The sequence below is a fragment of the Pan paniscus genome, chromosome 19 (assembly GCF_029289425.2).
Source record: "Pan paniscus chromosome 19, NHGRI_mPanPan1-v2.0_pri, whole genome shotgun sequence".
NCBI lineage: Eukaryota > Metazoa > Chordata > Mammalia > Primates > Hominidae > Pan > Pan paniscus.
In genome coordinates this window covers 51,268,644-51,339,493 of record NC_073268.2, presented here as the reverse complement: position 1 = coordinate 51,339,493, position 70,850 = coordinate 51,268,644, and the positions used below count along the sequence as shown (strand labels likewise).

Here is a 70,850-nt window from a genome sequence, read left to right as displayed (position 1 = left end):
CCGCCCATAAGCCTTGGTACAGTCTGGTCCCTCCCCACAGCCAGGCAGGCATGGAGAGCCTGCAGAGACAATCAGTGTGGCCCCTTCATGTGCCCTGCACAAAGGGAGCCTGGCAGGCTTGTGCCCTGACTCCAGCCCCCTCCTCCCTGCTCCCACCGAAAATCCTTTGCTTGACTTAACCCACTGCCCTTTAGCCACACAGGACTCCTGCCCTGGCAGTCACTTTGCTTGTTTCCACCTCAGGACATTTGCACATGCTGTATGCCCCTCCCCTTTTTCCTTCTCCTGGCTCACTTCTCCTCCCCCTTCACTCAAGTGTCTCTTTCTCAGGGAGAAGGTCACTGATGCCCCCAACCATGCCACACCCTTTATTATGTGCTCTCCATTCCCCCACCAACCATGCTCACCTCAGTTGTGAATTGCATGTTTATTTTTGCAGGTCTATTTTATCCCATAACTGTTCATCAAGATAAGGGCTTGCTCATTACCTTATCCCCAGCACTCAACCTCATCAAAATAAGGGCTTGCTCATTACTTTATCCCCAGCACTCAACCCAATGCCTGGCACATAGTAGGTGCTCAATAAAGGATGAATCTGAATTTACAGTGAGGAAACAGGTTCAGAGAGGGGAAGCAACTTTCCCCAAATAAGTGGAAGAATCCGGCTTTACACTATGACCTGCCTGGCTCCGAAGCTGGTGCTCTCAGCCTCCCTGCTAGGTGTGTCCCAGCAGACACAAGCCTGGGGTGCCTAGACTCAGGTGGAGGCACCTATGCGGGCCCACTCCATCCCCTCACTGTGGTCTGATAGGGTCTGGCTGGGCAGAGTGGTGGCAAGTGCCTGTTGTATGAGAAAGAAAGAGTGTTGACAGACAGGTGCAGGTACCCACAGCCCTGCACCAGTGGGCAGTGCACACCTGCCTAGATGGCTCATGGAGGCTCCAGGGGAGGAGCCGTGACTCAGCGGGTGCTCCCTCTCCCAGCAGCCAGCCACATGCTGACTCAGGTCCCTCACTTACCCCACCTGGGGATCAATGACAGACAGCAATGGGGAGTAAGTTGAGGGTGTGGGAAGCAAGAGGGCTCCCACGACCAGAGCAAAGCTGTCCTTGTGCTGCCTCCAGGTCCCCATGTCCCCAGTGGACGATACCTTTGCCTCTGGGGACACCTTGCAAGTAGGGTCTTTGGTTCCCTCTCTGTCCCTCTGTCTGCCTATCTGGGTCCTTGCAGCCCTTCTCTCCTACTCCATCCACTCCCCAAATGGAGGGCCTGCATTTGGGGAATATAAGTACTGAAGGCAAACTGCCTGGGTTTGAATTTTGTTCTGTCCCTTGCACCCTGCCTGGGTTCAAATCCTAGCTCTGCTTATTAAGTTCTTTTATGGTGATGATCTTTGAGCAAATGTCTTAGCTTCTGTTTTCCCAAGTAAATGGACACAATAGTTGCTACCTTGTGAAAGATTCATGTAATTGACCAGTGTTTACCAAGTAGCATCAGTGTTCAGTTTCAGTCATTGGTGATTCTGCAGTTGGACTGTGATGGGGTGTTGGGGTGGGGGTGGTGTGTGTGTGTAGCACTTAATTGCACGCAGAAAGGAAAAGATACTTTTGATGACCGAGAGGCAGCTTTTCTCTGCTTTTGTGTCAAAAGGGAGGAAGGGAGTTTGGAGAGGGAAAGGAATTCTGTTCAATACTAAGCTCTCTTCCTCAAAATCAGAGGTACATAGAATGTGTAATAACTTACAGAATTGCTAGACTTCAACAATCTGAATTTTTTAAAATTCATTTTTATTTTTTCAGGTTGAGACTGAGCTAAAGCTAATCTGTGGCGACATTCTGAATGTACTGGACAAACACCTTATTCCAGCAGCTAACACTGGCAAGTCCAAGGTTTTCTATTATGAAATGTAGGTTCTATACTAAAAATCAACAAGTGTACTTCAATAATTTTAAACACACTCAGGAATAATTGGCTTTGTTTCTTTTTTCTTAGATCTATTTCCTATTATTTTCCTTATTAAATATAACCAAAAATCCCACAGAAATTAACTGAGGAGCCTCTAAATATCAACAAAATTATCACTTGATAGACTAGAATTAAACAAGCAAGTGGTTCCAAGAAATGGCACAAGTGTATTAATCATAAAATAAAATTTCTACATGAAACTTTCAGCCAGCACTGTGAAATGTGTGGCCGTTTAGGGGAGGGGAATGAGATAGGTCCCATGAAAGCAAAAGAATATAAATAAGTAAAGCAAAAGCTAATGCATTTTTATAACAGCCTGACCATCTTTTTATTCCAACATTAACTATCCTTCCAACATTAAACAATTATTTTTTTTAAAAAGTTGGAAACCTACATAGAAGGAAGTCATGATTCTAAAAAGGCCAACTTTTAATTTTGCATTTTCCTTTCTAGTATAGAACCTACATTTCATAATAGAAAACCTTGGACTTGCCAGTGTCAGCTGCTGAATGAGGTGCTTGTCCAGTGCATCCAGCAGGTCGCCACAGATTAACTGTAGCTCAGTCTCAACCTGAAAAAATAAAAATACATTTAAAAAAATCAGATTGTTTCAGTCTAGAAATTCTGTAAATTATTACACATTCTATCTACCTCTGATTTTGAGGAAGAGAGCTTAGTATTACAGAGAATTGGTTTCCCTCTCCAAACTCCCTTCTTCCCTTTTGACACAAAAGGAAGAGAAAAGCTGCCTCTCCGTTATAAAAAGTATCTTTTCCTTTCTGCGTGCAATTAAGTGCTACACACACACCACCCCCCACCCCAGCACCACCTCACAATCCAACTGCAGAATCACCAATGACTGAAACTGAACACTGATGCTACTTGGTAAACACTGGTCAATTACATGAATCTTTCACAAGGTGGCAACTATTGTGTCCATTTACTTGGGAAAACAGAAGCTAAGACATTTGCTCAAAGATCATCCCTTAAAAGAACTTTAATAAGCAGAGCTAGGATTTGAAGCCAGGCAGGGTGCAAGGGACAGAACAAAATTCAAACCCAGGCAGTTTGCCTTCAGTACTTACATTCCTAACAACGTTCAACAGGCAGTTCCTTTAGTGGAAGAGATCCAAAACTAGCTAAGATGCCAAAAATCTGTGGACCAAAGTAACTATTGCCACTCATCTCTATTCATTTATAATGCTGAAAAGGTACAGCACCGCTAAACGCACATACCCAGCTTGCTTCCTTTTTTTTCTTTTCTTTCTTTCTTTCTTTCTTTTTTTTTTTTTTTTTGAGACTGAGTCTCAAAAATCAGCCCAGCCCCTGATTTTTGTATTTTTCTTAGTAGAGACAGTTTCACCGTGTTGGCCAGGCTGGTTTCAAACTCCTGAACTCAGGTGATCCGGCTGCCTCAGCCTCCCAAAGTGCTAGGATTACAGGCGTGAGCCACCACACCTGACCTTATCACAGTTTTTTTTTGTTTGCTTTTTTTTTAAGAGAAGGAGTTGGCCGGGCGCGGTGGCTCACGCTTGTAATCCCAGCACTTTGGCAGGTGAGGCGGGTGGATCACGAGGTCAGGAGATCGAGACCATCCTGGCTAACACGGTGAAACCCCGTCTCTACTAAAAATACAAAAAATTAGCCGGGTGTGGTGGCGGGCGCCTGTAGTCCCAGCTACTCGGGAGGCTGAGGCAGGAGAATGGCGTGAACTAGAGAGGCAGAGCTTGCAGTGAGCCGAGATCACGCCACTGCACTCCAGCGGGGGCCACAGAGCAAGACTCCCTCTCAAAAAAAACAAAAACAAAAACGGAGTCTCACTCTGTCTCCCCGGCTGAAGTACGGTGGTGCGATCTTGGCTCACTGCAACCTCCGCCTCCTGGGTTCAAGCAATTCTTTTGCCTCAGCCTCCTGAGTAGCTGGACTACATGAGCACGCCGCCACGCGTGGCTAATTTTTTTTATATTTTAGTAGAGACGGGGTTTCACTGTGTTGCCCAGGCTGGTCTTGAACTCCTTAGCTCAGGCAATGCGCCCGCCTCAGTCTCCCAAAGTGCTAGGATTATAGGCATGAGCCACTGCGCCTGGCCTATCACAACGTTTTAAAAGTGAAAAGTGATGTACATATAAATATTCCTTACATGTGTATCTACATTATTAAAAACCATAAACCAACTGAAGTATAAATGGGGGAATAGTTTAACACACATCAGTAAGACTGAAACTTGTTTATGCTAAGAGAGAAAACATAAAATGATGAGTGCTAGAAGAATAACTGTTAAAAACATGCCCATTGGCCTGGTGTGGTGGCTCTTGCCTTGTAATCCCAGCACTTTGGGAGGCCGAGGCAGGTGGATCACCTGAGTTCAAGTGATCAAGACCATCCTGGCCAACACGGTGAAACCACTTCTCTACTAAAAATAGAAAAATTAGCTGGGCATGGTGGTGGGTGCCTGTAGTCCCAGCTACTCAGGAGGCTGAGGCAGGAGAATCTCTCGAACCCAGGAGGTGGAGGTTGCAGTAAGGTGAGATGGTGCCACTGCACTCCAGCATGGGCAACAGAGAGACACTCCATCTCAAAAAAGAAAAGAAAAAAAAAAAAAGAAAAGAAAAGAAAAAGAATTCTATTGCCCAGATTGGGGGGAGGAGCCAAGATGGCCGAATAGGAACAGCTCCGGTCTACAGCTCCCAGCGTGAGCGACGCAGAAGACGGTGATTTCTGCATTTCCATCTGAGGTACCGGGTTCATCTCACTAGGGAGTGCCAGACAGTGGGCGCAGGCCAGTGGGTGCGCGCACCGTGCGCGAGCCGAAGCAGGGCGAGGCATTGCCTCACCTGGGAAGCGCAAGGGGTCAGGGAGTTCCCTTTCCGAGTCAAAGAAAGGGGTGACGGACGCACCTGGAAAACTCGGGTCACTCCCACCCGAATATTGCGCGTTTCAGACCGGCTTAAAAAACGGCGCACCACGAGACTATATCCCACACCTGGCTCGGAGGGTCCTACGCCCTCGGAATCTCGCTGATTGCTAGCACAGCAGTCTGAGATCAAACTGCAAGGCGGCAGCGAGGCTAGGGGAGGGGCGCCCGCCATTGCCCAGGCTTGCTTAGGTAAACAAAGCAGCTGGGAAGCTCGAACTGGGTGGAGCCCACCACAGCTCAAGGAGGCCTGCCTGCCTCTGTAGGCTCCACCTCTGGGGGCAGGGCACAGACAAACAAAAAGACAGCAGTAACCTCTGCAGACTTAAATGTCCCTGTCTGACAGCTTTGAAGAGAGCAGTGGTTCTCCCAGCACGCAGCTGGAGATCTGAGAACGGGCAGACTGCCTCCTCAAGTGGGTCCCTGACCCCTGACCCCCGAGCAGCCTAACTGGGAGGCACCCCCCAGCAGGGGCACACTGACACCTCACACAGCAGGGTATTCCAACAGACCTGCAGCTGAGGGTCCTGTCTGTTAGAAGGAAAACTAACAAACAGAAAGGACATCCACACCAAAAACCCATCTGTACATCACCATCATCAAAGACCAAAAGTAGATAAAACCACAAAGATGGGGAAAAAACAGAACAGAAAAACAGGAAACTCTAAAATGCAGAGCGCCTCTCCTCCTCCAAAGGAACGCAGTTCCTCACCAGCAACGGAACAAAGCTGGATGGAGAATGATTTTGACGAGCTGAGAGAAGAAGGCTTCAGACGATCAAATTACTCTGAGCTACGGGAGGACATTCAAACCAAAGGCAAAGAAGTTGAAAACTTTGAAAAAAATTTAGAAGAATGTATAACTAGAATAACCAATACAGAGAAGTGCTTAAAGGAGCTGATGGAGCTGAAAACCAAGGCTCGAGAACTACGTGAAGAATGCAGAAGCCTCAGGAGCCGATGCGATCAACTGGAAGAAAGGGTATCAGCAATGGAAGATGAAATGAATGAAACTAAGCGAGAAGGGAAGTCTAGAGAAAAAAGAATAAAAAGAAATGAGCAAAGCCTCCAAGAAATATGGGACTATGTGAAAAGACCAAATCTACGTCTGATTGGTGTACCTGAAAGTGATGCGGAGAATGAAACCAAGTTGGAAAACACTCTGCAGGATATTATCCAGGAGAACTTCCCCAATCTAGCAAGGCAGGCCAACGTTCAGATTCAGGAAATACAGAGAACGCCACAAAGATACTCCTCGAGAAGAGCAACTCCAAGACACATAATTGTCAGATTCACCAAAGTTGAAATGAAGGAAAAAATGTTAAGGGCAGCCAGACAGAAAGGTCAGGTTACCCTCAAAGGGAAGCCCATCAGACTAACAGCGGATCTCTCGGCAGAAACCCTACAAGCCAGAAGAGAGTGGGGGCCAATATTCAACATTCTTAAAGAATTTTCAACCCAGAATTTCATATCCAGCCAAACTAAGCTTCATAAGTGAAGGAGAAATAAAATACTTTACAGACAAGCAAATGCTGACCGATTTTGTCACCACCAGGCCTGCCCTAAAAGAGCTCCTGAAGGAAGCGCTAAACATGGAAAGGAACAACCGGTACCAGCCGCTGCAAAAACATGCCAAAATGTAAAGACCATCAAGACTAGGAAGAAACTGCATCAACTAACGAGCAAAATCACCAGCTAACATCATAATGACAGGATCAAATTCACACATAACAATATTAACTTTAAATGTAAATGGACTAAATTCTCCAATTAAAAGACACAGACTGGCAAGTTGGATAAAGAGTCAAGACCCATCAGTGTTCTGTATTCAGGAAACCCATCTCACGTGCAGAGACACACATAGGCTCAAAATAAAAGGATGGAGGAAGATCTACCAAGCAAATGGAAAACAAAAAAAGGCAGGGGTTGCAATCCTAGTCTCTGATAAAACAGACTTTAAACCAACAAAGATCAAAAGAGACAAAGAAGGCCATTACATAATGGTAAAGGGATCAATTCAACAAGAGGAGCTAACTATCCTAAATATTTATGCACCCAATACAGGAGCACCCAGATTCATAAAGCAAGTCCTGAGTGACCTACAAAGAGACTTAGACTCCCACACATTAATAATGGGAGACTTTAACACCCCACTGTCAACATTAGACAGATCAACGAGACAGAAAGTCAACAGGGATACCCAGGAATTGAACTCAGCTCTGCACCAAGCGGACCTAATAGACATCTACAGAACTCTCCACCCCAAATCAACAGAATATACATTTTTTTCAGCACCACACCACACCTATTCCAAAATTGACCACATACTTGGAAGTAAAGCTCTCCTCAGCAAATGTAAAAGAACAGAAATTATAACAAACTATCTCTCAGACCACAGTGCAATCAAACTAGAACTCAGGATTAAGAATCTCACTCAAAGCTGCTCAACTACATGGAAACTGAACAACCTGCTCCTGAATGACTACTGGGTACATAACGAAATGAAGGCAGAAATAAAGATGTTCTTTGAAACCAACGAGAACAAAGACACAACATACCAGAATCTCTGGGACGCATTCAAAGCAGTGTGCAGAGGGAAATTTATAGCACTAAATGCCCACAAGAGAAAGCAGGAAAGATCCAAAATTGACACCCTAACATCACAATTAAAAGAACTAGAAAAGTAAGAGCAAACACATTCAAAAGCTAGCAGAAGGCAAGAAATAACTAAAATCAGAGCAGAACTGAAGGAAATAGAGACACAAAAAACCCTTCAAAAAATTAATGAATCCAGGAGCTGGTTTTTTGAAAGGATCAACAAAATTGATAGACCGCTAGCAAGACTAATAAAGAAAAAAAGAGAGAAGAATCAAATAGACGCAATAAAAAATGATAAAGGGGATATCACCACCGATCCCACAGAAATACAAACTACCATCAGAGAATACTACAAACACCTCTACGCAAATAAACTAGAAAATCTAGAAGAAATGGATACATTCCTCGACACATACACTCTCCCAAGACTAAACCAGGAAGAAGTTGAATCTCTGAATAGACCAATAACAGGAGCTGAAATTGTGGCAATAATCAATAGTTTACCAACCAAAAAGAGTCCAGGACCAGATGGATTCACAGCCGAATTCTACCAGAGGTACAAGGAGGAACTGGTACCATTCCTTCTGAAACTATTCCAATCAATAGAAAAAGAGGGAATCCTCCCTAACTCATTTTATGAGGCCAGCATCATTCTGATACCAAAGCCTGGCAGAGACACAACCAAAAAAGAGAATTTTAGACCAATATCCTTGATGAACATTGATGCAAAAATCCTCAATAAAATACTGGCAAACCGAATCCAGCAGCACATCAAAAAGCTTATCCACGATGATCAAGTGGGCTTCATCCCTGGGATGCAAGGCTGGTTCAACATACGCAAATCAATAAATGTAATCCAGCATATAAACAGAGCCAAAGACAAAAACCACATGATTATCTCAATAGATGCAGAAAAAGCCTTTGACAAAATTCAACAACCCTTCATGCTGAAAACTCTCAATAAATTAGGTATTGATGGGACATATTTCAAAATAATAAGAGCTATCTATGACAAACCCACAGCCAATATCATACTGAATGGGCAAAAACTGGAAGCATTCCCTTTGAAAACTGGCACAAGACAGGGATGCCCTCTCTCACCGCTCCTATTCAACATAGTGTTGGAAGTTCTGGCCAGGGCAATCAGGCAGGAGAAGGAAATAAAGGGTATTCAATTAGGAAAAGAGGAAGTCAAATTGTCCCTGTTTGCAGACGACATGATTGTTTATCTAGAAAACCCCATCGTCTCAGCCCAAAATCTCCTTAAGCTGATAAGCAACTTCAGCAAAGTCTCAGGATACAAAATCAATGTACAAAAATCACAAGCATTCCTATACACCAACAACAGACAAACAGAGAGCCAAATCATGAGTGAACTCCCATTCACAATCGCTTCAAAGAGAATAAAATACCTAGGAATCCAACTTACAAGGGATGTGAAGCACCTCTTCAAGGAGAACTACAAACCACTGCTCAAGGAAATAAAAGAGGATACAAACAAATGGAAGGATATTCCTTGCTCATGGGTAGGAAGAATCAATATCGTGAAAATGGCCATACTGCCCAAGGTAATTTACAGATTCAATGCCATCCCCATCAAGCTACCAATGACTTTCTTCACAGAATTGGAAAAAACTACTTTAAAGTTCATATGGAACCAAAAGAGAGCCCACATCGCCAAGTCAATCCTAAGCCAAAAGAACAAAGCTGGAGGCATCACACTACCTGACTTCAAACTATACTACAAGGCTACAGTAACCAAAACAGCATGGTACTGGTACCAAAACAGAAATATAGATCAATGGAACAGAACAGAGCCCTCAGAAATAACGCCGCTTACCTACAACTATCTGATCTTTGACAAACCTGAGAAAAACAAGCAATGGGGAAAGGATTCCCTATTTAATAAATGGTGCTGGGAAAACTGGCTAGCCATATGTAGAAAGCTGAAACTGGATCCCTTCCTTACACCTTATACAAAAATCAACTCAAGATGGATTAAAGATTTAAACATTAGACCTAAAACCATAAAAACCCTAGAAGAAAACCTAGGCATTACCATTCAGGACATAGGCGTGGGCAAGGACTTCATGTCCAAAACACCAAAAGCAATGGCAACAAAAGCCAAAATTGACAAATGGGATCTAATTAAACTAAAGAGCTTCTGCACAGCAAAAGAAACTACCATCAGAGTGAATAGGCAACCTACAACATGGGAGAAAATTTTCGCAACCTACTCATCTGACAAAGGGCTAATATCCAGAATCTACAGTGAACTCAAACAAATTTACAAGAAAAAAACAAACAACCCCATCAAAAAGTGGGCGAAGGACATGAACAGGCACTTCTCAAAAGAAGACATTTATGCAGCCAAAAAACACATGAAAAAATGCTCATCATCACTGGCCATCAGAGAAATGCAAATCAAAACCACTATGAGATATCATCTCACACCAGTTAGAATGGCAATCATTCAAAAGTCAGGAAACAACAGGTGCTGGAGAGGATGTGGAGAAATAGGAACACTTTTACACTGTTGGTGGGACTGTAAACTAGTTCAACCATTGTGGAAGTCAGTGTGGCGATTCCTCAGGGATCTAGAACTAGAAATACCATTTGACCCAGCCATCCCATTACTGGGTATATACCCAAATGACTATAAATCATGCTGCTATAAAGACACATGCACACGTATGTTTATTGCGGCATCATTCACAATAGCAAAGACTTGGAACCAACCCAAATGTCCAACAATGATAGACTGGATTAAGAAAATGTGGCACATATACACCATGGAATACTATGCAGCCATAAAAAATGATGAGTTCATATCCTTTGTAGGGACATGGATGAAATTGGAAACCATCATTCTCAGTAAACTATCGCAAGAACAAAAAACCAAACACCGCATATTCTCACTCATAGGTGGGAATTGAACAATGAGATCACATGGACACAGGAAGGGGAATATCATACTCTGGGGACTGTGGTGGGGAGGGGGGAGGGGGGAGGGATAGCATTGGGAGATATACCTAATGCTAGATGACGAGTTAGTGGGTGCAGCGCACCAGCATGGCACATGTATACATATGTAACTAACCTGCACAATGTGCACATGTACCCTAAAACTTAAAGTATAAAAAAAAAAAAAAAAAAAAGAATTCTATTGCCCAGATTAACAAACTAATTTTGTGCCAACTGCCTTAATGAAGATAAAATAAATGAAATAAACTACTAAATTTAGTGCAAAGGGGTAGAGCAGACAATCTATTAATTTGGTAATTTTGTTAAGAATAATGATAGCTAATATTCATGGAGAGCTTGTTATGAGCCATGTCCTATCCTAAATATCCTACTTGTTTTAACTTCATCCTCGCAACAAATATATGAGATAGATTCTAAAACTCTCTTCACTTAGAAACAACTGGGGCCTAGAGAGGAGATTTCTCTGTGCCATATGATGCTGTTTGGTAGCATTTTGCCTCCAGTAGTTTCTTTCAAAATTGGGGTCAGTCCTCTCAAACCCCTTTGCTGCTTTATCAACTAAGTTTATACCCTCTTCTGAATCCTTTGTTGTCATTTCAACAATGTTTACAGCATCCTCACCAGTAGAATCCATCTCAAGAAACCACTTTCTTTGCTCATCTGTTAAAATCAACTCCTCACCTGTTCGCGTTTTCTCATGAGCTTATTGCAATTCGGTCACATCTTCAGGCTGCACTTCTAATTCTAGTTTTCTTGCGAGTTCTGCCACATCTGCCGTTACTTTCTCCACTGAAGGCTTGAACCCCTCAAAGTCATCCAGGGTGGTTGGAATCAATTTCTTCCAAACTCCTGTTAATGTTGATATTCTGACCTCCTCATGAATGTTCTTAATGGTATCTAGAATGGTAACTCCTTTCCACAACGCTTTCCATTTACTTTGCACAGATGCATCAGAAGAATCACTATCTATGACAGCTTTAGCCTTACAAAATGTATTTCTTAACTAATAAGACTTGAAAGTCAAAATCACTCCTTGAACCACGGGCTTCACAATGCATGCTGTGTTGGCAGGCGTGAAAACAACATTCCTCTCCTTGTACATCTCCATCAGAGCTCTTGAGTAACCAGGTGTGTTGTCAAAAAGAAATAATATTTTGAAAGAATTCTTTTTTTTCTGAGCAGTAGGTCTCCACAGTGGGCTTCAAATATTCAGCAAATCATGCTGTAAACAGATGTCTTCCAGGCTTTGCTGTTAAGTGTACAGAGCACAGGCAGAGTAGATTGAACATAATTCTTAAGGGCTCTAGCATTTCTGGGATGGTAAACAAACAATGGCTTCAATTTAAAGTCACCAGCTATGTTGGCCCCTAAGAAGACAGTCAGCTGTCCTTTGAAGCTTTGAAGCCAGGCACTGACTTCTCGTTTCTAGGAGGAAAGTCTTAAATGGCACCTTCCACCGGAAGGTGGAGGTTGCAGTGAGCTGTGACTATGCCACTGCACTCCAGCCTGGATGACAGAGACAGACCCTGTCTTAAAAAAAAAAAAAAGACACATACACAACATTGATTAATAAGTTCACCCTCTTATATCACTGAGGTTGTAAACAATTACAATAGCAACATCAAAGATCGCTGATCGCTATAACAGATAATGAAAACATCTAAAATACTGTTACCGAAATGGAACACAGAGACACAAAGTGAGCATATGCTGTTAGAAAAACAGCACCGCAAGACTTGCTTGACACAGGGTTGCCACCAACCTTCAGTTTGTAAAAAAATAATATCTGCAAAGTGCAATAAAGCAAACACAATAAAATTTGGTAGGCCCGTACGTGAGATTTCTTTGTATTATTTCTTTTTGTTTTTCTTTGTAGAGATGGGGTCTCACTGTCACCCAGGCTGGAGTGCAGTGGCACCATCACAGCTCACTACATCTTTGAACTCCTGGGCTTCAAGGGATCCTCCCGCCTCAGCCTCCCAGGTAACTGGAATCACATGCATAAGCCACCACACCCGGCCTCTCTGTATTATTTCTTACAACTGCATGCAAATCTATAATTAACTCAAAACAAAAAGTTAAACATTTATTAACTGTTGACCAATGTACCAAATGACAATAACAAAAACCCAATTCCAACTTAGATTAAATATAAAGCTACATACCTTAAGTAGTATACAACTGTGAAGCAGCATTTTAAAAATCAGATAGCCATGTAGAAATACATTTCTATCTAAATAAACTCAAGCCATCAGACTAGAAAGAAATGTAAAATTACAAAGCCAAGCATTTCACACAAATCGTCAGAAAGCCAGCCAGGTACACTTCATCATTTCCACTATCTGCTTTCTATAAGATCTGAAGATATAATAGCATTTGTCTTGTATCTGTTCTCAACCACAGAGGTCAGAACCAAACTAGCTAATAAAATAGTCTAACTACTATACTTTAGTTAGAAAATAAACTCATTATAATTTGTACTCAAAGACAATGTTCCTGAGGAATTGGAGTTGAGATGGACTCTAAGGAACATGTCATTACATATATTTCTTTATATGTCATTACATATAAAGAAAATTATTTGAAGTGGTTTGTGGCACACGGATAGAATCCTTGTTCTGTGTAATGAGTGCTGGCTTAAAAGGTATGCTTTCTGGAAATGACATTTTGACCAATTTAAATCATATTTTACATGTAATAAAACTATTTTCTATTTACATGAATCAAATAGTCTCATAAAGCAAACACTTATGCCTCCATTTATTTCCCACTTTTTGCACAAAATTGGATTTTAATAGAATAGGTTTTCTTAAAAGGATAAATAAATGCTCACTGAAATTGGTCATTTTATATATTTGAGATTGATAACATATCCTCATATTATGGTAATTTTATAGCAATATTGTCAAAGAAAACAGTGTTTACTGGATTCACTTGAAATGAAACCAACCTAAAGAAAACAAAAATTATAATCCCAAATATGCTACCCTATAGAGGAAAGGGTTTTTCTTCCCCTTAAGTCCCCTTATACATTAGTCATCTTTCTTTTATTAAAAGTCTTAAAATATCCTCTAAAGCAGATTTCAAAATACAACATTCCTGAGTCCTCAGGAGTCCTGCTCACAGAAGGGATCTTTAACTTACAGGAAGACAATGCTGACACTAGCTTAAGCACGCATTCAGCACACCACAGTTACAGTGAATCACACAGGAATTCCACACACATTCCCTACCCACTGTCAGCCTTAGTTTACATAGTGGCATCAACAGAGAAAAGCCAGTGGTTCCTAAACGTCTTCTCAAATTGCCCAGTCTCCAGGTCCTTGCTCATTTGGCTAAGACTGAATAAACAAACACCATTCATTAAAATGCATCCTGGCCAGTGTGGACACAACGACAGAGTGACTCCGTACCGATGGCATCATCTGGTTAAAATTAAATTTAAACTTATTTTCCTTTGGGGTATAAAATATATAATCAAATGGAGTTATCCTTCGTATGTAAGTACTTGATAACAGCCCTGAGGTGTTCTATAAAGTCATCTAGAGCCTGTAATTAAGAAACAAAATTCTGTTTGTCTCAAGACCAATGTAAACTAGCTGAAAACAATAAGCTACATTTCATCACCAGTTATCATGCTGAGGAATCACTAAAACCATATCTAAATAATTCTCTTTTTAAAAAATAACTCATTTCCCTTCACACACACACTGCAAGTGGCACACATTTCGAGAATAAACGTGATTTCAAGCATATATCTTAAAGCAATTTAAACCAACAAAATGTAAGAACTTGGCAAAATCACTTAGATAATATCTAATTAGAATCCTCTTTTAAAACAACAGGAAAGTAAGTAATAAGCAAATAAATAAGAAAGCAAGTAAATGAGAAAACAAATAAGCACGTATATAATTAATAAGTAAAAATTTAAAAATCAATCCCTTTGCAAGCTGCAATAATTAATGAGGTTGTCACTAACCAATCAGACCATTTACATCAAGCATTGTGGTGAGACAGTCTTTCAGTTAGTATAAGAGTAAACAGAAATGGCGAAAAACTAATTCTTCACAATACTAGGATTTAGTTAAATTTAATTCATTTTATAGGTGGGTAACTATTCATAGACCTTGAAGTTCTGAAATACAGAGTTAAAATAAGAGAAAGCTTTCTGGAATCAATAATATTCTAGTTATTGCTTAGTTGACTCATTGTGACATGCTTCCAACCTGGGCATCAAACAAGGATACACATCAAATCGGACTCAGTCTGGCTGGCTCCTTGCGCTCTGTAGCCGTGGTGGCAGCAGCAGCAGACGTCGGCGGCTGGGCTGCCAGGAGCAGTTCCACTGGGTTTCACTGTCCGAGACTTCCTTTGGGGCACTCCAGCAAACCAAGGTGGAGTATGAATGGAAACCTGATAAGCAAGGGCTTCAGCAAATCCTGCAGCTATTGAAGGAGTCCCAGTCCCCAGACACCACCATCCAGAGAACTGTGCAACAATTCTAGAAACTGGAACAACTTAATAAATATCCAGGCTTTAGCAACTACTTGATTTTTGTTCTTACAAAATTAAAATCTGAACCCACAAGATCATTGCGTGGTCTCATCTTGAAGAATAATGTGAAAGCACACTTTCAGAACTTCCCAAATGGTGCAATAAACTTCATTAAAAATGAATGTTTAAATAATATTGGTGACTCCTCTCTTCTGATTAGAGCCACTGTTGGTATTTTGATCACAACTATAGCCTCCAAGAGAGAATTGCAGAATTGGCCTGACCTCTTACCAAAACTCTGTAGCCTGTTGGATTCTGAAGATTACACCACCTGTGAGGGAGCATTTGGCACCCTTCAGAAGATTTGTGAAGATTCTGTTGAGATTTTAGATAGTGATGTTTTAGATTGTCCTCTCAACATCAGGATTCCCAAATTTTTACAGTTCTTCAAGCACAGTAGTCCAAAAATAAGGTCTCACGCTGTTGTATGTGTCAATCAGTTTATCATCAGGACTCAAGCTCTGATGTTGCACATTGATTCTTTTATTGAGAAATCTCTTTGCATTGGCTGGTGAGCCAGAGGTATGGAAAAATGTGTGCCGAGCACTTGTGATGTTGTTTGAAGTTTGAGTGGATCGCCTGCTCCCTCACATGCGTAATATAGTTGAGTAGATGCTACAGAGGACTCAAGATCAAGATGAAAATGTGGCTTTAGAAGCCTGTGAATTTTGGCTAACTTTAGCTGAACAGCAAGTATGCAAAGATGTATTCGTAAGGCATCTTCCCAGGTTGATTCCTGTGTTAGTGAATGGCATGAAGTACTCAGATATAGATATTATCCTACCTAAGGGTGACATTGAAGAAGATGAAATGACTCCTGATAGTGAACAGGATATATGGCCACGTTTTCACCGATCAAGGACAGTGGCTCAGCAGCATGATAAATATGGAATTGAAGAGGAAGATGATGATGATGATGATAATGAAATTGATGATGATGATACAATTTCTGACTGGAATCTAAGGAAATGTTCTGTTGCCGCCCTAGATGTTCTTGCAAATGTGCATCATGATGAACTGCTGCCATATATATTGCCCCTTTTGAAAGAATTACTTTTTCATCATGAATGGGTTGTTAAAGAATTAGCCATCTTGGGTTTAGGAACAGTTGCTGAAGGTTGCATGCAGGGCATGATTCCTTGCTTGCCTGAGCTTATTCCTCACCTTATTCAGTGCCTCTCTGATAAAAAGGCTCTTGTCCGTTCCATAACATGCTGGACTCTTAGCCGCTATGCACACTGGGTAGTCAGCCAGCCACCAGACACGTACCTGAAGTCATTAATGACAGAGTTGCTAAAACGCATCCTGGATAGCAACAAGAGAGTACCAGAAGCTGCCTGCAGTGCCTTTGCTACCCTAGAAGAGGAGGCTTGTACAGAACTTGTTGCTTACCTTGCTTATATACTTGATACCCTGGTCTTTGCATTTAGTAAATACCAGCATAAGAACCTGCTCATTCTTTACAATGCCAGAGGGACATTAGCAGATTCAGTAGGACATCATTTAAACAAACCAGAATATATTCAAATGCGAATGCCTCCACTGATCCAGAAACGGAACATGTTAAAGGATGAAGATAAAGATCTTTTCCCTTTACCTGAGTGTCCATTTTCAGCTACCACAGTGCTGCAGTCTGGCTTCCTTCCATACTGTGAACCTATGTGTCAGCATTGGGTAAACCTAGTACAGAAGACTCTTGCACAAGCCATGCTAAGCAATGCTCAACCAGATCAATATGAAGCTCCAGATAAAGATTTTATGATAGTGGCTCTTGATTTACTGAGTGGCCTGGCTGAAGGACTTGGAGGCAATATTGAACAACTGGTAGCCCGAAGTAACATCCTAACACTAACATATCAGTGCATGCAGGATAAAATGCCGGAAGTTCGACAGAGTTCTTTTGCCCTGTTAAGTGACCTCACAAAAGCTTGCTTTCAGCATGTTAAGCCTTGTGTAGCTGATTTCATGCCAATATTGGGAACCAACCTAACTCCAGAATTCATTTCAGTCTGCAACAATGACACATGAGCAATTGGAGAAATCCCCATTCAAATGGGTATAGAGATGCAGCCTTATATCCCTATGGTGTTGCACCAGCTTGTAGAAATCATTAACAGACCCAACACACCAAAGACGTTGTTAAAGAATACAGCAGTAACAATTGGTTGTCTTGGTTATGTTTGTCCTCAAGAGGTGGCCCCCATGCTACAGCAGTTTACGAGACCCTGGTGCACCTCTCTGAGAAACATAAGACACAATGAGAAAAGGATTCAGCATTCCGTGGAATCTGCACCATGATCAGTGTGAATCCCAATGGCATAATCCAAGATTTTATATTTTTTTGTGATGCTGTTGCATCATGGATTAACCCAAAAGATTATCTCAGAGACATGTTCTGTAAGATCCTTCATGGATTTAAAAATCAAATTGGCAATGAAAATGGGAGGCATTTCTCTGACCAGTTTCCTCTTCCCTTAAAAGAGCATCTTGTAGCTTTTTATGGTGTTTAATGTAATACACTTAAGCTGCAGTCCCAAAATTAGGGGTCCTTCAGTCTTGGAGACTATGAGGGAGCCTCTGCACCCAGGGAAAATGCTACCCTTCATGGGGGGAAGGGTAAACCAGTAGGGAATACAGTATAATCTCAACCCTACTGGGAGGGGCGGGAGGGAGGTGTTGCCATCACTGTATTAAGTTGACGTTGGGAAACGTTTTAACATCTGGAGGCTTTGTGGGTGGAAATATGTCTCCAGTTACAACTCCACAGTGGATGTGAAGAGGGGGGAAAAAAAAGAAGAAAAAGAAAGAAAGTGTGGCTGGGCACAGTGGCTCATACCTGTAATCCTAGCACTTTGGGAGGCTAAGGCAGGTGGATCAGTTCAGGTCAGGAGTTTGAGACCAGCCTGACCAACATGGTGAAAAAAATACATCTCTATTAAAAAAATACACGCACACACACAAAAAATCTAGGCATGGTGGAGGGCACCTGTAATCCCAGCTACTTGGGAGGCTTAGGTGGGAGGATCACTTGAACCTGGGAGGTGAAGGTTACAGTGAGTTGATATCATGCCATGGCACTCCAGCCTGGGCAACAGAGCAAGACTCCTGTTTTAAAAGAAAGAAAGAAAGAAAGAAAATAAGCGATGGGGGGGATGCTTCATTAATGCAGTTGTTTAAATATATTGTGATTAATCCATACAACCAAACTCTAAAGATGTATCTTAAAGAACAAGGCACCTCTCTGTGTACTGAAATGTACTGTATGTACATTTGTACTGAAATATAAGCATAAGCAAGTATGTGCTGTCTATGTATGTGGAAAGAGTCTGTAATGCATTAAGAGGAGAAAGCGTGCATTAAAGGAGGTATTTCCCATTTTGGAGGCAGGGAGGAAAATCTGGCATGCATGTGTGTGAGAGACAGTGCATTAGAATATGCGCAGAAAACACATCTGCGAACGCATAGCACAAATGCTTACTAATGGAGAGCAGGGGTGCTGGCCAGCTTCTACTCTGTCGTGTGTTTCCATTGTGTTAGACTTACTGATAATGAGTTCATGTGACTTTTGTAATCCTAGAGAGGGGACAGCATGTGTGAAGGTCTGAAGCAATAGAATGCATTAGGGAAAATACTAAAATTGGCCCAAAAAGGAAAAAAGGATGGCAGGAAGAGATGAGAGTGGAGAGGAAGGCGGCAGGCAGATGGCCCAGGGTAGCCTACGCTCTGCCAAGGAGTGTGGGGTTCATCCCAGTGCAGCAGGCTTTCTTTGTCCTCACTGGCAGCTCCTCTCAGTCTATGAGGCTGCCTCCTTGTCTTCTGCCCACATCTGACTGTGGGAGCTTCTAATCTAATCCCTTAGGAGGCCATCAACTTTACTTAGGGCTGAAGAATGTCTCATTCACTCAATAAATATTTACAAGCCCCAGCACAGTGGCTCACGCCTGTAATCCTAGCACTTTGGAGGCCAAGGTGGGAAGATCACTTGGATCTAGGAGTTGGAGAGCAGCCTGGGCAACATAGCAAGACCCCATCTCTACGAAAAATAAGAAATTAGTCAGGCCTGGTGCCACGCACCCGTGGTCCCAGCTACTTGGGAGGCTGAGGTGGGAGGATCGCTTGAGCCTGGGAAGTCAAGGCTTCAGTGAGCCGAGATCTTGCCACTGCACTCCAATTTGGGCAACAAGCAAGACCTTGTCAAAAAAAAGAAGGAAGGAAAGAAGAAAGAAAGAAAGAAAGAGAGAGAGAAGGAAGGAAGGAAGGAAAGAAAGAAAGAAAGAGAAAGAAAGAGAAAGGAGAGGAGAGGAGAGGAGAAAGAAAATATTCATAAAGAGAAACTGGAATCCCACAGGCTCAGTCCTGATGAGGGTGGTCCTGCTTCCTCATCTCTTCTCTGTCTACACTGTCTCCTGTGACACCATCCATGTTCCTGGCTGTATAAAGCATCTTCATGTGCCCCTCCCACGTCCTCTCTCCTGCTTGGTCTCCCTCTAAGCACAGACTTGGGAATATAACTGCCTCCTTGGCACTTTCATCTGATAGGCATCTCACATCAAAAACTCAACTCTGGCTTATAGCCACCCGCCAATCTGCTCCTATTTTAATCTTCATCTCAGTAAACAGTGCTACCATCCACCCTGCTGCCCAGGCCAGACACCTAGGAGTCTTCTTTTTTTAATTAATTTATTTGAGACAAAGTATTGCTCTGTCGTCCAGGCTGGAGTGCAGTAGCACGATCTCATCTCACTGCAACCTCAGCCTCCTGGGTTCAAGCAATTCTCATGCCTCACCCTCTGGAGTAACTGGGATTATAGGCGTGTGCCACTACGCCTGGCTAATTTTTGAATTTTTAGTATAGATGGGGTTTTGCCATGTTGGCCATGGCTGGTCTCAAATTCCTGGCCTTAAGAGATCTGCCCACCTCAGGCTCCCAAAGTGCTGGGATTACAGGTGTGAGCCACCACACCCAGCCTATTTTCACTCTCTTAATGATGTCTTTGGAAGTGCAAAAGTTTTGAATTTTGAAGAAGTCTAATTTATCAACTTTATTGTGATCTATCTATCTATAGAGCTATACATACAGACATTTCCTGATTTACGATGGTTCAACCTACAATTTTTGACTTTACTGTGGTATGAAAGCCATATACATGCAGCAGAAATCATGCCAAGTACCCATAAAACCATTCTGTTTTTCACTTTCAGTACACTATTCCATAAATTATGTAAGATAGTCACCACTTTATTATAAAATAAGCTTCGTGTTAGATGATGTTGCTCAACTGTAGGCTAATGTATGTGTTCCGAACACGTGTAAAGTAGGCTAGGCTAAGCTATGATGTTTCATAGGTTGTGTATTAGATGCATTTCTAACCTGATATTTTCAGCCTACGATGGGTTTGTTGGGATGTAACCCCATCATAAGTCAAGGAGCATCTGCATATAATTTTGTGTGTGTGCATGTATTTTTAAAGTCTAGCTGACAGTATTTGGTAATGAATTAGATTTCGGGTAGAGAAGAATTAAGAATGATTCCAGTGGTTTTGGTCAAGCAAGTGTCTAAGATGGGGGAAGCCTACAGAAGCAGGAAGTTGGGGATGGGGGATCAGGAGCTCTGTTCTGGATGCACGGAGTTTGAGCTTGTCTGTTAGAAATCCACGCAGAGATGCTGAGAGGCAGGTGGAATCTGGAGTTCAGAGTCATTTGATAGATTAGGTGGCTGAGTGAGGTTGCAGAAGACCAACAGGGGTGAGAGGGTGGACTGAAAGGAGGAGAGAATCGAGGCCTGCCCAGGGCCTCTGCACTTAGAGGTTAGACAGTGAGGTAAACCCAGCAGGAAGATGAGAAGGAGTGGCCAGTGAGGTGCAGTTAATCTTCCTGAACGTCAGTTTCCTTGTAATAACTAGGCAGCAGTCATGAACAGTACTTCCCTCATAGCGTGATGGTGAGGTTCCTGGAATGTGCGCTAAAAGTGCTTAGAGCAGCGCCTTGCATGTAGGAGCTGCTCAGCGCATGTTAGCTAAACATGAGAATCTTCTCTCTAAACCTTCTAAAGAATTGTCAGACCTTGCCTGATGGCCTTAGCTATCAGGAGAGAAAATCTACAGAGAAACTTGGAGCCCACCTCAGCCAGGTGGCCTGGGCACAGTAGGATGCCAGCTGCTCAAGGGGAGGACTGGGCACTGCACTGAGTCTGCTGCCCAGAGCCTGGCACCATTGGGATGGCTGAGGCACACTGCCAAGCCAGCAGGTTTGTGCAACAGACTTGGCTCCCAAAAGGGAGGCCCAGAAGGCCCAGACACCCTCAGGAATAGGGCCTGGCTGAAGACTGTGATTAAGGAGGTGAGAGTTTCAAGTCCGGTAATTTTGCTAGTAAACAGAAATGTGACTTCATTTACATTCCTGAGCCTCGAAGCCTGGACTTAAAGATGAATCCCCAGTGGGTGAGGCTGGGTACCAGAAGTGGCTACATAATTTGCAGAGCCCACTGAAAATGGAAATGTGGATCTCTTGGTCATGTGTCATGAGGGATGTCAAGGCAGTTATAGCAGAGCATTAAACCAAGTGTGGGGCCCTTAGCACCGGGGCCCTCTGTGACTGCACAGGTCGTAGGCCCATGCAGCTGGCCCTGTCTGGCCCTGCCTGGTTTCCATCCACAATGGTGAAGGAGGACAGAGTCTGGAAGGTTGAAGAGGGAGGCACTAGACATTCGTGGGTGGAGAGACCGCTGTGGCTACAGTGTGGAGAATGGGTCACGGTGAGCAGGAGTGGTCAGAGCTGTTGGAGCTTTATGCTGAGATGGGATGAGGTCTGCCCAGATGGGTGGGGAGGGGACAGGAGAGGAGTGGGACCCTCTCTCTGGGGAGGTTGCCCTGCAGCTTCCTGTTTCTCCCTGTTTCCTGCTCATTGGGCCTTTTCTGCCTTCTCCTCAGGAATTATCCTGGGACTGCCATTCTGGGATGTGCATATTCTTTTATTCCACTCCCTTTTGTAGAGATGGAAGCTCCCCCACTGGTGTGGGGCTGAGAGCAGATTCCCCCCCATTGACAGAAACGAAGACACCACAACCCCTCCCTCACGGCACCATTGCTATCCCTTCGGGAACTGTGGCTTGAGATGTCCTGTTGAGTCACTTCACACCAGCCTCTCATTGGCAACCTTTGAATGTCTATGACATTCAAAGACAGAAAAAGTAGGCCAGGTGCAGTGGCTCACGCCTGTAATCCCAGCCCTTTGGGAGGTCCAGGCGGGCAGATCACCTGAGATCAGGAGTTCGAGACCAGCCTGGCCAACATGGTGAAAACCCGTCTCTACTAAAAATACAAAAATAATTAGCCAGGCATGGTGGTGGGTGGCTGTAATCCCAGCTACTTGGGAGGCTGAGGCAAGAGAATCACTTGAATCCAGGAGGCATAGGTTGCAGTGAGCCGAGATCACGCCACTGCACTCCAGCCTTGGCAACACAGTGAAACCCCATCTCAGAAATAAATTAATAAAAGGGAGGTTCTCTAAAAAAATTCTTTATAAGTTTATTTATTTATTTCTTTAATTTATTTTACAGACAGGGTCACACTATGTTGCGCAGGCTGGTCTCAAACTCCTGGGCTCAAGCGATCCTCCAACCTCAGTGTCCCAAAATGCTGAGATTACAGGCTTGAGTCACCGCACCTGACCTAGCCTTTCTTCTTGAGGTCATCAGAAGGGTCTTGATGTCTTGAGGTCGTCTACAAACAAAACAAGTTTGCAGACTGGAATTGGCTGCAGGCCACCAAGTTGCAGGTTCTGACAGCTCCACTGTCACTGGGAGGCATCTGGAGCTGATTCCAAGCTGCTACGCCCAGCATCAGGAAGTGTCAACTGTATGTTCACCCTCCAGCTTTCGGCTGCCACACGCTGTGTGCTCTAGTTACATGCTCTGACCCGCCACAGACCACGGTGGCTCTCCCCAAGGCCCAGAGTCCATGATGGGAGTGTGACATGGTGTCAGTGAGCTTCAGTAGAAAGGGGGTCTCCCCCAACAGTGCAGCGAAAAGCAACAAGAGTTGGGGTGGGGACGTGGGGAACAACATGCTCACAGGCAGGGCTCTGAGCTCTGTCCGCTCTGCCTAATTGTTCTTCTCTTGGTCATTGGACAGCCCCAGCCCCTGCAGTTCCTGCTCTCCTCAACAGGGCTGCCCAGTGAGAACCGGACCCTGTCTGCTAGTCTGCTAGAACACTTTACCTTCACAGATGCAGGATTAAATACCCTGGCAACACACAGTGAGGATGTTATTTTCAAGTGTCTTTCAACCCTTCTGATGACCTCAAGAAGAAAGGCTAGGTCAGGTGCGGTGACTCAAGCCTGTAATCTCAGCATTTTGGGACACTGAGGTTGGAGGATCGCTTGAGCCCAGGAGTTTGAGACCAGCCTGCGCAACATAGTGTGACCCTGTCTGTAAAATAAATTAAAGAAATAAATAAATAAATAAATAAATAATTTTTTTAAAAGAGAAAGGCTCAGGTTGGTGCCAGTACCTCCTCTCCACCGGTGTTGATTGCATTGTTTTTTTTTTTTTTTTGAGACAGAGTCTCGCATTGTTGCCCTGGCTGGAGTGCAATGGCTCACTGCGACCTCCACCTCCTGGGTTCAAGTGATTCTCCTACCTCAGCCTCCCAAGTAGATGGGATTACAGGTGCCTGCCACCATGTCTGGCTAATTTTTGTATTTTTAGTAGAGACGGGGTTTCACTATGTTGGCCAGGTTGGTCTTGAACTCCCGACCTCATGATCCACCCACCTCGGCCTCCCAAAGTGCTGGGATTACAGGTGTGAACCACCATGTCTGGCCACATTTTTTTTTTTAAGAGATGCGGGTCTGTTTCTGTCACCCAGACTGGACTGCAGTGGCTATTCACAGACATAATCATAGCATGCTACTGTGTGGAACTCCTAAGCTCAAGCGATCCTCCTGCCCCAGCCTCCCAAGCAGCTGGGACTACAAGTGCACACCACCATGCCTGGGTCTGATCTCACTTTTAACACAAAGAGGGCAGGCTTCAGACTCAGAACTTTGGGTTGACCACATTATCCCATCTGGAATATAATAGCAGTTGAGGGGGAAGCAGGCTCAATTCAATCAGGCCGAGCACCTGCATTCTTTTAATTATGTACATTGCAGAGACAGAGCAGGTGTGTGGATTCTGGAGCAAAACAATGGGAGACTGTAAGTGAGTATTTTAGCTTTTTCTTCCTGATACCTTTATATACACCTACAGAGTTACCACAGCAACCTAGCAGTGATTGCCTTCCTCCCCCCACCTTTTTTATGTGGTAAAGTGTACAGAATACAAAAGTTATCATTTAAACCATTTGGAAATGTACAAATTACTAGCATTAAGTACATTCACGCTGTTATGCAACCATCACCACCATCCATCTCCAGAACCTTTTCATCTCCAAATGGAACTCCCATTAAACACTAACTCCCCTTTCCCCAGTCCCCTGAGTCCATGGGGGACACCAAGTCAGCCCTCAGCCCCGCTACGGGTTCCTGCACCTCCTGGAACCTCCGTCTCCTTGTTGATAAGGGAAGTGGGATCTTGCTACTTGGCAGGCTTGTGGTGATGACCAAATCAATGAAGTGTGTGAAGCACTTAGCACATAAAGTGAATGTTCAAAGCCTGATGGCTGCCCTCATCCAGCCAGGATCTGCACCTCCCTTCCAGGATCACTAAGTCCATTCCCAGAAGGGAAGCTGTGCATTGATTGCAGTGACCCGGTGATGCCTTCTTTCCAGCCCACGTGAGCTCTGGCAATGCATCACATTCAATGCTCGCAGCATGTGGACGGCCCGTGACAACACTCTAGTTTCCAGTGTGAATGTAGATTTCCACTTCCCGCCCACATCCCACCTTTAAAATTGTTGGTTGTTATTTCAGTCAGTTTCTAGGCTGGGAGGCAGAGCCGCACTGAAGAAGTAGACACATCCTTCTCAGTCACCTTCTCATCACCAAGTAGGAACTGAGCATCTACTATCTTTCTCCCTTGAGCAAATGGCTGGACAATATGCCTCAGGAATAGGGCTCATCAGAGGGAGGGTGCGGGAGGCCTGGGTTCTGAATCTTACCCATCTCTCCTTCGTTGGGGTATTGAGCAAGCCTTTAGTGTGGAAGGAAACAGGTCCTGAGGTGTGGAGGAGGTGGCCTGGGATTTTCCATATTTCTGTAACAGCACAACTATCACTGCAGCCAGGTCATTTATGATGGCCGCTGGGAGGACACTGAGAAGCAGCTGCTACCTGTGGAAAGAACTGTAGGATTTTAGTTGATGAGAACCACTGAGGGATGTGGCTGCCAAAATAATAAAATAATCTTAGGTGACATCACTAGTGGTAGAGTGTGTAGAAACAAGGGAGGTGAAAGCCCACACTGCAGTGTGTTGGTCAGATTCCTTGGGGGACAGGGTCTAGGTCTGGGCACATGCCAGGAAGCCTGGCCAAAGGGAGAGATGGTCACTGACTGCCTACCACGTGGCAGGATCATGCTAGGTGCTTTACATGTGTTCTCTCATTTCACATCAGGGAAGTCATGTGAGAAAATATCACCCCCATGTACAGAAGGGAAAACTGGGGGTTACTGCAGTGAAGTAGCCTGCACAGGATCATCCCGCCTGGAAGTGAAGGAGCTTGGAATTGGGGCCAGGCCTGGCTGACTCCCAAAGTGTGTGCCCTTGTTGGACACTGGGGCTCCCCTAGAAGCTGGCATTCCACTCTTTCATACCATGTTGCATTCTTCTCTGGGGATCCCCAGATACAAAAGAGAATGGACTCAGTGTTCCTTCCTGTTCAGCAGAGCAACCCCCACCCCTCATTCCCTGCCACCCCTCTGGAATCAGCCCTGGATGAGAGCGACTTGATAGGACTAGGAGCCGAGCTGTGCCATTCTGGGCTTCCCACCGCCGAGGCACAGAAAACAGTGATCAAAATGAAACCACTTGGCAGAACCCTCCTCACTCCCTAGGGACAGAGTGCAGTCACTCAGGCCCATGTTCCCTGCAAAGACGTTGAGGTCCGTGAAAGTAGGTCCATCCCATGAGGGGGCATCTGAGAAGAGAGGTGGGGTGGTGCCGTGGCGAGCAGCACAGAATCCATTGCGGGACTGCCCGGGCTGAGTCCTGGCTCTGGCACTTTGCCGCTGTGTGACTGTGGGCAAGTTGCCTCACCTCTCTGTGCCTTTGTTTCTTTCCAGGTAGAATGGGGATTATTATTTGTACCTGCTTCATAAAACTGACATAAAGTTAATTGTAAGGCACCTAGAATGATGTCTAGCACATAACCAACTATACTAACTTTAACAAAAAATCTTGGCCGGGCACGGTGGTTCACACCTGTAATCCCAGCATTTTGGGAGGCCGAGGTGGGTGGATCACCTGAGGTCAGAAGTTTGAGATCAACCTGGCCAATATGGTGAAAGCTTGTCTGTACTAAAAATACAAAAAATTAGCCGGGTGTGGTGGTGGGTGCCTGTAATCCCAGCTACTCAGGAGGCTGAGGCAGGAGAATCCTTGAACCCTGGAGGGGGATCTTGCAGTGAGCTGAGATGGCGCCATTGCACTCCAGCCTGGGTGACAGAGACAGACTCTGTCTCAAAAAAAAAAAAAAAAAATCTCTGTGCACTTCCTCCTTGAAGCCATGTAGCCCAGCTGTATATCCATCTTACCCTTTGGAATATGAGATGCTTAAGGCTGGGACTATGTCCAATTCTCTCTGTACCCCAGTGCCCAGAGGAGTCCAGCACTTACTTATTGTCTGTGGCAGGCATTGAATTTTCCAAATATTCCTGGTCCCAGGTGCTCTTTCAACCTCTTGCTGCCTCCTGTCTAGAGGTGAGGTCTCTTTCCCCTCCCCTTGAGCCTGGGTGGTGCTCATGTGATTGCCTCAACAAATAGAATGTGGTGGAAATGGCACTGGATGGCTTCTGAGGCTAGGTTATAAAAGGGATGTAAGTTCCACCTGGCTCTCGCTGGGAATGCTCACCCGGGGACTCCAGCCACCATATTGTGGGGAAGCCCAAGCCATGTGGAAAAGCCACTTGCAGGTGTTCTAGTCAATGGCCTCAGCTAAAATCTTAGCCAAGAGCCAATATTAAGTGGTAGACCTGTGAGTTAAGAAGCCTTCGGATATTCTAGCCCCAGCCTCTGGGCCACCTGACCTCATGCCAAGTGGAGCAGAGATGAGCTCTCTTCACCTAGCCCTGCCCAACTGGCAGATTTGTAAGCCAAATAAACCCTGTCATTGTTTTAAGCTACTAAGTTGTAGAATAATGTTTATGCAGCAGTAAATAACCAGAACGCCAACTAGATAATCAGCCCTGGGAGTGTCAGCTCAGCAGATTAACTGTGGTGGCTGGTTGCTCTGGCAACTGCCTCAGCTATCACTTTGGGTAAGTCCAAAACAGAGGGAGGGGCTGCTGGGTATGGGGGAGCCGACAAATTTGGGAGCCAGGCTGCTATTATCGCCCTTAGCCTGGTTCCACTGCTCCACACATGCATGGCCCTGAGCATGTCTCTGATTCTTAGATGTGTCCATTATACAACCCAGCAAGGGCTGTTGGGAGCTTGATCAGAGGTGCCAGGCAGAGAGCGATCTGGTGTCTGGTAAACACTGGTTTCTTTCCTGGGGAGGGTTTACAGTGAATGAAGGGGGCTTTGTTCTCTGAACGCACAGTGTGAAGGATGAAAGAAGAGCACCAGGGTGGGCCAGCGACAAGAATAACGTGGGCTGGGGCCAGAAGCTGCAACCAGACCAGGTGCGACCTGCATGAGGCAAACATCGCTACCCGCCAGCTCATCATTTGTCCTTCCCAGCTGGTCTAGGAGCTGAACCCAGAGGCAGGTTCATCGAGGAGATAATACAGCTTGAGCTTCAGGGCCCTTCTCTGCGTGGGCAATGTGTTCACATGCTCACAGAGTTCTTTATTATTTGCAAAAGTTAAAATGTTTTAAATGGACTGATGCTACCGTCTTCTTCCACTCCAAATTCCCCTCCAGCGCACTTCCTCTTGAGTCAGGTGGTGGTGGAGAGGCCATGTACATTTTGGGGATCTTGCTAAGGAGTTGAGTTGGGCAACATTTATTGTAGGTTTAGCAGGACATGTCTATGTGGTTCACAGCCACTTCCATGAATGACTCAGTTATTCCCAGCTGTTAGGAATGGCTTCTAGAACACTCCTCTGCCAATTGCGCCAACCCACCTGGATCCAGATGCAAAGATGCAGGGCCGGAGGGTCCAAGGAGCATCATGAAGGAACGTGTCCCGTGGTGCCTGGCACCCAAAGTACGTGGGCAATGGAGAATAAACAGATCAATGGAAAGACAGAATGGTCATTCTATTTTCTTTATAGAAAATATGTTAAACCCTGGCCAGGTGCGGTGGCTCATGCCTGTAATCCCAGCACTTTGGGAGGCCGAGGCACACAGATCACTTGAGGCCAGGAGTTCAATACCACCCTGGCCAACATGGTAAAAGCCTGTCTCTATTAAAAATACAAAAATTAGGGCCAGGCGCGGTGGCTCACTCCTGTAATCCCAGCACTTTGGGAGGCTGAGGGGAGCAGATCACCTGAGGTCAGGAGATTGAGACCAGCCTGGTCAACATGGTGAAACCCCGTCTCTACTAAAAATACAAAAATTAGCGGGCCATGATGGTGGGCACATGTAGTCCCAGCTACTTGGGAGGCTGAGGCAGAAGAATTGCTTGCACCCAGGAGGCAGATGTTGCAGTGAGCCAAGATCATACCACTGCACTCTGGTCTGGGTGACAGGACAGAGCAAGACTCCATCTCAAAATAAATAAATTAATTAATAAAATTAAAATAAAAAAATTAGCCAGGCATGGTGGTGTGTGCCTGTAACCCCAGCTATTTGGGAGGCTGAGGCAGGTGAATTGCTTGAATCTGGGAGGCGGATGTTGCAGTGAGCCGAGATCATGCCACTGCATGCCCACTGCCTGGGTGACAAAGTGAGACTCTGTCAAAAAAAAAAAAAAGTTAAATCTTCATCATTTGAAGGAGCAATCAAAGAGTATGCTGAAGAAGTAGGACAGTATTAAAATATCAGGCAATTTTTTTTTTTGAGATGGAGTTTTGCTCTTGTTGCCCAGGCTGGAGTGCAATGATGCAATCTTGGCTCACTGCAACCTCCGCCTCCCAGGTTCAAGTGATTCTCCTGCCTCAGCCTCCCAAGTAGCTGGGATTACAGGCACCTGCCACCACGCCCAGCTAATTTTTGTATTTTTAGTAGAGACGGGGTTCACCATGTTGGCCAGGCTGGTCTCAAACTCCTGACCTCAGGTGACCCACCCGCCTTGGCCTCCCAAAGTGCTGAGATTACAGGCATGAGCCAGCACGCCTGGCCACCTTTCTGGATTTTAAGATGTTTGAGGTATTTGTCAAGTTTTTAAAAATCTGTAATCTGTTTTGATTTCTTTGTTTCTTCTAAACAAATATTTACTTTTCAGTACCTGGCTTTATATTCACAAGTTTGTACATTTTCTTTTTCTTTTTTTTTTTTTTTTGAGACATTGTCTTGCTCTGTCGCCCAGGCTGGAGTGCAGTGGCGCGATCTCGGCTCACTACAAGCTCCGCCTCCCAGGTTCACGCCATTCTCCTGCCTCAGCCTCCCAAGTAGCTGGGACTACAGGTGCCCGCCACCATGCCCAGCTAATTTTTTGTATTTTTTTTTAGTAGAGACGGGGTTTCACGGTGTTGGCCAGGATGGTCTCGACCTCCTGACCTCATGATCTGCCGGCCTCAGCCTCCCAAAGTGCTGGGATTACAGGTGTGAGCCACCATGCCGGGCCAATTTTGTACATTTTCTTAAGGAGAAATTGCAAAGGCTTCCGGACCCATGAAACCTGGATATGCCCCTAACAGAACCCCAATTTTGTTTAGGGTGACAATATCCCTAATAAGACTGCTTTTCAGTTTCCCTTGCAGTTATGAGTAGCCACGTGAATAAGATCTGGAAATGGGGTGAAGTTGAATTGCGTGGGACCTCCAGGAAGCCTTCTTAGAGGGAGCCAGCTAACTTGTCTGAGAGGAGGAGTGCCCTTTGCCCCTTCCCCTTGTTCTCCTTCATGTTGCCTGGAATACGGATGCAATGGCTGATGCTCCAGCAGCCATTTTAGCTCATGAAGTAACAAACTAAGGGTGATTCAGGAGAAAATACAAGGAGCTGAGTCTCCAGGAACAGTGGGGCTGCCACCCCAGGCCTGAATGGCTGACCACCAGCCTTTTTCATATGAGAGAAAAACAAACCCTTCTATCTTGTTCAAGCCTCTACATTTGGGGGTTTTCTGTTCAATGCTCCCAAAAGTAATCCTCAACTGTACAATGATCCCTTGAGAAAGTCACTTCCCCTCTCTGTGCCTCAGAATCGCCATCTAAAAACTGAAATGAGGCTGAATGACTAAACTGGTGCTTCTAATATTTCAGCCAACCACATGCCACATTTCTGGATATTCCTGTGTCCATGTGCCATCAACACTAACTATTTATTTAATATTCTTCTTTAAATTGATCTGTACTTCAAATTTTTTGTTAATACTTTTGACTAACCCTAGATTGCTGTTCTAACATTTCTGCAAAGATATGTCTTCAAATCTTGATTTTAAAAAATAACATTTATTTTTCAAAGAGGCATGGGATTTGTTCTTTGTTTGTTTGTTTGTTTGTTTGTTTGTTTGAAACAGGGTCTTGCTTGCTGCCCAAGCTACACAATCTCAGCTCACTGCAGTCTCGACTTTCCACGTTCAAGCAATCCTCCCACCTCAGGCTCCCGATTCGCTGGGCCTGTAGGCATGCACTACCACGCCCAGCTTATTTTTTATTTTTTATAGAGACAGGGTTTCACCATGTTGCCCAGGCTGGTCTCGAACTCCTGGGCTCAAATGATCCTCTTGCCTCCTAAAGTGCTGGGATCGCAGGTGTGAGTCAAAGCGCCCAGTGGGATTTGTTTTTTTATGGTCATTTCAGTAAGCAACATGTTGACATGAGCAATTTGGATGACTTTCTCTGAATTATGTTACTGTTTTATACACAGTATTTTTGGAAGTTGGACACTGGGGAAAGTCCTGGTGGATTTGTAATTTGTGTAACTCCACAGGAAGTTTCACAGCGCTCTTATTTCACTATGAGCCCATTCTAATGTTGACCTTGTCACGGGCCTTACTTTATATAAATTATGCTTCCCTCAAAAGATTGGGACTCACTGTTCTGGTTCACTCACTCCAGCCAAAACTTGAGGGTCTGAAGTTTAGGCTGTACCTCTGGAATTTGTCTTTGTTCATGAAGACAAAAAATGCTTAAATCACTTTGATCTGAGTAGCTCCATGGGGTCTGATTAACTCCACATGGGTGCCAACTAGACTGTCCCACACTCATTCCCACTCCCATCACAGTGTTTTATTTTTTATTTTTGTATTTTTTGTAGAGATGGGGTTTTGCCATGTTGCCCAGGCTGGCCTCAAACTCCTGAGCTCAACTGATCCGCCCACCTCGGCTTCCCAAAATGCTGGGATTACAGGCATGAGCCACTGTGCCTGGCCCCATCACAGTGTTTTATATTGGGTATTTCAGAACCTCTTGCCCACAGAGAAATGGGCAGATGGGACCACACTATGAGAATTGATTGTATGTGCTCAGAATATGGGATCATGGGCCGGGTGCGGTGGCTCACACCTGTAATCCCAGCACTCTGGGAGCCCAAGGCGAGTGGATTGCCTGAGGACAGGAGTTCAAGACCAGCCTGACCAACATGGTGAAACCTTGCCTCTACTAACAACACAAAAATTAGCTGGCTGCGGTGGCAGGCACCTGCAATCCCAGTTACTTGGGAGGCTGAGGCAGGAGAATTACTTGAACCCGGGAGGCAGAGATTGCAGTGAGCTGAGACTGGGCCATTGCACCCCAGCCTGGGCAACAAGAGTGAAACTCTGTCTTAAAAAAAAACGAAATGGGATTACGGTGCACACATGGTTGCCAGAGAGGCCAGGTGTCTGCCAGCGAGTGGTTTCACATTAGATGACCTGCTATCTCTGTGAAGTTAATATTGTACCATGGCCTTATCCAGCCCTGCTGCAGTTCTTTACTGTGGGTAATAGGAAGATGTGAAACAGCACTTTTCATAACACAAATGGCCAGTTACTTGGCCTGTCTGTCCCACTGCCACTGCCCAGGCTCAGAGCTGAGTGCGAGTCTCAGCTGGGTGTCTGCACTGCCTCCCAGACGGCCTCCTGTGGTTTGGCTTACCTCCTCCAATTCCTCCTCCTCTTTACCACCTGAGTATTTTTATGACACACAAAACCTGCTTTCTTATTCCTCTGCTTACAGCCCTTCAGTGACACTTCGCGCTGCTCAGGGGAAAGTCTGAGCTCCTTTGCTGGAACACGAGGGCCTCCAGATCAGTCCCCTGCCCGCTTCTCCAGACCAGGCCCCTGCTGCTTCTCCAGCACCCGGTGTCTAAGCTCTTTGGCCTGGAACACGAGGCCTCCAGACTGGGACCCTGCTGCTTCTCCAGCACCTGGTGTCTAAGTGCCTCCTTCTTGATGTCTGCTCTTCAGTCACAAGGAGCTGCTCATCTCTCCCTGAGGACACATGTGCACAAACACACACACACACCACACACACATGCACACACAACTGCACACACACAGAGGAGCGTGCTCTTCTGCTCCTTCTCCCTGCGGTCCTTGGAATGCACCATCTGTCCTAAACCAAAGGCCCACCCCCTCTCTGAAGTCCACCCTGGCCTCACCAATCACAGGTCCGATATGCAAAAACACAGATATAACTTGTAAAGTGCTCACTCTGTGCCGGGCATAGACTTACGTGCCTCACAAGCATTAGCTCTTTTAATCCTCACAACAACCTTATGAAATAGGTTCTGTGATTAGCTCCATTTTACAGATGAGGAAACTGAGGCTTGGAGATTTAAAGTAACTTGCCTGGTTTCACTCAGCTGCCATCCCCCTTTTCTCCCCTCAGAACACTGACTACATTTCCTTCATAGCGTGTTAGTGCATATAATAATTTTCATAACCACCAACTCTAATGATGTACGGTGGGAAAGGTCAATGCCCTCTTGGTCTGTGGTCCCCACAGCCAAGCTCAGGGCCTGGCACCCAGCAGGTGCTCGGTAAATGCTGTGACTAAAGCACTGGTCTGTGTTTCTTCAAGGAAGCTCTTTCTTCTTGAATTAAAATCCTCTTGGCTCAGAAGTGGACTCATGGGAAGGGCTACGAGGCTTGGGCCGCAGGGTCCTTCCCTTGTGTGGGGCCCCTCTAGCAATGCGCACAGATGCTCATCTAGTTTTGTAAAGTAAGATAGTATTTTTTGGCCAGGCACGGTGGCTCACGCCTGTAATCCAAGCCTTTGGCAGGCCAAAGTGGGAGGATCGTTTGAGCCCAGAAGTTCGAGACCAGCCTGGACAACAAGAGGAAACCCTGTCTCTACGAAAAATATAAAAATTAGTTGGGCATGGTGGTATGCACCTGTAGTACCAGCTATTCGGGAGGCTGAGGTGGGAGTCCTGGAGGTGGAGGCTGCAGTAAGCAGAGATCATGCCACTGCTCTCCAGCCTGGGTGACAGAGCGAGACTCTGTTTCAAAAACAAAAACAAAAACACAAAAAAGAAAAATTATTTTTCTTGAAGATGCCACCTATATTTGTAATCTTTAGGGCCCACAAAACCAACATCTGTGTGAGAAGTTGTTGAAAATGCAGATTTCAGCTGGGCATGGTGGCTCACGCTTATAATCCCAGCACTTTGAGAGGCCAAGGTAGGAGGATCACTTGATCCCAGGAGTTTAAGACCAGCCTGAGCAACATAGCAAGACTCTGTCTCTACAAAAAAGTAAAAAATTAGCCGGGCGTGGTGCATGTCACTGGTCCAAGCTACTTGGGAGGCCGAGGTGGGAGGATCACTTGAGCCTGGGAGGTCGAGGCTGCAGTGAGCCATGATTGAGCCACCGCACTCCAGCCTGGGCAACAGACCGAGACCCTGTCTCAAAGAAAGAAAAAGAGAATGCACATTTCTAGCCCTACTCCCAAGCACCCAAATCTTGGAAGATTCTTGTCTTACCAAAGTCTGCGCACCACTATGCTAAATGTTTCTTCCCTACCCCAGTCATTTTTCTATTTGCTTTAGGGCTCAAAAGAGAGTCACTGCAGTGGTGGGGTCAGCTATTAACCTCTCTCTTTTCCTGGAAACCAGCTGATGCCTGTAAGAGGGGTTTCCTGAGCCCTCTGAATAACTTCAATTTGTTCTTTTTGGGCCAAGCCCTGTGCTGCCTGGTCCTGCTGATGAGAGTTCGGCTAGAGGGAGGGGTGGGGAGGGGCCTGGGCTTGGGGACCAGCTGGGGGGCTGCCTGCAGCCCTCAACCCTAATCCTCATCACTGCCCCTTCTCTGCCTCATAAAAATGTTCTTGCTCTTTCTCCTCTCTAGCCAAGCCTCCTCCCTCCACATACGTGTTCTCATCTAGATCAGTTTTGATTCCCGCTGGTGGAAAGCAGCCTCAGGCAGGGCCACAATGCAGGAAGGGTGGGTCTGGGTGCAGGCGGACTCTGGGAGTCACCCCCAGATGCAGGCTGCCTTTCATTGTCCTCTGCATGACGCCGGTGCTGGAGCCCACGTGAGCCTTTGCCAAGGAGAGATTCAGAGACGTGAGCAGAAGAGCTGGAAGAGGGACTTCTTCAATAAGGCAGCAGGAGGGTTTGGCTGATGGAAGATGTTTCCCGGAGGCCTGTTCACGCTCCACCCTGAAAGCCCCAGGGCCCTGAGAGTCAGCCAGGCCGCCAAGGCTGTCCCCTCCAGGCTGCAGGATGATCCAGGAACTTGTTCTCCTCAGCACTGTGTAGGTTTCAGCTTATGAGTTATGTCCATGTTTTGTGAGATTTATAGCTAAGTATTTAATTTTTTGAGTGATTATAAACAGCATAGCAGTTTTAATTTTAGTGTCTACTTGTTTTTTATTACTATATAGAAATACAATCGGTTTTCATATATTTATGTTGCATGCTGTGCGCTTCTAAACTCACTAGTTTCAGAAGCTGTTTTTTGTTTTTAGATTCCTTAAAATTTTATATAGGGGCAATCATGTCATTTAAAATAGGAACAGTTTGATAATAATCAACTTGTATGCCTTTTATTGTAAGAAATCCCCAAATGCTGGGATTACAGGTTGTGAGCCACCGTGCCCAACCAGAAACTTTTTTTTTGGTGATTTCAGATGAACTTGACTTTTACTGTAATTATACCTAAATTTGTTTGTAAGCAATTGTTTAGAACTTCTATTTATCATGGACTTTTGCATTTATTCTTTGGATCACATAATAAGACTTTTTTTTTGTCTTTAATAAATCTCTGTATGCACTTTGCTTTTCTTAATTAAACATAATCCAAAGTAAGCTGTGACTTATTTATTTATTTATTTATTTATTTGAGACAGGGTCTCGCTTCGTCACCCAGGCTGTGGCTTGATCTTGGCTTACTGCAGCCTCAACCTCCCAGGCTCAAGCAATCTTCCCACACACCTAGGCCTTCTGAGTAGCTGGGACTACAGGCATGTACCACCGGGCCTAGCTAATTTTTGTATTTTTTGTAGAGACGTGGTTTTCTCCATGTTGCCCAGGCTGGTCTCAAACTCCTGGACTCAATCAGTCCTCCTGCATCGGCCTCTCACAGTGTTGGGATTACAGGCGTGACTTTGCCACCATCCCCGGTTTATTTTTTTCAACAGGCAGAGTTTAATTGTCACGGAAGCCTCCCGCCTCAGCCTCCCAAAGTGCTGGGAATACAGGTGGAAGCCACCGCACCCATCCAGCTATGATTCTTTGGTAGTGTACAACATTGTACACTACCAATGTATCTGATTTTCAGTTTTGCTTGAGATGTGATGCAAGTGGTGTCAGCCTGCTGGTAAGATAACACTGTCAGGATGAATCTTCCACAGAAATAATTGCTTTTTTCCCCAGTATTTAATACTGAAAGATATTAATGGTAATCTATTGGTGGCTTAATATAAATTAAGCATGTTTTCTAGTTGTGCATGAATGCTGGCTGGCAACTTAGTAAGTTTTGACAGTTGTTTAAATATGTAATGTTAAGCTTAGGTTTTAAAAAAGTAAAACTTATAAAGGAAAATAAAAAGAATCTCAGGATCCCCAAACTCCTTATGCCAAAGAGAAAGTTAAGCCTGGAGCTTGTGCCACACAACACTGCCATGCTTTTGCCAAGTGCAAAGCTGCTACTTCACAACCTTGTGTGAAAGCATGAAGCATTAGCCAGACCTCCACAGGATGCAAAAGGCCTCAGGCAGCTCCAGATGTTTGCCCCACAAATCAGTCACACTTAAATATTTTGCTGCCTCAAAAACTTTCAAGATGTATATCCGCCCATAAAATGAGGGCATGTTGATTGTAACTTTAGGTCTGCAATCTAAATCTAGCTCCTAAAACCAATGCTGTTCCTTTCTACACAGATAATGTTGATTCCAAGCTTATCTTTCCAGGTGCAGAACAAAGCAAAGATGAGATTAATCATTCTTCCACCTACCCGGAGACACCTGCACAATTAATTCTTCCTTTACTCCCTTTTTTTCCTTCAGAAGTTCACCTCATCTTATGTAAAATGCAGATCTACTGGGCACTAACTAAAGTCTCACAAGAATATAACTATTCCCTGTCTCACTACCTACCTGCCCCTCATCCTACATGCCTTCCCCACCCCCCCTTTTTTTTTTGAGATAGAGTTTCGCTCTTGTTGGCCAGGCTGGAGTGCCATGCCGTGATCTTGCCTTACCGCAACTTCCGCCTCCTGGGTTCAAGCGATTCTCCTGCCTCAGCCTCCCAAGTAGCTGGGATTATAGGTATGCACCACGACGCCCGTCTAATTTTGTATTTTTAGTGGAGACGGGGTTTCTTCATGTTGGTCAGGCTGGTCTCCAACTCCAGACCTCAGGTGATCTGCCTGCCTCGGCCTCCCAAAATGCTGGGATTACAGGCTTGAGCCACCGTGCCTGGCCATGCCTTCCCCTTTTTAAGGATATGTATAAACACTAAATCTCTATAAAACCTCTTCAGAGAATCCATGCCACAGGCTCTTTCTGTGCCTTGTGTATTTCCTGGGCACTTCCTCAACCTTGGACTCAATAAACTTTGGGCTGATGGAGACTTACCTCAATCTGTCATTTGTTTTGTTTAACAAACTGATAAACTGCTGTTTATTATTTACTTTTAAAAAAAGAAAATAAATATGAATGTGTTTGGCACATTCAAAAAAATTTAAGGACTGCTTTTGAAAGACACTGTTGAAAAAATGAAAAGATAGTCACAGGCTGAGAGAAAATTTTTGAAAATCAGATTTCTGATAAAGTGCTTGCATCTGTCAAGTCTTGTTAAATACTAACAAAAAAAGAAAAAAAGAAAAGTACTCTCATCCAAAATATGTAAATTACTCTCAAAACTAAATAATGAGAAAACTATCTAAGTTTATAAATGGGCAACATGTTGAAACAGACAATGCAAAAAAAGAAGAGACACAGGCATAAATAACCAACTGAATAGATGTTCAACATCATCACTCTTTAAGGAAATGCAAATTAAAACCATTAATGAGACACCACTACACAACTATTAGAATGTCTAAAATGAAAACATTTCACTCAGGCTTGAGAGGCTGATAATGAGGTTCTGCCTAAGTCCTGTCACCCAGAGTTATCTGATATACCTTAGGAATGCACCCTGAGGCTGGGTAATTTACAAAGAAAAGAGATTTACTTTGGTTCACAGTTCTAGAGGCTGGGAAGTCCAAGATTGGGCAGCTCATCTGGTCAGCTTCTGGTGAGGGCCTTTGACCTGTGTCCTAACATGGCAGAGAAGCAGAAGGGCAAGCAAGCGTGTGCCAGAGAGAGAGAACAAAATAGGCTGACCTGCTTTATAACCACCTACTCTCAGGAGAGCTAATCCATTCTCTCGATAACTCACCCAGAGGAAGTCATTCATCCATCCTGATAACCCAGTCACCTCTTAAAGACCCTGCCTCCAAACACCATCATGTTGGCAAGTAAATTTCAACATGAGTTTTGGTTGGCACAAACCACATTCAAATCATAGCACCTGTCAAGCAGAGAGACCAGCCTGTCCTGAACACCCTGAAGGAAGTGCCTAGGGTAAGGCCCTGTGGGGGGACAGGGAGCAGAATAAACCTGGCAGTGGTAGATTCTCAGTCTAGAGACCATCATACTTACATTTAAAAAAAATTTTTTTTTTTTGAGACAAAGTCTCACTCTTGTTGCCCAGGCTGGAGTGCAATGGCATGATCTCAGCTCACTGCAACCTCTGCCTCCTGGGTTCAAACGATTCTCTTGCCTCAGCCTCCCGAGTAGCTGGGATTACAGGCACCTACTACCACGCCTGGCTAATTTTTGTTCTTTTAGTAGAGACTGGGTTTCACCATGTTGGCCAGGCTGGTCTCGAACTCCTGACCTCAGGTGATCCTCCCACCTTGGCCTCCCAAAGTGCTGGAATTACAGGCATGAGCCACCGTGCCCGGCCACATTTTTAAAAATTTTAATTGCAGGCAGGTGCAGTGGTTCATGCCTGTAAATCCCAGCATTTTGGGATGCCAAGGTGGGCAGATTCACTTGAGCTCAGGAGTTTGAGACGAACCTGGGCAAGAGGGCGAAACCCTGTGTCTACCAAAAGTATAAAAAATTAGCCGAACATGGTGGCATGAGCCTGTGGTCACAGCTACTCAGGAGGCTGAGGTGGAAGGATGGTTTGAGTCCGAGGGTGGTGAGAAGGGGTGGGGGTGGCACGGAGGTTGCAGTGAGATGAGATCACACCACTACATTCCGGCCTGGGTGACAGAGTTAGACCCCATTTAAAAAAAAAAAATTTAATTGTGGTAAAACACATAATATAAAATGTACCATATTAACTAGTTTTAGGTATACGGTTCAGTGGTATTAAGAACATTCATGCTGTTATACAATTATCACTACCATCCATCCGCAAAACTCTTTTCATCTTGTAAAACCAGAACTCTATGCCTATTAAATGATAAGTCTTCATTCCCCCTCCTACCAGCCCCTAACCACCATTCTACTTTCTTTTGTTGATTCTGGCCACTCTAGGTATCTCAGACAAGTGAAATCATACAGTGCTTTTTCTTTTTCTTTTTTTTTTTTTTGAGACAGAGTCTCATTTTGTTGCCCAGGCTGGAGTGCAGTGGTGCGACCTCAGCTCACTGCAACCTCTGCCTCCCAGGTTCAAGCGATTCTCCTGCTTCAGCCTCCCGAGTAGCTGGGACTACAGACACTCATCACCACGCCTGGCTACTTTTTGTATTTTTAATAGAGACAGGATTTCACCATGTTGGCCAGGCTGGTCTTGAACTCCTGACCTCAGGTGATTTTCCCACCTTGGCCTCCCAAAGTGCTGGGATTACAGGTGTGAGCCACCGCACCCGGCCTACAGTGCTTGTTCTTTTATGGCTGTTTTATTTCACTTAATGTTCTCAAGGACGATCCATGTTGTGGCATGTGCCAGAATTTCCTTCCTTTTTAGGGCTGAATTGTATGTCTGGCCCACATTTTGTTGACCACTCATCCGTTGATGGACACGTGTTGCTTTCACCTCTTGGCTTTTGTGAATGATGCTGCTACAAACATGGTGTTCACATGTCTCTTTGAGTTCCTGCTTTTGGTTATTTGGGGGATATACCCAGAAGTGGAATTGCTGGATCATATAGTAATTCTATGATGAGGTTTTTGAGGAACAGCTATGCTGTTTTCACAGGGTTCCAGTTTACTCACATTCTAGCCAACAGTTGTTATTTTCTGGATTTTTTTTTTTAATCATAGGCATCCTAATGAGTGTGAGGTGGCAGACTCCCTCAGTCTATAGGGCAGAGAACAGAGAGACTCCGAGAAGAGTCTGTGACTTTGAATACTAGAGCTCTGAGCAGGAACATTCCCGAGGGCTGCTTCTAGGCTCCTGAAGACCAGAGCTAACCACTGGGAATGGATTGTGGTGACTGAAGGGTGCCGAAGTTAGAACTCTCAGTGGCCTGGCACTGTGCCTCGAAGTGCCTCCCTACTGTGTTGATTAGTCTAAAAACATGTCAGCCTTTGGGTATGACCTTACTGAGGCCGCTCCAGACAGGGCATGGAGCAGAGGGCCCTCCTTTATGGGCTGGACTCACTAGTGAAGCTGCTTACCTGTGACTCACCTCCAAGGCTCAAGGTGATGCTAAGGTGCTAAACTGCTGGAACTCTTAGCTGTGCCTGTGTCTCCTTGGGCTCTGGGAGATTTTTTCTTTTAGCAGTATTTTATGGCGATATCGTCTAGGTAGAATAAAATTTACAGATCCTGGTTTTCTGTTTGAGTTTTGTTTTGTTTTGTTTTGAGACAGGGTCTTGCTCTGTCACTCAACCTGCAGTGCAGTGGTGTGATCATAGCTCACTGTGGCCTCAGCCTCCCAGGCTCAAACAATCCTCCTGCCTCAGCCTCCCTGTAGCTGGGACTACAGGCATACACCACCATGCCTCACTAATTTTTTTGATTTTTAGTACACAGAAGGTCTTGCTATGCTGCCCAGGCTGGTCTCAAACTCCCGGACTCAAGCAATCCTCTTGCCTCAGTCTCCCAAAGTGCTGAATTACAGGTGTCAGCTGTTGCACCCAGCCTCAGCCTGTTGTTAATGGATGTAAACACCTGTGGGACCACCACCCAGAACCAGATCCAGAACATTTCCAGCCTCTCGAAGACTCCTTCGTGCCCCTCCCAGTCAGTGACTCCCCAGGGTAACGCCACTCTGGCCTGTTGTTCAACTTGACTCGAATGGAATTCTCACAGCATGTGTCTGTTTGGATCTGGCTTCTTCCGCTCAGTTGCAAGGCTCATTGACGTTTCCTGTGGCCTAGCTCCTTTTTATTGCTGAGGGCCACTCTGTAGTGTGAAAACCACAATTCATTTCTCCCTTCTTCTGTTGGTGACTATTTGCATTGTTACCAGCCTGGCGCTATGACGAGTAAAGCTTTTAAAAACAGACAAATATATTTTCCTTTCTCTTGGGTAATTTTTTAGAAGTAGAAAAGCCAGCAACATAGAAGTAGATATTTGACTATATTACAACTCACCAAGCAGTTTTTCTTTCTTTTTATTTTTTTTATTTTTTGAGACAGAGTCTTGCTCTGTTACCTAGGCTGGAGTGCAGTGGCGTGATGAGGGTTCACTGCAGCCTCGGCCTCCTGGGCTCAAGTAAGCCTCCCACCTCAGCCTCCCACATAGCTGGGACCACAGGTGTGCACCACCACACCTGGCTAATTTGCCTTTTAAATTATATGTAGAGACAGGGTCTTCCTATCTTGACCAGGCTGGTCTCAACTTCTTGGACTCAAGTGATCCTCCCACTTCAGCCTCCCAAAGGGCTGGGATTACAGGCATGAGCCACCACGCCCTGCCCATTTTTCTAAGTTGGATTATTTTACACTCAAGTCTGCTATGAATGATAGTTCCAGTTGTTCCATATCCCAATCAATTGGTGATTGCCTACAAATGACGTGACGTGATGAAAATATTCCTGGTGTTCGAGAGGATTGCAAAGAATTTCCCTTCCTTTCTCTCCTTTCTGCTCCCCCTGTACTGTCTACTCCTTAACTTGGTCAAATTCTACTTGATCCAGAACATAATGGGATGGTGAGTGCAGACGACACACACGGCCTCAGTCTATGGGAACATCTCAAAGGAATTTGTCTGCAAATTCTAGTGCATCTAGGCAGAACACAGGAAGGAAGAGAGGTGCAGACTCACGTATGGCCCTGGGGCACCTGCCATCCCCTTGAGCCTGTATGGTCCTTACCAGCCCATCCCCAGCTTGAGTTCTGGGCCTTCTCGCTAGCACATCGTTGGGACCTGGTCAACTTCAGGTAAGTTTATTTCATGGCTCCCTCTCCCCTCTGCAGCCTATCCTGTTATTCTCTGTTTCAGCCAATTATTTCCCCTAACTAGGTGCTGAAGCCAATTAAAGGCAGTTCGTGCCATATGTTCCTTCCCACTCCCATGTCACTTGAAATGTTCTATTATGTCCAAGACTTCTCTCCCCATCCTAAAGCTCAGAAAATAAGGATGGAGATGAGAAGAAAGGGAGATTCACTGAGGGGGAGGATCAGAAGCTCCTGGGCACCCCATACTCTAGAATAAAAATCTTCATTATAGTGTTTTTCATGCAAAATATTCCCTTCTACATAATTATGTTTTAACATGAAGAATAGAAATTTAAAGAGGAGAAATACTTCTTGAATATTCTGAGAATCTTCATATAGCTCAGGCTGCCACGAATTAGCTGTGTGACCTGGGGCATGTCCCTCAGACTCTGAGCCTCAGCTTCTCTATATGTAAAATGGGTTGAAGCCACCCTTCCCCACAAGCACCCTGTGCACAGGCAATACCCAGCCCCATTATTTTCTGGAACCAGTTGCCAAGCATGCTTAGGACACACAGCCACATACTTCTGGGCAGTGTCATCTGGCAACTCACTGTCATGTCAGTGTGGTCAAGCATTGTAGACCTCTATGAACCAAATATGCTTCAGGCTTGGGTTGAGCACAGGAGAGGGAGGAGGGAAAGGTCACTGGGGCTGGGAGTGCCTACTTCCGTCTATGAGTGTCACCTCAGTTCACCCAGCACCCTACCTTTCTCTCTCTGGACCCACTTCCTCTTGCTGCCGGCTCCTCCCCATTGAATAACAGCCAAGTTGCTTTGGTTTCTATTACTTTGTTAAGTCATTCCTCCTGCAAAGGACTGCCTGGCAGGTGTCAAAGGCAGTGGTGGCCACAGAGGCGGTGGAGAGATGGCCTTCAGCGGTTGCCAGGCTCCCTATCTGAGCCCAGTGAGTTCCGGGGCCGTGGGCACAGGGCTGCCTCAGCCAGGGGGACACAGTTCTGGGGCTCTGAGGAAGCAACTCCTGGGTGGCAGGAGATAGGGGTGGGGGCATCCCAAAGAGAACACAAGCAGGGCAGAAATGTCAGTGGGGGTCATCCTGGCACAGCTGTGCCATGCTGAGCTCACTCATGCCTGGAGAGATGCTCCTCCCATGAGTCATGGGTTTGACAGTGTTGACTGAGCTGTCCTGTCCTGTCCTGTGCGCTCAGGGGAAGAGGTGTAGAGTGGGATGGTTTGTGTAAAGAGGAAACAAGCATGCTTCTGGGACAGTAAGGATGCTACCCGGCATGGTAGTTAAGGGTGCGTACTGTGGAGTTGTCCTCCCTGGGTCCAGCTATTTACTGGCTGGTGGTCTCTGGGCCTCAGTTTCCATATCTGTGAAGTGGGAATAATACTTGAGCCCCCCACTCCCAGGGTTGGGATATGGATTAAGGAAGTAGTGTATCTAGTGTGTTTGAACAGTGCCTGACACACTGTAGGTGCTTTGGGAGTGTTTCATGTTATTGGGAGTCTGGGTGCAGCAGGGAAGGCCTCCCGAGGAGGTGTCCGTGCTCTGAAGGGTGAGGCGGAGTTAACCAGGCATAGGCATGTCAGGGCATCTGTAGACGGACAGTCTCAGAGGTGACAGGGGGCAGGGACTGTCCCTGCAGTGTGGGGTCAGAGGGCTGCAGGTGCCTTGCTGAAACTCTGTGAGGTTTATAAGTCCCCTTCATTCACGGAAAATCCAAGGTTCAGGGAGGCAAAGGCCAGTTGCCAAATGCCCCCAGATGGGAGTGGCAGCCCCAGGAGCCCAGGAGCCTTCAGGGGTGACTGTGTCCTGGGCTGGGTCCTGTCATAGGATCTCACCCTGCCTTGGCAAAGAGCTTCCCGAGGGGCTGGAGTGGGTGGGCTGATGGGCCCTTCCTGAGTGGGGAGGCAGAATGGGGAGGGTGGGCAGAGGCAGGGTGCTGAGGGCAGGGAAGCTGCCAGGGGCCACCTCAGCAGAGGCCAGGGTCGGGCTTGGGTGCCCTCTGGTGATACTGAGTCCAGAATGAGGCTGCCTATGTTCTGGTCTGCAGAGCTCAGCTCTGCTTTCTAGACTCCAGAGAGGAAGAATGGAGAAAGGAGGCCTGTTTCCTCCTGGCTGTCACCAATGACCCCTCAGCCACCCTATGGAAGCCCCCAAGGTAGAACCTGCATAGAGGGAGTGGGGGAAGCTGGAACGGGCTGCCGGTGTTGGGCGAGCCTTAGGGTCACCGTGTGCCACCTTGAGCATGTCACCCCATTTCTGGTTTTCTGTCAGAGAGGGGATCCCAGAGCTTCTTCCAGGTTCTGACATATTATTATTCTGGTAACTGGTTTTTACTTTCTAATCTTTGGATTCAGAAGGAAAATCCTCCTATGCACATCAGAGAGTTTGAGAGAGTTAAAGCGGGGCCTTGGAGCTCAGACAAGAAAGACGATCAGTGCAGCCCCCACAGGTGTCCAGAGCTCCCCTCTACCCTACGGGGGCTCCCCTGGGTTGGGACACTTGAGCCTCACTCAGTGACCCATCTGGCAGTCGGAGCCACGCTTTCTCCACATGCCGACAGTGGGGGAAGGTCACGCGGTTCACTGTCCTGCTGAGGAGGGCTGAGTGCCATGAGGGCCTGGCTTGGAAACCTCACTCCCACTTCTTGTCTGGCCTCATCTAGCCCAGCCTCTTTGGAGGGCTGGGGGGAAGCTGGAACCACCTGCTGTGTGGCCCAGGAAGCACTGCGAGAGCCAGGAATAAGGACGTTCCGAGCTTCCTCATGAGAGGAAGCCTGTGTGGTGGTTAGAAGCGTGGGTGCTGGGGTTCAAATCCCAGCTCTGTTGCTGACCAGCTGTGTAGCTTTGGGCAAGTGACTGAACTTTTCTGTGCCTCAGTTTCCTCATCTGTAAAAGTGGCCGGGGTTGCTGTGAGGATAAATGTTCCTGGTCACCCCCAGAGCCCTCATGGACACACGTGGATCCAAATGCCACAGCAGCCTTAGCTGGCCAACTTAAAACAACACATTTGTGCTTACAGTGTTGGAGGTCAGAAGGCTAAAATCAAAGTGTCATGAAAGGTGGCCAGCAGGACCGTGGAGCCTCTGAGGCAACAGGGCACTTTGGCTAAGAGCCACGTACTGGCTCCAGCTGGCAGGCAGTCTCGGCCAGCCAGGCTGAGCTCCCTACTATTGGGGCCAGGCCTTGGTGTCCTCTGGTGATGCTGAGTCCAGAATGAGGCTGCCCACATTCTGGTCCGCAGAGCTCAGCTCTGCTTTGACTTCCAGGTAGGAAGAAGAGGGAAAGTCCCCGGTCTCTGGGCACAACCAGGAACAGAGAGCAAGTTCTGACTCAGCAGAGGGATTGATTTGTTCCATGCAAAGAGCTTCACTGTCAAGGCCGACATGGGCCAGAGGCTCAGCACATGGCATCGCACCCCGTCCTCTCAGAACGCTGCCAGCCAGGGGCTCAGCACATGGCATTCCACCCAGTCCTCTCCAGAATGCTGCCAGCCAGGGGCTCAGCACACAGCATTGCACCCAGTCCTCTCCAGAACACTGTCGGGTGGTGTTACTGTCCTGCCATTCAGAGGAGGGAAGTGGGGCACAGGCAGGTCAAGTGACTTGGCCAGTGTCAGAATTGCTAGTGTACAGAGCTGGGAGGCGAGCCCAGGCCCATGGGACCACAAATCCAACATAAAAATCCATCCTCCTGCACCCTACGGAGCAAAAGTAGGTCCAGTTGTTTTCCTGGGTTTCCTGGACACACGGATCTAAATTCCACAGCAGCCTTGGCTGGCCAATCTTAAAACAACAAATTTGCTCTCTTAATGATTCTGGAGGTCAGATGTCAAAATCAACGTGTGAGCAAGGTTGTTTCCTTCCGGAGGCTCCAGGGGAGAATCTGTTTCTTTTGCTTTTCCAGCTTCTAGAGGCTGCCTGCCTGCCTTGGCTTATGACCCCTCCTGCCATCTTTAAAACCAGCAGCTTTGTCTGGGTGCAGTGGCTCATGCCTGTAATCCCAGCACTTTGGGAAGCTGAGGCAGGAGGATCTCTTTAGCCCAGGAGTTGGAGACCAGCCTGGGCAACAAACTGAGACTGTGTCTCTACAAAGAATAGACAAAAATTAGCCAGGCATGGTGGTGCATGCCTGTAGTCCCAGCTACCTGAGAGGCTGAGGTGGGAGGATCGCTGAGCCTGGGGAAGTGGAGGCTGCAGTGAGCTAAGATCATGCCACTGCACTCCAGCCTGGGTGACGGAATGAGATCCTGTCTCAAAAAAAAAAACAAAAAACACAACAAACAAACAAACAAACAAAACCCCCAAAACCAGCTTCTTGCTTCTGTTGTCACATCTCTTACCTCTGACTTTGATCCTCCTGCTCCCTTTTATAGGACCTTTGTGATTACATTGGGACCACCTGTATAATCCAGGACAATCTCCTCATGCCAAAATTATTCATTTAATCACATCTGCAAAGTCCTTTCTACAACATATTCACAGTTTCCGGGGATTCGAATGTGGATGTTTCTGGGGGGTCGCCCACTGATAACCAGTATTATAAGTTTCTTGTAAATCCTTCCAGAGATATTTTATCTATAAATAAATAAATGCAAGTCCATAGCCTTCCCCTACCCACTTTTTATGCAAATGGCATTATTCCATATCAGTGCTCAGAGTTTTCCTCTTTTTCTTTTTTCTTTTCCGTCTTCTTTTTCTTTTCTTTTGAAAGCTACACAGAACTTTTTCTATTATATGGAAATACCCTAATTTATTTCACCTTTTCCCTGTTGGAAGACTTTTAGGCTCCTTCCAATGCTTTGCTTTATAATCCTTTGTGTTATAATGCTGCAATGAATAACCTTGTTTGTTGGATGATATTCAATTTAAAATCTCATTTTTCAGGACAGGCATAGTGGTTCATGCCTGAAATCCCGGCCCTTTGGGAGGCCAAGACAGAAGGATCACTTGAGCCCAGGTGTTCAAGACCAGCCCTGGCAACATATCGAGACCTGGTCTTTTCAAAAAAATTTGAAAATTAGTGGGGCATGGCTTGGTGGCCTGCACTTATTTGGTCTCAGCTGCTCGGGAGGCTGAGGTGGGAGGCTGAGGTGGGAGGATTACTTGAGCACAGGAGGTGGAGGCTGCAGTGATCCATGATCACACTCCTCACTACACTCCAGCCTGGTCAACAGAGTGAGAACCCACCTCAAAATAAAATAAAATAAAATAAAAATCTTGTTTTTCAGAAATTGGGGGTGCCATTTAAGACATTTTGAAACCTCACAGAACTTTTTTGGGGAACTTGTTGCCTTGGAGATTAGCCTGCCCTGTCCTGCCCCCATGACCTGTACTTGGTCTTTCTCCCTCCTGGCTTCCTTAGTTAAGCCTTGTGTGGACTTGCGAGCCCATGTCCATCACTCTCTGCCTTCAATTCTAGATGCTGTGGTGTGAATACGCTTGAGTGGAGGCCGCATGCTTCCCAGGAGGGTGTGTATTTTCAGCGTTGTCTCTCATGATAGAATGAAAGGCTCTGGAGGGAATCACAGGCTGCCACAAACAGGCAAGGGGAAAAATCTTCCACAGACGCGTTTCAGGGACAACAGGTTTCCCAATCCTAGCCCATGCTGGCCCATAACTGGATCAGGCTGACTCTCCTTCCCCCACACCGCTGGTGTAGACAGGGACAAGAAAGAGAAGTCAGAGACACAGAGAAGCTGTGATTTGCTTGAGGTCACCAAAGTATTTAATGGCAGAGTTCAGACCTGACCTGAGGAGCAAGAAAAGACACCCCCCTCAAATCCATGGGGAGCAGAGACTATCTGGATCAGATCTCAGATTGCCTGGGGCTGTCACGGTGCCAGGTGTGTACACTGAGCTAGGATGGGTTTCCCAGGGTGCTGTGTGGTCACACAACTCAACAATACAGAACAGAAAGCAGTGACCAGTAGGCTGAATTTGGCTAGTGGGTGTTTTCTGTTTGGCCTGCACAGTGTTTATTTTAACTTGTTATTATAGGAAATTCAAACATGCAGAGAGAATTGTACCATCAACAACACACACCCATCACTCTGCTCCAACAATGAGCAACTCAGGCCTATCTTGCTTCATCCTATACCCTCCCTCGCTTGCTTCTCTTCCCACCTTCAGATATGTGGAAGCAAATCCAGAGATTTCATTCCATTGTAAATATTTCATTGTGTATCTCTACAATATGGGAATTTGGGGAGTTTCATTTGAGACAGGGTCTCGCTTTGTTGCCCAGGCTGGAGTGCAGTGGTGCAATCGTGGCTCACTACAGCCTCGACCTCCCAGGCTCAAGTGATCCTCCTACCTCAGCCTCCCAAGTAACTGGGGTTAAAGGTGTGCACCACCACATCTGGCCAATTTTTTTTATTTTTTGTAGAGATGGGGGTCCCACTATGTTGCCCAGGCTGGCCTAAAACTCCTGGGCTCAAGTGATTGTTTTACCTCAGCCTCCCAAAATGCTGGGATTATAGATGTAAGCCACTGGGCCCAGTCAGGAACTTTTACATAATCCTTTTTGACAAAAAATTTCCCCCAAGAAATTAGAAAGTTTAAAAAAAAAAATTCAGGTTTCTGTCTCATCTTAAAAATTTGGAAGTTCTGCCAATACTAAGCCCAGACGGTAATCACTGGTTAGTGCTGAGTAGATGTTGACTTTTTAGATTAGGGGTGTGACGTCTACTTTGCCACAGTCCCCACCACTCCCTACCTGGCCATCTGACTCATACACATCACCTGCCTGGCTTCTTTAGGCATTTAATTTGTGTAGGAAATTGACCTAAAGGAGATATTAGAGAAGACATTAAAAACTTGAAGAATGTGAAAATCAGCCATGAGATAGAACTGTGCTTTAATGCAGGTTATAGAACCACACCGGATATGAGGCATTTCGGAATAAACTTTGAAAATTGGAAGTACCGGTTTGTGAATTTTGCTCAGAGAGACCAAGGTGGGGGGTGGGTGACAGTAGTAAAGCATCTCCTATGTGCCAGTCTCCTCTACCACAGGCTTTTTCTCACAAAATCATCAATCATATGCAGTAGGAGAAACACCTTCCTATTTTACAGATGAGGAAACTTAGGCAAAGAGAGGTGAAATAGGCTTCCCAAGGCCACTCAGGTCAGGAGCAGCAGAGTTAGGATTCAGACCTGGAGTCGGCCTGACTCCAAAACGATGCATGCCTCACCATGGCCCATAGCTCCTTTAAAGAGGCGCGGAAGAGAGAATTTGACAAAGTGGTTGCCCATGGGGCCTGGGAAGAGTGGGGAAACTACGCTAGGGCTCGGGGCTGCAGAGGGCATCTGGGAAGAGACTCTGCTGAAGGTGGTCAGGAGGGCAAAGGTCACGGTGGCCATTGTTATATGGTGGTGGTGGGGAGAGGTGCATGCCTTCTTCTTGACCCTCTCTGGTGACCCTCTCGGTGGAACCTGCAGACCCTTGATGGGTCCCTTTGTTCCCTTGGGCCTCCTGAGTCCCCAGCCAGGGTGCTGGGCACTTTGCTGGGAGCTTGGCATGGGGTCCAGCAGCCCCATTGCTACCTAGTTCCTTACCAGCCCAGGGCGTCTGCCTGCTACTTCCCTGCCTGGAAGGAAGGCCTTCCGCCTGGAGCGTTCCTGGTGTGGCCTCCGCTGCCTCTCAGACTCTCACACAAGCTCAGCTCCCTGTCGCGTCCTCTCAGGGCCAGGATTCTCCTTATCACAAGCTTAGACTGTCTGAGTAACTAATTGGATTTGTGTCTGCCTCCACACAGGACCCTAAGACCCGTGGGGCTGAGACTCCTTCTGTCCTGGTCACAGCTGCACCCTAGCCCCTCGCATGGTGCGGTCACACCCAGGCCAGCCACTGACTAGCCCTGGAGGGGAGCAAACAGGAGGCTGGCCACCTGACTGAGGCCCCATGTCTTCTCCCTGCAGGCCGTCCCCTTTTCTGGGACTATCCAAGGGGGTCTCCAGGACGGATTTCAGATCACTGTCAATGGGGCCGTTCTCAGCTCCAGTGGAACCAGGTGTGTGTATATGGATGGAAACGTTTCACTCCAGCCTCGTCCCTTAGTAAACCACTGTGCCTGTGAGCCTCGGTTAGTTCAAACAACAACATCCAAGCTCACGTGCCTGGCTCAGGGGAGACCCAATGCATCCCTAACCCATGCCACAGGACAGCACTCCACAGGCACAACCTGCACCCAGGGATGCCATTAACCTGGACTCCAGGATGAATGGGGCCCTGGGAGCTGAAGGTCTAAGGAGGGAGTGGGATGGTCAGAGTTGGATGATTATGTTCTGGGCTGAACCTTGCACACTGTGACTGAGAGTTGCAAAAATCAAACTTCCTCCATTTCCCTAACTGCTCTCATCCACTCTGAAGCTCTCCTTCTGCGACATGAAAATATTGAAAATTGACATCCGAAGTAATTTGATCTCTTTTGGTTTCAAGGTCTTTTCTGGAAACTACTAAGTCAATTCAAAATACTAACATTGTATCAGGGCTGTTTCCCACTCCTTCCTCCCTCCCAAGGTGGGCTGTCTGGTAACAGAGAGGAGCTCACGTGGCTTGTCAGTGGCTGGGAGGGCCCCTGACCCTCACGCAGGCCTGGCTGACCCCTGCCGAGGCACCCTGACTGGGTGGCACAGAGGTGTGCAGCTCTCTCCTGGTTTAGTGAGGGACCACGGGTGGCTGCCTGCTGAAGTCTGTGGGGCCCACAGAAGAGCCTCTGGACTCACGGCTCTCTCTCGGAAGCCTCTCTGCCTCAGTCCCAGCGGACCTCTCTTAAGACCTTCTGGGCCTCGTAGATCCCAGCTCAACCTCAGCTCGGCCACCTAGATTCTTGATGACCTCCTCCGCCATTGCCATCCTGCTGTCGGACTTCTGTGAGAGCCTGCAGTGCCCCCAGGAGATGCCAAGGGCAGGGAGGCCCTGATCCCCCTGAATCCTCCAACCGGGGGAATCAGAACCATGCCTCTGATCTTCCACCCCTTCCTCTTTCCCTCTCCCTCCGTTTCCCCCACCTCCCAGCACCAGGAGGGCTTCCCACTCCCATCCTGTTGCACAGAGACAGATCCTACCTCAGAGGGCCCTCTCCTCTCAGGAGCTTTCTGTCTCTCCCTTCCTTGGGGCAGGAATTTCCAAAGGGCCACAGGAATGAAGCTGAAGGACTCCAAAGGAAAAAAATACATGCAGTGATATTTCAAATGCAATCTTCTCCATTTATTCATTTAATTAATTTATTTTTTTCTTTAGAGACAGGGACTTTTTTCTTTCACCCAGCCTGGAGTGCAGTGGTACGATCATAGCTCACTGCAGCCTCGACTTCCTGGGCTCAAGGGATCCTCCCATCTCATCCCCCAGAGCAGCTGGGACTATAGACATGCATCATGATGTCTAGCTAATTAAATATATATATATCTTTTTTTTTTTAAGTAGAGATGAGATCTCGCTCTGTTGCTCAGGCTGGTCTTCAACTCCTGGGCTCAAGTGATCCACCCACCTTGGCGTCCCAAAGTGCTGTGATTACAGGCGTGAGGCACTGCGCCTGGCCCCGATTTCACATGCTCTTTACATTTGTTCTCTTCTTTCACACTTAATCAGGTATGTGCTGGCCTCCAACAAGTGTCCACTGGCACAGAAGGCTCTCTCTTCTAGGTGTGCTTAACAACTTCCATCTTTGTTACCAACTGGTAATCACTTTCCAGGACCTATGCTTCTTGTTTGCTAATGCCAGCACTTTCCCTTAGCCATTTTCTACTTATGTTTAGAAAATCGTGCTGTAAAGGCAAAATGCAATAATTGCACAAAAACACATTGGATCCAAATTAGAGAAACAAAAAGGATGCCAACCAAGCAGTCTCTGCCACGCAAGTTGTATGCAAGATCCCAGACAAACACAGGGCAGAGGCACCGAGGCCCTCCTGTGCCTGTCATTGGCAATAATCCATGCCACAGAAGACTATTTGCTTTTCCTGGGCCTAGGTTTGCTGTGGACTTTCAGACGGGCTTCAGTGGAAACGACATTGCCTTCCACTTCAACCCTCGGTTTGAAGATGGAGGGTATGTGGTGTGCAACACGAGGCAGAAAGGAAGATGGGGGCCCGAGGAGAGGAAGATGCACATGCCCTTCCAGAAGGGGATGCCCTTTGACCTCTGCTTCCTGGTGCAGAGCTCAGATTTCAAGGTGAGCAGGAATCCCCTCCCCACCTCTCGCCCACAGGACTCCCAGCCCTATCAGGTGAATGTGAATGGCCTTTTAAGTAACCACTGTAATTGACATTCAGCCAGAGTGACACCACCATACAGATAACATGACCATTTCCTTGTAAGGGTGTTACCCATGGCTGTGTAGTCTCCTTACGCACCTTCACCTGAATCTACAGGTGCGCCTCCTGCTTCTTTTACTCTGAAAATAAGAACTAGAGGAGTCATCACGTTGCTGTTAGGTGTTGTGTGTCTTTGAATTCCAAGCTCATTCCATTCCTCTGCTATCACCATACCTCCTCTCCAGGTCCCTGGTAACATTTATTTTTCAGCGACATTGTTCCAGCCTTTATCCAGAGTCTATTACGGTTATAGTTCTGTAAGCACATTGCAAATTACCTTTGCAAGCACAGTAGGTCTCTGGGCTTGAGAAGCCTGTGGGTAAGTCAGTCTGAATATGCTTATCTGAGATAAGGATGTTCCCATCCGTTCAGTATGCAACACGATGTCACCTCTCCTCTGCTCCCCGTGAGCATTTTATGCATATTTAAATAATACCCCTGCAGTCCTAAAAAGGAATGAGATCATGTCCTTTACAGGAACATGGATGGAGCTGGAAGCCGTTGCAGGAGCAGAAAACCAAACACCGCATATTCTCACTTATAAGTAGGAGCTGAACGATGAGAACACATGGACACAAGGGGGGAAACAACACACACTGGGGCCTGGTCAGGGACGGAGAGCATCAGGAAGATTAGCTAATGGATGCTGGGCTTGATACCAAGGTGAAGGGTTGATCTGTGCAGCAAAACACCGTGGCACACATTTACCTAGTTAACAAACCTGCAGATCCTATACTCATACCCTGGAACTTAAAATAAAAGTTGAAGGGGCTGGGCACGGCGGCTCACCCTTATAATCCAAGCACTTTGGGAGGGTGAGGAGGACAGATCGCTTGAGGTCAGGAGTTCAAGACCTGCCTGGCCAACATGGTGAAATTCAGTCTCTACTAAAAATACAAACATTAGCTTGGTGTGGTGGTGGATGCCTGTAATCCCAGCTACTCGGGAGGCTGAGGCAGGAGAATCGCTTGAACCACTGCACTGCAGCCTGGCTGACAGAGTGACACTCTATCTCAAAAAAAAAAAAAAAAAAATTTGAAGGAAAAATAAATAATAAATAAATGAAACCCCAGGAAATTCAGTTCGCTTCCTGAGCATGGGCTCTTTCTGGAACAATATGGCCTCCTAACCAGGCTGGAAATCGAGGAGTGAGAAGAAAGGGGCAGGAAACAACCAGAAGAATGGAAAGCCCGACTGGAGCCCAGTAGATACTCCGGTTGATGCACTTCGGGCCACACACATGTCCCTGTAACTGGCCCCACACTGAAGACCAGACTCAGGTCTTCATTTTCTAGAAAGAGGGTCCAGGAGCTCAGGGGTGGTCCCCATCCCGGCCTGGGACGCCTCCCCCAGAACATGTGCTCTCCTCTGGCAGGTGATGGTGAACGGGAGCCTCTTCGTGCAGTACTTCCACCGCGTGCCCTTCCACCGTGTGGACACCATCTCCGTCAATGGCTCTGTGCAGCTGTCCTACATCAGCTTCCAGGTCAGACTGTCCACCTGGCACCGGTCCCAGGGGCTGGGATGCAGGGCCCCGTGTAGCTGTGCCTAGGCCCAGCTGGGTGGACCCGAGCCAGTCTCCTACCCAGGTCACTCTGGGGACAACCTCTGCTTCCCTGTCCCAGTACCTGCCCGCCCCTTCTCCTCTGTCACTCTGCCCCTCCTTCTGTGTCACTGTCTCTGTCTGGAACACCTGCCTTGGTCTCCCAGACTCCTCAGCTGCCCCTTTCTCTTCATCCGTCAATTTCCATCCTGGTAAGGAGGGCATATTGTTCTAGAAAGAGCCCAGGCTCAAGAACCAAACTGAATCCAGTTCAAATTCCCAGCTCTGCCATTCGTCATCTGTGGGATCTTAGACAAGCAACTTTGCCTCTCTCAGCCTAGGTTTCGTCATCTGTAGAATGAGCATGGTCATTGCCTGCCCCCCATGGGTGGTTGTGTGATTCAGTGAGGAGACAGATATCAGAGGTCACACAATGGCGCCCCTGGGCCCACACCAGGGTCTGTTTGACCTCTGTGTTTTAAAAACTTTGAATGCGTTGCCAACATCTAAAAGGTCAGGAGACCCAGGTATGGTGGTGGAGGTCTGCAATCCTGGTTACTCAAGAGGCTGAGGCAGGAGAATCGCTTGAGCCCAGGAATTAGAGTTCTGCCTGAGCAACATAGCAAGACCCCATCTCTAAAATCTTTTTCTTTGAATAATAAAATAAAATAAATAAAACTAAAGAAGGTCAGGAGATACCAATACCACGTGAAAAATGGGAAGATTAGGGTATGCTGGGCCCACATTCCCACAGGGCACCGGCAGCTGGATGGGAGCTGCTGTTACCCTTTTGGCATTCGAGGGAGCTCCCTGAGATGAGCGAAGTGCACAGTAGGCCCTCAGCAAATCTGGGCTCCTCACCCTTTGGTCCTCATCTCTCATTCCCTCCTTCCCTGACTCTCTCCCCTGCGGGTGGAAGGGGAGGGAAGAGCTGGAGGGAGACTGTCCCCCTGCGCTGCTCACCGAAGCCTGGCCCTTTCCGCTCCCGCCTCCGTGTGGCCCTAACCCCCTTGCTGCATCCCCCTGCCTGCCTGTTCTCTGCCTCCTGCCCCTGCATCTGCCTTTCGGCTTCTCCTTGGCTCTATTAATGCTTCTCCTCACCGGCCGGTGCCTTTTGTTTTAACAGAATCCCCGCGCAGTCCCCGTTCAGCCTGCCTTCTCCACGGTGCCGTTCTCCCAGCCTGTCTGTTTCCCACCCAGGCCCAGGGGGCGCAGACAAAAAGTGAGTTCAACACAGAGGCCCTGGGTGGCTGAGCAGACAGCAGGAAGGACCGAGGGTTTAAGAGGCTGGCCCCAGCCAGCCGGCCACCAGGGCCTGTAGGCCACATCTTGCCCACTCAAGAGTTCCCTGTCTCTGTCTGCTGGGCACCCAGAGCCGGGGACCTGGGTGTTGCCCTGGATTCTTCACTCCCCCTTCTTTATGTCTCTCCAAGGCACCAACACATCTCCCTCCCAAAGCCACCGATGTGGTCCAGGCCTCTGGGATTCCTCACCATGACTACAGGGGTCCAGTTCCCCACCCCCCACACCCAACCGCTGCCACAGTGACCTTCTTATAAGCAAATCTGATCACACTCTCTCCCTGCTTAAAAATCTTAAAAGTCCCCAGCCCTTCAAACAAAGCCCAAATGCCCCAGCAGGGCATACGAATTCCTCCCCAGTCTGGCCCCAGTCCACCTCCTTGCCTCACCCCCAACCCACGAAGCTCATGCAACCTCCACGGCTCACTCAAGGCCCTCTCGGGCCACCATGCTTTTGCATATGCTGTCCCTGGTCCCGGAAGCACCCTCTGCCAGCCTGCCCCCAGCACACGCCTAATCGCCCTTCCATGCTCTGCCAAAGTGTCGCTCCTCTGGGAGTCCTCCCCGCCCAGAATATTGTTGGATGCTCCCCCCATGCCCCCACGGAGTCTGTACATATCTGTGCCATGCCAGTTCACAGCACCCCATTGTAACTGTTTGCGTGTCTGTCCCTGTCACTCCACCCCCATCTCCCTATGCCCATTAGGCCCCAGAGGGCTGGGACTGTGGGTTGTTCATTTGCACAGTGCCTGGCACTCACTAGGGACTCGAAGAATGAATGAATGTGGAATGTGGTTTTCACAGCCAGGGAGAATGGGATACCAGCCAGGACAAGAACAGTCTACTGGGTGGGGCAGGATCCACGACAAGGAGGTGAGCAGCCCTTCCTCTGGCCACTCAAGCAGTGGGGACTGGGAGGAGGGGCGCTTTGTCTATGTAGCCTTTTTATGGCCCATGATGGTACAGACAGTGCACCTGCCTCCTGCCACGCTGACTTCAGGACTGGTGGAGCCCCAGGGAACATTTGCAGGGCAGCCAAACTTTGGCCCTGGCCCTGGCGCTGGCCCTGGCCCTAGGGATGACAGAAAGTGTGCTGGATACAGTCAGACAGAACTGGCTGCCATTTTGGATTTGATCCCTTCCACCTGGGCAAGCTTGGGCAAGTTGCTTAATCTTTCTGAGCCTCATTGCCTCACCAGGGACACAGGAGCTGAGGCTGCTTCCCTCTTTGGAAAGCACTGAAGCCCAGGACTCGGCCCACAATAGGCCTTCAACAAATACCACTTCTCACCTTACGGGTGAAATATGGCACCGGAAGTAATGCTCTTGGCTGTGGGAGCTACAGAAGGCAATGAGGTCTCTATCAAACCCAGCCTCCTCTCTCTCGAGAGGAACCAGTGGGGATACCCTACCCCTCAGCCCCAAAGCCCTGTGCACCTGAGGGTAAAAATCTGGGTGCCACGGGCTCAGGAAGGCTTGCTTGGGAGCAAGAGGGAGGTGGATGTGTCTGGGGAGGCATTTCTGAGCACAAGAGCCTCCCTGGAGTTCTGCCATCGTCTCTCCCCATTCTGTGGTGCCCGCAATAACCACTGTTCTGACTCTCCTCACCCCTCCAGCCTCCCAGCGTGCGGCCTGCCAACCCCGCTCCCATTGTAAGTCTCTTGCTTTCTTTTTGGATCCTCTTGATTTTGGCTCTTCTTCTGGGCTAATGGAGGATGCAGGGCCAGGCATTGGGCCTCTTCCATCGGGAGTGGGGAGGGCAGAGGCCAGGCCCTTGACCATCTACCCGGCCTGGCGAGGTTGGTGGGTGAATGTGGTTGGCTGGCCGTGATGGAACAACCTGAGTTGCCACTCCATGGGCAGCCACGGAAGACCATGCCCCACATTCACTTCTCTCACCTGCAAAGGGAGGCTAGGCTGAGAGACGTTTCCCCGAGAGGAAAGACGGGCCAGAGCCACCAGCGTCCCCATCTGTCTTCTCCAGGGTTCTAACCTTTGCCCCTCCCTCATCCCCTGGACCCACCCTCCGTGGGGTCTGTGGGGCCACTGGGCTGGTTATGCCCCTGGAGGGTGCCTGCCATGTGGCACCCTCTGGTGGGAGCTGGGGTGGTCTTTACTCAGGAGAGCCTGGGTGAGACCTGGTTTCTTTCTTCCAGACCCAGACAGTCATCCACACGGTGCAGAGTGCCTCTGGACAGATGTTCTCTGTAAGTCTTCAAGTTCTGATCAGTTCACAGCTGCACAGTGCCCTCCTTCCCCAAGAACTAAACTCCCTAGAGCCCTAGAGTTGGGAAGAAAGCGGTTTAGCAAGGAGGGTGGGGACATCTGGGACTGAGTCCTTGGCTCAGGTGACATGTGGTTAAAACTATCCTTGGGACAGCAGAGATTCTGGATTTATCCAGTGGTGGAAGAGGCAGGTTCCCTAGAGACTGGGAGGGAAACTGGTCCTTCTGTCACCAAGTAGGGAGTGCAGTGGCCCCAGCACCCGGATGTGAGGTTCCTGGCCCTGCCTTCTGGGTCCCCGGGATGTCACTACAGATCACAGGCTTAAGCTCTTCTCCTGCTGGTGCAAATCAGGCCGGGAACTTAGCATTAGTGGGGCTGCCTGTGGAGGGGCTGAGGGGCAGGTGACCGTGGTGGGGTCTGGGAACACGGCAGGAAGTTCCAGGAAGGCTAACGTGAAAACGGAGGTTTACGGGAGAGTCCAAGGGCCAAAGGCTCATGAGGTCAGCCTCACAGTGGAGCCCCCTCTAGAATGCGTGGGTGCGCGTGGGTGAGTGCTCACGCACACATGCGCTCTCCCATTGAATTTCCTGGTTTCTTTTCAGCAGACTCCCGCCATCCTACCTATGATGTACCCCCACCCTGCCTATGTAAGTGGTTTCTCAGGGAGGGCAGAGGTTCTGTTTGTGGTGGGCAGGCTAGGGATGAAGGGCCGCTGCGGAGGGATCAGCTGGCCTTGAAAAATTAAAAGCGAAGGGCTTTCAAAATGGTAAGCTGAAGGGCTTCAAAGCGTCCCAGTGAATTAGAAGACTGTGGAGAGGAGCTTTCAACCTTAAAACTGTCGTGTCAACGTGAGCACATTGCATGGCCCTCCCTTTTCACCCCACGAGTCTTTCTTTCTGTGTTTGGCCAAATTTCCTTTCATGACACTAATCTAAGCCCATTAATTTGAGGAGCACCGGAAAGTTTTCCTTTGGCTTTTATGGAACCAAGTAAAGATATCGTGGGCTTCTTCTCAGCTGACAGCCTGAATTCATGGGAACTGGTACAATCTTCCCCTTCCATGTGGCGGCTGCCCTGGCTGCCACTGGCTGACCTGTCCCCCTCCTTCTGACAGCCGATGCCTTTCATCACCACCATTCCGGGAGGGCTGTACCCATCCAAGTCCATCATCCTGTCAGGCACTGTCCTGCCCAGTGCTCAGAGGTAAGCCAAAGGCTCCAGTGACCTCTGGGAAGAGAGAGCCCTTCAAGGTCATTCCAGCCATTCCCCTGGCTTTTGGCAGGCTGGGGATGATGCGGAGGAAATGGGGCTCAGAACTCAGTGGACAAAGATCCAAGTAGGCTGCCCACCCCAGGTTCCACATCAACCTGTGCTCTGGGAGCCACATCGCCTTCCACATGAACCCCCGTTTTGATGAGAATGCTGTGGTCCGTAACACCCAGATCAACAACTCTTGGGGGTCTGAGGAGCGAAGTCTGCCCCGAAAAATGCCCTTCGTCCGAGGCCAGAGCTTCTCGGTAAGGCGCCGCAGCCTGGAGCTTGAAGAGGCTCCTATGGGTACACAGGGGGAGGGGGTAAAGGAGGTCTGGGGTACCTTGAACAGGATGGGAGCTGACGCCTCTGGGATGAGGGCCCAGAAGAAAAGGTGGCTAAAATTTATTGTCATTATTATTAATAATTATTACTGTCCTGCATGAAGGAAGCGTTGGGATCTGCTTTTTTAGATGAGGAAAGAAACTCACAAGTGCAGGTTACTTGCTTGCGGTCACACAGTCAGTAAGTGTCAAATCAGACCAAAGAAGGAGGTGTTATTCATTTCTTCACTGACTCATTCAACGATTTACTGTCGCCCGCTTTGTGCAGGAAGCACTCCACATGCTGGGAGCGCAGTCATGAAGCAGACAGATAGGGTCCTTCCTCCAGAGAGTTTACAATTTAGCTGGGGGAAGGAACAAGGAAACTAAAGCATGAACAGATTGTTGCAGATAACAACAGTGCCACGCAGAAAGCAAAACAGAGCGATGAGATAGAGCGAGCCTGGGAGGGGCAGCTAGGGCCAACATGCAGAGGTGCGGGTGCGGCCTCTCCAGGAACAGCAGCAGGCGTGCTCCGCCCTGACTACACATTCAAATCACCCAGAGAGCTTCCAAAGAAAACATAGGTGCTGGGACCCCAGCCCAGGCCAATGAGGCGGTCAGCCTGGGCATTTGTATTTTTAAAATATGCCTGATTACACTCTGCAGTCAGAGTTGAAAATGACTGATGTAGGGCTTTGCAGCCATGGAGCCAGGGAGCAACATTCTTTGATTTGTGGACAGCTGTGTGACCTCGGGCAAGTGACTTAGCTACTCTGTGCTTCAGTTTCCTCATCTACAAAATGGAGCTAATAATCATACGAATCTCCTAGAGCTGTAAGAATGGAATGAGGCAGTATCTGTAGCACGCTTAGGACAGTGCCTTACATGGCATGTGTGATAGGAGTGTCAGCTATTGCAAAGGGCAGGAGGTTTTAACATTTGTACTCTGCCTCATGGAGAAGGCATTGGGGTGGAAAAGACAAGTTAGGAGGCTGATGCTGCAGGAGCCCAGGCCCAGAGCACTCCTGTGTGCTGGGTCCGAGGGATACAGATGGCACAGGCCAGTGCTCCTGTCCCTGATGTGGTGGGAACAGTATTCTAGGCCAGGGAACGTACAGGGGAAGGAGCACGCACAGCCTGTTTAGTGAAGAGCCGGTCGCTCAGTGGGGATAGAGTGCAGGTGAGGGGCTTATTAACAACTGAGGAGGGAGGGAGGGAGGGAGGGAGGGAGAGAGGAGGCTGCAGTGAGGGTGGAGGACTTCCCAAGTGTAGTGCAAACGGCATAATCTCTGCACAGGTGTGGATCTTGTGTGAAGCTCACTGCCTCAAGGTGGCCGTGGATGGTCAGCACGTGTTTGAATACTACCATCGCCTGAGGAACCTGCCCACCATCAACAAACTGGAAGTGGGTGGCGACATCCAGCTGACCCACGTGCAGACATAGGCGGCTCCCTGGCCCTGGGGCCGGGGGCTGGGGTGTGGGGCAGTCTGGGTCCTCTCATCATCCCCACTTCCCAGGCCCAGCCTTTCCAACCGTGCCTGGGATCTGGGCTTTAATGCAGAGGCCATGTCCTTATCTGGTCCTGCTTCTGGCTACAGCCACCCTGGAATCGAGAAGGCAGCTGACTGGGATTGCCTTCCTCAGCCGCAGCAGCACCTGGGGCGCCAGCTGCTGGAATCCTACAATCCCAGAAGGCGGGCACAGCCAGGGAGAGGGGAGGAGTGGGCAGTGAAGATGAAGCCCCATGCTCAGTCCCCTCCCATCCCCCACGCAGCTCCACCCCAGTCTCAAGCCACCAGCTGTCTGCTCCTGGTGGGAGATGGCCTCCTCAGCCCCTCCTCTCTGACCTTTAACCTCACTCTCACCTTGCACCCTGCACCAACCCTTCACCCCTCCTGGAAAGCAGGTCTGATGGCTTCCCACTAGCCTCCACCAACTGACCAGAGTGTTCTCTTCAGGGGACTGGCTCCTTTCCCAGTGTCCTTAAAATAAAGAAATGAAAATGCTTGTTGGCACATTCATGTGGGTTGACTGTGGCTTCTTTAATTCATTTGGAGACATTTTGGAATCTGTGGAATCAGGCGGAGGGGCTGCTGAGAGGAGTGGGATGGGAGAGCATGGACTCCCTTTGGGCAGGGGGTCCTGACCTCACACCTCCTAATTAAAAAAGGATTAATGGCCGGGTATGCTGGCTCACGCCTGTAATCCCAGCACTTTGGGAGGCTGAGGCAGGTGGATCACCTGAGGTTGGGAGCTCGTGACTCGCCTGTCCAACATGAAGAAACCCCATCTCTACTAAAAATACAAAATTAGCCAGGCGTGGTGGTGCACACCTGTAATTCCGTCTACCTGGGAGGCTGAGGCAGGAGAATGGCTTGAACCTGGGAGGTGGAGGTTGCAGTGAGCCACGATTGCACCATTGCACTCCAGCCTGGGCAACAAGAGTGAAACTCTATCTCAAAAACAAACAAACAAACAAAAAAACGAAAAACGAGCTGGGCATGGTGGTGGTGGTGGTGGGTATCTGTAGTCCCAGTTACTTGGGAGGCTGAGACACAAGAATCACTTTAACCTGGGAGGCAGAGGTTGCAGTGAGCCGAGACTGCACCACTGCACTCCAGCCTGGGTGACAGAGCAAGGCTCTGTCAAAAAAAAAAAAAAAACAAAAAAGGAAGCCAATGCATGGGCTCCTCTGGTGGCCACAGGGTCTAGAATTATCAGGTCTCAGGGATGACTTCACCAGGGCAGTGTGGAAGGGAAATGTGGGGTTGAAGCCCCCACACAGAGCCCCCACTGGGCCAGTGTCTAGGGGAGTTATGAGAAGAGAGCCACCGTCCCATGAGGGTGTTGGAGAAAGCAGGCTGGGGCTCTAGTCTTTTGGGCAGGAGTCTCGGACACAGGAAAGGTGGTAATGGGGGACCCCAGGAAACAGCCCCATGCCTCCGAGATGGGAGACGGGCTGGGGCAGAGCCTGTGAGGGCCACAGCAGGGCCAGAGCTGGCTCCTCGGACCTGGCATCCCAGTGGGAGGAGGTGGCTTGGGGAAGGGGTGTCAGGAGAAGCCGACCCGAAGCACCGTATGGGTGTGTGTTCCATTGTGGGTCTCCCTGGCAATAGGGTTAGGACTAGCATGAGAAAAGTGGCTCAGTGTCCATGTGTGGGGTTCTGCCAGCCACTGAGCCACCGCCAGACAGCCCAGCTCCGCGTCAACGTGATGCCAACACATCCTGCTTGGCCCAGCAAGAGTCCAGTTCCTCAGGCCCCCGTGTAGTCCTCAGGGTGGCGGCAGCAGCAGCGACTGAGAGCTTGTTGGAAAGGCAGCATCCCGCACCCCACCCCACCTGCGAGATCAGAGTCTCTGTTTTCACGGGACCCCAGATGAGGCCCGCACGTGAAAGCTGGGAAGCCCTGGTCTGGAGCGGACTCCTGGCCGTGTTGCTGAGATGCATGGCTGTCACGCAGGGCAGGGCATGTCTGGAGCCTGAAGTTGGCACTGCACCTTCTCCTGCCACCTGAGACGCTGCTGCTGGAAGGAGGACGGGAGGGGGAGGGTCCTGGGCCTGGCCCAGGAGGCACAGGCCAAACCCCAGCTGGGAGCCACGTGTTGCCAGGACCCCAGAGGCCGCCACTGAGCTCCTTCCTTGGTTCTGACCAGGAGAAGGAAATGGGCCTAGTCTCTTAAAAAGCCTTCCCTGGCTGTCTCCAAACCCAGGAGGGTCTTCAGTCCCTTGGGCGAGGATGCTGTGGCCCACACTCGCTTTGACACCCTGCATTCCCAGAGGCCACATCTGTACTGGCCAAACTCACGTGAGACAGGTGGCCCCAGAGCAAAACCTTTCTAAGACAGTGTCCAAGAAGAAGCTCAAGACCTTCCCTGAAGCTCTGGCCTCATATGAGAATCCCACTCTTGCCAGACCCCGCGTCAGATCCTTTGTGTGGGAGGCAGGCCTGTGCCGTCCACCCTACCGCAGGTCTTTGGACCAGCACGAAGCTCCATCTGCTGCTGTCACATCTGGCAGCCATTTCAGAGGAGCTGTGGCCTGCCTGGGGTGTCCCTCTGTGGGGCATCTGTCCAGGCTGCGACACCCACCAGCTCCCCACTCTATAACTGAGGGCCACATTCCCTACAAAACATCCCCCACCAGCCCCCCCAACAAACACACATAAAGTGTGATTAAAGTAAAATTCAATTCATGTCAATATCTCCATCAGGGAATCATACAGAGAAGACCCAAGGGGCCATTAGGAACAGACTAGGTGTTCGTTTTTTAAACAGAGGCATGAATAATTTCACCCGTGGCAGTTAAATACACAGTGGTGTGACAGCACTTCCTGGTGGTCACTTGAAGTGGTGCACTCACCAGCGGGTTCCATCTTTCACCCACTTGCCAGGCCTGGCATTGAAGATTTCGTCTCCAAGGGACCAGGGAGGCCCCAGCTTGAGAGAGGAGGCTCCGATCAATCCAGGGTGCTACTTGGTAGGAGGTCAAGTAAAGGGCTTGATGGGGAACGAGGTGAGAAATAAGACGTGAGGCTGGAGGATATCACTTTCCTCCATCTCCCCAGGCCCTGTGACCTCGGATAATGCAGAGCTGGCTCCATCGTTAAGTTCTGTGCTGGCAGCTTTAACCCCTCCTGTGGGCCCTCAGAGCGCTGACATCTCCAGGCTGCTGGGCTGCACCGCCGCCCTGTCCTTCTTTGCCTCGTAGGGAAATACAGCACCAAAGATATCGTCATGGAAGTGCTTCTGGCTCTTTTAGGTAAAAACAGAGACCAATGTGTCAAGTCCAGGCTGGAATGAGCCCCTGGGGTTGCCCAGCTTCCCTATCACATGGACCTTCATGAGCCATCTGTCTTCCCAACTGTTATACTTTGATTGCGCTTGAATCTGGTTTAGACCCTAAACCCGCTCAGCACCTGCTCTGGAGCAGGCCCTCTAACCATTTCCAAAGCTTTACTTGGCATTCCCATTTCCTGCCCTGTGCTCATCCCCCACCCAAGATGCTCCAGGAAGTGTGAGCTTTCAGATTAACACATCTGGGAAATGCTACATCCTTTCTTTCCTCCCAGCCTTGAAGGGTCCCGATGCACAGCAGCACGTTGAAGGCCCCCAGAAGTCTTGTAGTAAAGCAACGTGCTTGCCTTGGCTTAACTAAGCATGTCCTAGGCTATTCGACCTTGTAACCTTTTGGATGCCAAACATCTACCGACTCATTTAACACATTTGGGGAAATGCCTGTTATCTCCTCACTGTTCTTCAAACACGCCAGCTTAACTCCCACCCCCGGGCCTTTGTATCTGCTGCCCTCTCCAGAACAGCCCAGAGTGTTTCCTTCAGTATCCACGGGGCTCCTCCTCACCATCTCAGGTTTATTCTCAGATGCCGCCTTCCAGCTCCGCCTTCCCTGGCCACCCTATTTAAAATTACACTCCCCAGCATCCCCTGGGCTATTTCCTGCTGTTTTTCTCCGAAGCACTACACCTCTTCCTTGTTTGGGTTTGTCAGCCCCAGTGGAATGTAAATAATTTTTGCCTGATTCATTTACTGCTCTATCCCTAGCACACAGTAGGTGCTCCATAAATATTCAGTTGAATGTATGAATGTGTCTTAGGGAGAGTATGCAAGTCACAGTCACAGGCTTTGGAATCAGAGAGATGCAGACTGAACTCTAGGCTCTCACTGCTGTAGACCCCATAGGCCCCCTTCCCTCTGTAAAACAGGGTGCTTCCCTCATAAAGTCCTCGGCAGGACTGAAAGAAATGTCACATGAGAATCCTTGGCAAGCACTTGGCCCAGTGTAAGCCCTTGATAAATATCACTATTATCTTCATCAATAAAATGCAAGCCCTTCCTGCTGGGAGGATGAGGGTGAGCAGACGCCAGCCTGTGTGTAAATAAGAAGTGTGAGGTTCACACGAGGCTGACGGGGGGCAGCCTTGCTCTCCCCTGTGTTCACAGCCTTGCTTTAGCCACACAGATACTTTCTGAAAGGGGGGTTTGGGGAGAGGGCAAGTAGACTCTCTTGCTCCCATTCCACAGATGGAAAAATGGAACACATTCACCTGACTTCTCAAAGCTGCCAACCAGTCCAGGATGTGCAGTGGGGCCTTCTGACAGCCCACCCAGCTCAGATCCCAGCCACTGCTAAGATTCTCTTGGGGTCCAGAACTTTTCTGGGCCTGACTCCCCTGGGTCTACCTGACACCCCTGGTCCTGGCTCCAATAGCCTGTGCCCTTGGCCAGGACCCTCAGCCCATACACCCACTATTGTACCTTGAGCTGAAAGAAATAGTCCTCGACTTGCTCCTCATTCAAGTTCAGCTTGGCAGCCACCAGCTGCTAGGGTGCGGGCCACATCCCAGGCCATGCACACAGCCCTGCAAACATAGAGGTGGCCCGGCTCCTTGTGGAGCACACGGAGCACCTCGCTGGCCAGCTGCTGCTGCAGGATGTCCTGAACACAGACCTAAAACCAGAGGAAACGGTGGGTCCAGTTCCCGGCCACTGGAGACAAGGATTGCAGGCAGGACTGCTGGCCTCAGGGAGGTGGGGAGAGGGCACTAAGGGCTGTGGAGTGAGTCCCCTCCCAGCCAGGACCTTGCACAGGTCCAGGCTCAGGATGAGGAGGAGCACAGATGCTCTGGGGGCTGGGCTGGGAGTAGAGAGATAAATGCTGGACACAGGCCTGCCCTCAAGGGGCTGACTGTCCAGTGGGGCTCCCAGACTGTCTCTGAATTTGCCATGCTTCAAAGAGGCATCAATGAAGGCAGTCCCCCTGCCCAGGGCTCTGCCTACACCCCTGAAAAGTACCCTCTCAATGCAGACTGTCCATCGGGTCCCTGCAGGGTACGGATCCTGGGCTTCCCAGTTAGAAGGTCCAGGAGTCAGTCGGGGACTCTCTGCTCCTGCTCCACACAGGATGCCCAGTGGCCCCAGCACTGGGCACAGAGCACTGGGCCCGAGAGGTGCCCTGATGGCAACAAATGTGTGAGAGCCGAGAGTCTATTCTGACACCTCAGGCTCAGAGGGCAACGCGGCCCTGGGGGCAGCTGAGCCCGTCTGAGGGCCATGGTGGAAGCATCGGCCGCCCTCCAGCCTTGCTGGGTTTGAACGTAGCCGGCCTGGACCACCTCTCCCAGGGGAGTCGCCTGTCCCGGGGGCCTACTGACGACCTTCAGCAGGCTGGGCTCTGGGCTCAACCCGCCTGTGACCTAGGTTAGTCCTGAACCTCTCCGGTCCTGTCACTTCTCTTGGAAGAGAGGGCGTAACAGTCTTCACAGCCCCACTCTGATGGTTGTGAATTACCTGCATTTTAGAGCTCAGGAGCTGCAGGCTCAGGGAGGCGAGGGGCCTGTGGGGACCCCGGGCTCACACTGGAGCCTGCGTTGTGTACTGCTTCACCTGCTTTGAGGCTGCATTTACCTTGGGCTTGCCAGGCAGGCAGGAACAGGCTGTGGGCACCGCAGGCAGCACCCCCTTCCGGGCCATCTCCAGCATCTCCTCCTGGTAGATGTGGTCCTCATTTGGGCTGCGGCACTCGAACACCGGGGTCATGCGGCCTCCCTGCACTCCTGCAGGAGTCCCGGGCTGTTGTTACCATGTTGGCCAGCAGGGCGCTATGGCTCAAAGCCGAACTGGAATTCTCACTTCACTCCCACAAGTATCCTAGCTAGTTAATAGCATTATCCCCACTTTACAGATGAAGAAACTGAGGCCCAGGGCATTCCAATCACTCATACATAGTCACACAACTGAAAGTGCAGATGCAGGATTCCCTCAGCCCATCGGAGGTCAAAAGCAGGGACTTTCCCGTTACCTCCACTCCCGGGAGAGGGAGCCCCGGTTCCAATGCCGGAGACAGGAAGGCGGCCGTTCTCACCCACATAGGCCCCACACAGGGAGACAAACTTGGGAGGCCTTCCCTCCAGAGAGGTCCAGGAACCGTTTGTGGGGCTACGGTTCTGCTCTTAGGCAGGCGCTGGCCTCTGGTACCCTCCCACCTGGGAAGCCTCCAGCCACACCCTTTTGCTGGGAGTCATGGAGCCGCTGCTGCCAGAAACTGAGGAAGGGAGCGATGCCTGTGCCAGGCCCGATGAGGACACAAGGATGGGAGGGGTCCTCGGGGAGCCGGAAGCCGCTGGCACTGAAGAGGACAGGAGAAGAGGGGGCCAGTCCTCAGACACCCCGGGCCCACGCACACACAGGATGGCTGGGGAGCTGGGCCTGTGGGGAGCGGTCGTAGGGGGTGGAGAGCAGCTCCTATTTGATTTCCCACGTCCTGCAGGCGGCTTCACTTCTGTCCAGCCACCAGCACCTCCCCCAGGTCCTTCTGAAAAAGGGCCAAGCTCACTGGACTCTGGGCCCTTCCAGCTCTGCTGTCATCGCTGTCTCTGCTAGAGACAGCCACACCAGTGTGACCCCAGTGTCTTCTTTGTGGGCCAAGGGGCCCCGAGCGGCACCTAAACCCCAGATCCCTCCCTTTCCTCCCGGAACCTCCAGGGGTCGGCGGTCCCACAGGGGACAGAGTGGAAGGGGTGCTTACTTCCGCACAAAGCAGGACACTTGGTCTTGGGGCTTCAGTTGTTGAGCCATGTGCTGCAGACGCCGTGGTGCAGGGGACCCTGGCCATCTGCAACGATACCACAAAGTGACCAACGTCCCCCCACTGCCCATGCGCAAACCGTACCAGCTGCTCCACCCACACCACGGCCTCCTTGGACGCCCCCACTCAGGCACTCTCAGGACTCAATGAGCAGCTCTTTGTCCTCCTGGTTCTGAGATCTACCCGCTGTGAGCCCAGAGCTGAGGAAGGTTGAAAGGGACTTAGAGAGGCTGCAAGTTGCTCCATCTTCCAATGTAGAAAGTGAGTCCCGGAGAGGAAAAGTGACTTGGACAAGGTCACTTAGGTCATGGTGAAATCAGGACAGCTCAGCTTCCCTGACTCCTACTCCAGTGCTCCTTCCAAAGAGTTTCTCCAGGAACGCTCCCAGCTCACCACTGAGCTCCACTGACAGCAGCATGAAGTGGCCCCTCGGGGTGGCTACTGCTGTGGGTGCTCATGAGCGTGGCCCTTGCTGGTTGCAACCCTGGGTGGTGGATGAGCTCTGCGCATTTCAGCCTGCTCTGACACCTCGCTTTCCTCCTCAGTTGCCCCTCCTGGGCTTGTAGAAACCCAGGAGGTTTCTCTGGGTTGCATTTCTTTTACAATGGCCCAGCACTTGCAGGAGGCCTCCAACCAACTGCAGAGGTCCCCCTGGTTTTCCTCGGGATTAAATTTTGCTCTCACAGGACATGTCTGCCTCTCCTCTCCTGGTCTGGGTGGGTGTTCTCTAGCAGGACAAACAGAGTCTCTGGCCAGTTTTCAGAAACTGTGTTTTTGTTTCCTAGAGGACAGAGGGCTCAGAAGTGTAGGCAGCTCCCAGCTTTGCCAAACCAAGCAACACTCAGTTACAGAGGGCAGGGCAGGGGGCAGAGGCCAGTGGTGGAGCCAAGACCACCTGAAAGAGATGTTGGCCTACCACTCTATGGCAGCGTCACCCCCTCTTCACTGTCCTCAGTGACTCTGACCTTTCCTTCTTGGCTTCTGCACAATGAGAATCATCTAATTATTTCTACACTCATCTCTCCACTGCTGCCTCTAGATGCTCCCTGAGGGCAGGGCTGATGTCTTTTGTATTTCCACACCTGCCCCAGTGCTGAGCATGGAGAGATGTGAAATAAACCATCACTGAATGAGCTCAGTGAGTGAGTGAACAGCCAGTGCAGAATCTCCCCTGCGTTCAGGCTGCACAATCAGGAAGACTAAGGACCACTGGGCTCTCACCAAGGGTTGGGTGCTCTCCAAGTCTGATCTCATTAAATTGTCTCAAGAGTAGTGGGACAGTGGAGTGGTGGAAGACTTGGACTCAGCAGTTAGACCACCCAGGTCCAAATCTCAGCTCTCCACTTACTCACAGTGTGACTTTCTGGGCCACCTGTAAAATGCACACAGTACCTACCCTACATGGTAACTGATCATATACATACAGAAGGCTTGGTTTACTGCCTGGTTCATAGAGCTCTCTCCCACATGCCTCCTATTACCATTAACAACTCTGGGCTGTAGGTGTTCCCTCCCTCCTTGAACTGATGAGGGAACTGAAGGGGCGGAGCGTGACTGCTCCACAGCCTCTGCCCCAGGCTCACCTCGAGTGTGGTACATGAGCACGGCCACAGTCAGGTGGATCGCTGTGGGCGTGTGATCCTGGGAGGAGCTGATGGAGTAAAACCTGGGCTTCAGAATGGGGAGCAGGGAGAGCAGGAAGCCAGCAGACACCTGCAGGGATGGGAACTCCTCCAGCAACTCCAGGAACGTGGGGCTGTTGGTGAACTTCCACTTGCTGTACTCTGAGGACTGAAAGCCAAGGGTGATGTGAGCAACTCAGGGCGCCTGCCCCGCTTTGGGGAAAAGTCTGTCACAACCCAGTATTCATTCATTTCTTCACTCACTCAACAAACAAGTCCATGTGCCAGGCACTGTCCAGGGTGCTGAGACTACCAAGCTTGAGAAGAAATAGTTCCTGTCCTGGAGGAACTCAGTCCAGTACACTTATCTAACTTATGTGACCTCCACTGTCAGCAACTCATGGGCTGGGGTCAAATCTTTGTTGAATGGCACTTTCCCCAGCTGTCGTATCCTAGGCAGTTTGGGTGGTAGGTGGGCAAATAATTAAAAACAAATCAAAATCTCTAGTGAGAAAATCTTTTTCATTGTCTTTCAATCTTCCCGAATCCTTTGAGGGGTCTGTTGCTAGGCTAGGCTTACTCTCAAACCCTTGTAAATCCGTCCCTCCTGCCTGAAAACACTCTCCCTCAGCCCCTGCTTTTATCAAACAGAGCAAAAGCAGCTCTCAAGCTCAGAAGGTTTACCACTGTAGAATTTAATGATATTGTTTTGTTTTATTGCATTTATTTTTGTGATTACTTTCCATTAATGGCAAGTGGCATTATTCTTCCATTTAGAGTCATTTAAAATTTTTCTTAAAACACAGGTAATCAAATTTTAAAAACTGAGTTGATTTCTATGAAAATATTAAGTAATGGTGTAGGTTCTACACAGATATGACACTATGGAACAGATGGTTCCTGGAATTTGGGAAATGTTGATGGGCGGCGTTCCCTAACCTGACACTGCTTAGAACGTTGATGGGCGGCATTCCCTAACCTGACACTGCTTAGAATGTTGATGGGCGGCATTCCCTAACCTGGCACTGCTTAGAACGCTGATGGGCGGCGTTCCCTAACCTGGCACTGCTTAGATAGGGGAGACACCTCTGAACACAATAGTGTTTGTAGTGCCATTTAGATCTACTGGGTTCTGATAACTCATGGGTCTTCTTTTTTCTTTTTAAATAAGTAATTACCTTTTCTTGATCACTATTGTATAAAACTTGGAAATACAGAAAAACATGTAGAATAAAAGAAAATATAGAAAAATATATAGAATAGAATGAAAAATCACTCATCATCTCGCCACTCAGAAATAACCACTCCTAATATATTGGTAAATGTTTTTCTCTCTGTGCACCAACATAGCTGTTATTATAGTACATATATTTTATTTTTGTAGCCTGTTTTATTTCCTTAACCTCATAGTATAAGCATGTTCCATATCATTCAAAATTCTTTATAAACATGGTTATAAATGGCTGTAAGATATTTAATGTAGAGAAGCCTCATAATGGATTTAATCATTCCCTAGCTGTTGGACATTTAACTATTCTCCAAATGTTGGGTTGTTTCTGGTTCTGCCTATTATCATGTTGTGATGAATATATTTTTGTTTGTTTGTTTGTTTGTTTAATAGACAAGTCTCACTCTGTTGCCCGGGCTGGAATGCAATCAT

General features: G+C 48.1%; 2 protein-coding genes and 2 pseudogenes across 3 annotated transcripts; 3 read left to right on the top strand and 1 right to left on the bottom strand.

Annotated features, from left to right (window-relative positions):
* LOC134729428 (keratin, type I cytoskeletal 16-like) overlaps positions 1-2,518 on the top strand; it is a 10,654-nt pseudogene extending 8,136 nt beyond the window's left edge.
* A 9,622-nt stretch (positions 2,519-12,140) lies between these two features.
* LOC103783260 (transportin-1-like) lies at positions 12,141-18,253 on the top strand (annotated as a pseudogene).
* Positions 18,254-42,901: 24,648 nt separating this feature from the next.
* LOC100976264 (galectin-9C) lies at positions 42,902-62,709 on the top strand. 2 transcript variants are annotated; one of them, XM_055102174.3, is made up of 10 exons: positions 49,922-50,013; positions 51,975-52,176; positions 53,694-53,804; positions 54,988-55,083; positions 56,779-56,814; positions 57,319-57,369; positions 57,991-58,035; positions 58,503-58,591; positions 58,743-58,905; positions 60,263-62,709. In XM_055102174.3, exons 2-10 carry the CDS (start codon positions 52,108-52,110, stop codon positions 60,407-60,409), a joined length of 807 nt encoding a protein of 268 aa, XP_054958149.2. In that variant the 5' UTR covers positions 49,922-50,013; positions 51,975-52,107; the 3' UTR covers positions 60,410-62,709. The 2 variants fall into 2 exon arrangements, with proteins under 2 accessions (XP_063455254.1, XP_054958149.2); XM_063599184.1 differs by lacking the exons at positions 54,988-55,083; positions 58,743-58,905 and adding an exon at positions 42,902-42,940 and having other exon boundaries at positions 57,994-58,035; positions 60,263-60,712.
* On the bottom strand, positions 60,832-66,531 carry LOC117976675 (nitric oxide synthase, inducible-like). Its single transcript, XM_063599186.1, has 4 exons — positions 66,389-66,531; positions 65,240-65,432; positions 63,327-63,718; positions 60,832-60,948 (listed from the first exon to the last, which is right to left on the bottom strand). The coding sequence occupies exons 1-2, from the start codon at positions 66,518-66,520 to the stop codon at positions 65,274-65,276; spliced, it is 291 nt and encodes a 96-aa protein (XP_063455256.1). The 5' UTR covers positions 66,521-66,531; the 3' UTR covers positions 60,832-60,948; positions 63,327-63,718; positions 65,240-65,273.
* Positions 66,532-70,850: the final 4,319 nt, after the last annotated feature.

Coding starts and splice junctions, on each gene's coding strand:
- LOC117976675 (XM_063599186.1), bottom strand. CDS start 66,520: ATGACCCCGGTGTTCGAGTGCCGCAGCCCAAATGAGGACCACATCTAC. Junction 65,433..66,388: donor GCCTGCCTGGCAAGCCCAAG/GTAAATGCAGCC, acceptor CTCTGGTTTTAG/GTCTGTGTTCAGGACATCCT.
- LOC100976264 (XM_055102174.3), top strand. CDS start 52,108: ATGCACATGCCCTTCCAGAAGGGGATGCCCTTTGACCTCTGCTTCCTG. Junction 58,592..58,742: donor GTCCTGCCCAGTGCTCAGAG/GTAAGCCAAAGG, acceptor TGCCCACCCCAG/GTTCCACATCAACCTGTGCT. Junction 58,906..60,262: donor TCCGAGGCCAGAGCTTCTCG/GTAAGGCGCCGC, acceptor ATCTCTGCACAG/GTGTGGATCTTGTGTGAAGC.